At 45.1% G+C, this 72,089-nt stretch overlaps 1 protein-coding gene, 1 long non-coding RNA gene, 1 pseudogene and 1 gene segment (V, D, J or C); 1 reads left to right on the top strand and 3 right to left on the bottom strand.

Annotated features, from left to right (window-relative positions):
- Positions 1–33,222: 33,222 nt before the first annotated feature.
- Positions 33,223–33,796, bottom strand: LOC121562624. The gene is made up of 3 exons (XR_005999588.1): positions 33,785–33,796; positions 33,542–33,568; positions 33,223–33,360 (listed from the first exon to the last, which is right to left on the bottom strand). It is a non-coding gene; the product is annotated as an uncharacterized LOC121562624 (long non-coding RNA).
- A 2,676-nt stretch (positions 33,797–36,472) lies between these two features.
- On the top strand, positions 36,473–40,261 carry LOC121562622 (HEPACAM family member 2-like). Its single transcript, XM_045217253.1, has 4 exons — positions 36,473–36,566; positions 36,833–37,192; positions 38,309–38,593; positions 39,954–40,261. The coding sequence occupies exons 1-4, from the start codon at positions 36,473–36,475 to the stop codon at positions 40,259–40,261; spliced, it is 1,047 nt and encodes a 348-aa protein (XP_045073188.1).
- A 2,853-nt stretch (positions 40,262–43,114) lies between these two features.
- On the bottom strand, positions 43,115–43,223 carry LOC121562625 (annotated as a pseudogene).
- A 3,781-nt stretch (positions 43,224–47,004) lies between these two features.
- Positions 47,005–52,906, bottom strand: LOC123486056 (the record flags this gene model as incomplete). The annotated part of the segment is given in 3 exon segments: positions 47,005–47,018; positions 47,440–47,560; positions 52,713–52,906. Coding segments are annotated over 3 exon segments (329 nt in total), but the record flags the coding sequence as incomplete, so codon positions are not given.
- Between the last annotated feature and the right edge of the window lie 19,183 nt (positions 52,907–72,089).

The raw sequence follows: 72,089 nt of genomic DNA, 5'->3' as shown, positions 1-72,089 counted from the left end.
CCTGGGACTAAACATACCTAGAAACCCAAAGTTTATCTGTAAATAGTATTGTTCTCCAACTACACAGAGGCCTCTACTGGTCATCTCAAGGAGACCTGGGGTAAAGAGTATTTTTCTCCAACTACACAGAGGCCTCTACTGGTCATCTCAAGGAGACCTGGGGTAAAGAGTATTTTTCTCCAACTACACAGAGGCCTCTGCTGGTCATCTCAAGGAGACCTGGGGGTGAAGAGTATTTTTCTCCAACTACACAGAGGCCACTCTATTGGTTGAATAATAATGAAGCTAGGTAAATTCAATTCAAATAATATAGCTAGTAACTTCAAAATACTTACAGCTGAAATACACTGCCGTTTTCTTTGTGAACATGGTGAGATGGAGGAAGCCGCATCCACATGTAGAGTTGTGGGGGAGGGGACAAGTTTCCCAAATAGACACTGGCTTTGGATCAGGTTTGAATTCCTCCCACTAATGATCCTTGTTAGGTTTGGGGGAGGGGAAGCTGATCCTAGATCTGTATCTAGGGGAAACTCCACCCCAGCAAAGAGAGATGGGGGAAGAGGAGGAGAGAGAGCGTTGCTCTCAGGATTGACAGATCATGTACAAAATCTACCAGTAGGAAATTTGTGTCCGAATATAATATCTGACCTTTAGCAGTTCTAATATCTTCATTTGCTCCATTTCATTAGTCTTGTTGATTGATTGCTGATATCTAGTTTCACAGGTGAGATGGTGTTGATGAAGAGCATCCATCCGTTTTAGTACTGCATTAATAGTAATGCATTCATAGACATATAGTTGATACTGGTGGTCCTACCCATCCCCCACTTCACTCCATTAACCCTACACTTGCTGCTCACATGGTGGTTTGTCTAAATGTATCTGACTTTAGGTCAGTTTTAAGGTTCAGAAGGTAAAGATTGTGTTCGGCTGTGTCAGGAGCACTAGTGGTAGTGCTGCCGCTCCCAGATCACACATTGCCCTATATAAGTATATACTGTAGCAAGCTGAACACAACACCTACCAATTACCACCTGCTGATCTCTTGGTGTAATGGATAAGCTGTTGGCTTGATAGTCGCTGGACCCGGGTTCGAGTCCCGGTTGGAGCTATTCGTTACATTGGTGTCAGAAGTGGGTTAGTGCCTTGCTATAAAGAAGTGTGGGGGCATGCTTTCCCCAAGGAAGGGGGTAATGTAGCAACCTTAATCCAACACCTAGCCACATCATCGAGATGTTCGGACCTCTTGGCGTAGCGCTTGTTGGGTTCTGACTTCTAAACATGAAATAGACTTATTAATGTCACTGAGGAAGAGAGGGGAATGTATAACGTTTCCATTCTGTCAGGATATGTTATTGTTAGTCATCAGGGATCCTATTGGAGGAGAAGAGACACAGTCTGGTACAAGTCAACATGACAGCCGTGAGTTGGGGAGGAGTGAGCAATTTGGGCAGAGGTCAGGTTAGATGAAGTGAGGAAGAACATATATCATTGGGAGAGGTGTGCACATTTCATGGGCGGGATCTGTACCCAGGTGTCCCATGGGAAAAACCAGTGTCTTGACCATTAGACCAAGAGGTAATGCCCTCTTGTCCTGAGGGTGACACTGATTTTGAAGTTGAAGGCAGGACTACCTCATTACCAGATCATGAGAAAGACTCATGTTTTCTCCACACATGGGATAGTGTAAAAGGAACTTTGCCTAGGAAGCCCATGCTAGAAGTGTTAGGAGGTGGAAGTTAGAGAATTAGTCCAGTAACTGAAAGGTCACTGGTTTGAGTCCTGAGCCAGACAACAAAACGTGGGATTTGATCTGAACTGGCAGATCTGTGACTGTCAAGTTCTGCGTGATTTCTGGCTGACCACAGCTCTGCCCAAACTTGAAAACGGCTCTATCCTTGATGAACGCAAAGGACAACTCAAAACTGTTCACTTTATGATTTTTATTGTCATAAAGCTGGAACAGAATAGGTTGATAACCTTCAAACCACACAAACAAAAACCCTGGATTAGTTACAAATAACTCTCAATTCCACTTTCTCAAAAATAAGCATAAACTAATGTTACTGAATCCTCAAACCTAACCAAACAATCATTTCATCATTTAGATTAACCTAGGATCATTGCAAGTTTAATAATTAAATATCAATATCATAATTAAACATTTAACAATACACATGATTATAGTAACGTTACTGTCAAGTACTACGTTTACATAATGAAGTCTTCACTATTTAATTTAATTAATAATTGTATTGTATGTTACAACCAAACAAAAGGGCATATAGAAGCATGAATTCACAACACATTCTGTCCTACCAGTTGCGTCTTTGGATGATCAGGAGCTGTGGTCATTGGTATCTCTTCTCAGGAATGAGTGAGAGCCAAGTAAGCTTTTACCAAACATTTCGATGCCATGCACATGCACTGCTTGTGGGTGCGCAGGTTAATATGGTCCCCAGAGCACTTCCTGGTGGTTGGTTTCAACAGCTCCGGTTGCATGGTTGCCCCCTGCAGGTTGGGAGTGCTTTGAGCACCCTGGGTGGATTTAGGCTTGAGTGCTCGGTATAGCTTGTAGTCAGGAATTGACACAACACATCCCACTTGACCTCCTGGTTTTCAACCCAAGGAGGTCACACAGAACTGTGGATGTGTTGGATTCAGTTATTATCTTTGATCCTGTTGCTCTTCAACTGGAAACAAGACAACTATCCGCCTGACATCCCTGTGAAGAACTGTTGCTGGTATCTTGATTGAATGTTTTTCCATCATTTTAGTGGGCTTCACAGTTGCGACTGGGTAGCTGGGGTAGGATCGGAGATATACATCCCTCACAATTCCCTTCTTTCCGTAGCTAACGCCAATAACTCGCAAGCCGTACGACCCTCAAGGCGTTGGTCGGCCAGCCAGGACGACATCTCCAATTGCCACATCCTGTGAGCGTGTGTTACTTGGTCCGGACAAACAGGTTTGGTCCGCTAACTGACTCCATTTCCCCAGAATCGTCAACTTTGTTTGGATGGTTTTAACCTCTTTGTAGGAGTAACCTTCGAAGTCAAAGGGTCCCTGGATCTCCTCTGGGTCCGGCTCGTTCGAGAAGAAGTGAATTTGGGCTAATGTATCTCTACGCAGTCCTCTCTGCTTGAGTCCTGGCATCAATAGGCCGCCATTGGCAAAGTTGGAAGCCAGTGATAAAGGAAAGTCTGAAATTCACCCCATGTGAGGACTCCATTACTCCCAGATTGTGTAAAGCCCGCTCACAGTTCGACAGCGGTTCCAGCAGCTCCGTTTCTGTGAGGTGAGTCTGCTGGATGGATCCTCCAGCTCCATTCTGTGCCATGCTTGGAAACGCTGCTTTCAAGCTTCGACTTCCTCCAGCCGGTCCAGAAACATGTAGAGTTCTTTGAGGGCAGGTCTGGCTCCGACAAAGTTTTTTCCAGGATCCGACCACAATTTCCTTGGATGCCCTCTCAGTGCCGGAAATCTTGTAGGCTAACAGGAAGCCTTCAGCTGACTGGTCGCTGACAAGGTCTGTGTGCATAGCTCTTGACACCATGCAGCAAAAGACAATTCCCCACACCTTAAGTTTCACCTTCTTTCTCACCTCATCCTTCACTTCATAAGGTCCAAATAAGTCCACTGTGGTGTACTCAAAGGGATTGGCTGGTGTTATTCTTTCCGATGGAAGGTCACCATGATCTGTTGGCATCTCCGGGCCTTAAGTTTCCTGCATGTCACACAGTTATCAACGATCTTTGAGCTAGTTTCCGGCCTCTTACCACCCACGCTTCCTTCTCATCGGGAGGAGTGTGCCTGCGATGTTTCATGATTTGTCTTGTGGGCTTCTTGAGCTAGAAGGGAGGATACCCATGACGTGCAGGGGCAAGATTGGTACTGCAGTTTTTTCTTCATTAAAGATTTGGAATCTTCCTCCACAGAGCAAGAGTCCAGTGTTTTCCTCTTGACCACAGCAAGCCTGCTGAGTGTGGTGTCTGGCCAGGTTACATCCTTTGGGCTGCAAGGAAGAGATCCCTGAGTGCATCTTCACACTCCATGATGGTAAGTGTAGCTTTCTGGTTCTGGACTTGATCTCAAGAGCTGAAGGAATTTCTTTCTTTGGCTTGCTTGTGGTGGTGGTCTTGGCTAGCATTTCTTTCCACCTTGTGGCAGTTTCTCCACACCCAGGCAATGACTTTTGTCAACCTGGTTAAACTGCTGAACTTGCTGATCTTAAGGATATTCCCCACTGAATAACCAGAAGGTGGTCTTTGGACTTGGATCTGGTGCCCTCTTCCATTAGGGGCTGCTTTGCAGGTCTTCCTTTGTCAGAGGTTGGAGATATTGGTATACGTGGAGCATGTTGGATTTTTTTTTCCCACTCTGCGCTCGGGTCAGTGCTGCTAGCAAAACATTTCCTTTGGAGCTTGTTTATGCCTTCTTTGGCATCTGCAGCGACTTCTTTGGCTGATTTTGTCGGCCAATCCTCTACAGGTCGTTTCAGAAACTCTGGGCCGCTCTCCACACAGAGTTCTCTTTGAGGTCCTCTGGGGTTGCTCCTCTTGTCATGAGGTCAGGCAATGTTTTGCTCACCTGGAATCCATCTCCAGTCCCTCAACTGATGTGGACTTCGGATCTCTCCCACTCTGTTTGCAAAAAAGGTCTGGTACCCATAACTGTCCCTTTGGATTGCACCCAGCACAGTTTGACTATCTAACAGATGGATCCAACGTCCTACTTGCATCCGACTGTGCCTCAATGTATTTCCTGAGTCTTGCAGCGAACACAGCACCACAGACTTCAGCCTTCACTGGTTCTCCCTTTTGGTCAAGGGGTGTAAGCTTGGCTTTGGACCAACAAGTCGGACCAGGATGCCTTGCCCGGTCTCCCACCTGAAGTATGCCACTGCTCCATAACTCTGGTCGCTCCCATCTGAGAATGTTATTCCCAGGGTTCTCCAATCCTTTTGACTGGAGTCAGGCTTCTAAGTGGAAGGTAATTTGGTTGAGGTGTCTGTATTCCCCAAACAGGCGGATTGCTTCTCCTCTAAGTTTCAGACAGAGGTGTGTCCTATGTGTCTCTTGTTAGAGCTCTGCCTCCAGTTTCTTGGAATGCTTTTTCTGACTAAAATGGCTCCTTTCTGTTTGGCAGGTGTTGCAATGCCTATTGGGTCATACAAACTAGCTACTTGGCTAAGCAGTTGCCTTCTGGTCAGTGGGTTTGGAGTTTTTCATTCTCACTTCCTCTCCAACGAGATCTTGACTCATCCTCATCTTCTTTTGTTCTTTGAGAAGTTTATCGAGGTCATGAGGTACAGTTTGTCTGATTCGACTAAATAACCAACTCCAAGGGCTCTGTTGTCTCCTTCTCTCACTTGGTTGGGGAGGATGAAGACTCCATCTGATGATGTTGGATGTTCTGATGTAGATGTTTGCCTCCCACTTTGGCTCGATCGACCACGGCTTGAGGAAGAATCCACCTGCTTTAGGGATTTCTTCGACTTTTTTTTAGTGGTTCCGCCTAGCTTTTCCAGGTCATTATGGGATGTCAGGATGTTATCTACGTAGGAATCCTTCAAGGACCCTCCGTGCCTCTTTCAGATGTGTGAACATGGGCAACTTCGTGTTTCTCTCATGGCTAGTTGTGCGACACACCCTGCTGGTCGATCGCCCATGTTGACCCTGGTGATGGCATACCTCAATGTCCCCATCATCACCGCCTCTCCAGAGGAATCTATGGAGGTGCATCTCCAGGTCTTCGAGCCACACAGAATTGTACATCTTTTTGATGTCGCCGAGAGCAGCATGGATTCTCTCCTGAACCTTAGCAGTACCGCCGAATAGGATTAAGTACATCAGACCCTTCAGAAGAAGGTCATTCATGCTGCTCCTCTAAACCTCTGGCTGCTGTTCCATACCAGCCTGACAGGTGTAGTTATAGAGTGTGGGTTTGGTGCTATCAAGTGACTGACGTACTCACACTGGACCTTTCCAGTCGGCAATGGTCTTTCTAGTGAGTTTCTTGCTGCCTTCCTTCCCACATCTCATGAACCTGAGTTGTGTATGCTGCACGCCAATCTGGTTCTCCTGAGTTGTTTCTCCGCCCAGAAACGTGGCTTCCACTGCGCTCTGTTGTTACAGGGAACTTGGATCTTCAATCCAAGGGTATTTTGTGTCCCAGTGAGGCTCCTGACTATGCACATCTGACTCCACGTAACTGAGACCTTGCCTGATTATCTCAAGCTCTCTTTCTTCACTAAGAGTCATGTCTTTGCCTCCTGGTTGACAGTTGCCACAATGACATCCTCCACACATGGGTTCACAGGCCGCACCAATGCTGTCCCACTTCCACCAGTCCAAGAACTCTTTGCCAATAACAGTGGTTTTAGTTTCAGCTCTAGATTCTTGCATCTCAGCAATTTCTTGATACTTTACTGCTGTGATTCTCATAGATCGTGCAAAATGAGTTTCATAATTGTGCAGGGCCATGTCCACTCCTTCACAGAGGTCTGGATGTGCTCCTCCAACGGTCTTTCCTAAAGGGCTCTCCCACAGGACAAGATCTCCTACTACCTTTACTCTCTGTGGAGCAAGTCTTCCTTCCCGGTGGCTTATGAGAAGCTCAACATGTTCTGGTCTGTGAAGGTCTTCCAGGTTGGTATCGGGAAGAACTTCCTGAGGTGTTGTGCTTTGATTGCTCTGTGAACTTTTGCAATCTCATCCAACCCATAACAGATCAGCTCATGAGCTTTCTCCTTGCCTCTTGGTGTCTTGACTCTCACCTTGAGTAAGTATCTTTGGTCTTCACCTTCATGGCCATGCCTCCAACTCCATGGACGACTAGTGTGATCCTTTCACTTCGAAGCTTCAGTCTCCTGGGTGGCTGTGTGAGTGATGTAGTTGGTGTCTGATGCTAAGTCAATGAGAGTTCCAATTTTCTGCCCTGCGTTAGTAGTTACTTCGAGAAGCATAAGAATAACTGGTAATTCACGGTGCTTGAGTCCCTTACCCCAGGAAGGCTTCCTCCAGTGCAGTGTGATTTTGCCATGTGGTGAAAGCATTCTGAATTTTTCTGCCACGTCCGGGTGACTTACGTATTAATCTCTTGCTCTTCTGTGAATGTTTGCCTCCTGGTGCTGGGTTTTTCCACTTTCACGTATTCTTTCCTCTTAGCCCCTCCTTTAAGGCAGAGAAAGAAATGGTGATCAGAGGAGCCTCCTCTTTGCAGTCTCTGTTTCTGCAAAGGTAAGTGTCCGTACATTCCTCATCCTCTCCATGACATCTGAGGCATCTTCTGCATGCTCCTAGTCTTTCGACAGCATTCAGCTTCCCACTAGGCTTTAGTTCTTTGAACTGCTTACAAAAGAAAATCTTCTCACGGTGCTTTTCATCTCCACACACAAACGCATCCTCCCTTTCTCGTGGACCTTGTGGAAGCATACCGCTTCTCCGGGTACGTAGCTTTCCTTTCAGGGTTTTCACTTACACCCAACTGGTCTAGTTTCTCCAGTATGTCCTCTTGTGTCTTTAAAAATCTTAGAAGGCTGTCGAAGTGATTGTCAGGTGTGACCCCATTTCTGGGTTGACCATGAATGTCAGCCAGTCCCTCTTCATGTTATCCGGCAGCTTGCTCTCTATGGATCTGATGACAAGGGGATTCTTTATGGCTCCACTGCTTGAGCTCCGTGAGGTCATTCAGGGCCTTTTCCACAGCTTGAATCAGGTCAATAACCTCCTTGGTTGGTGTGGACTTTTAAAGGAAGGATCCTCTTCAGGTCCTCAATTATCTCCAAAGCAATGGTTGGCTTGTTTCCACACCGGCTTTTGGAGTACTCTAAACATGTCTTCAGCACTGTTATAAGATGACAGGCGCAGGTCTCTACATATTCTCTCGTCCACACTGTCAAGAAGTTGAAACTTCTTCACCTCCACTGAACCAGTCGGCTCTCCCTGCTTTTGCAGGCTCTCCCAGTCTTTCCTCCATCTGTGGAAATTCCTCCTAAGCCCAGTGAATTTAGGTAGACTGGTTGGTTTTATTCTCACCACTGCTGTAGGGACTGCTCTGGTTGAAGCTCTTAGGTCTTCTATCCCTTCTGCAATTCTCTGTGCGATGAGGAATCCTGTTCTTTTGGCTTCGAGGTTACTGCCGATATTCTCAGATCTTTACTCTGCCTTTCAGATCTGCAGTCCTTACCGTGTGGGACCCATTTTTCCCAGTCTTTCAGGCTTTCACTTGCATCATGGATTAGCTTCCTGGCTCTTTCCAGATGTAGTTCATAGCCGTTCCCTGTTAATAGCAGTGACGGGGTTTCTTTGGCTCTGTCACAAGCTTTCTCCGCTTCTGGATTGCAAAGTCTACCTCCTCTTACCGTATCTTGGCCAGAGGTTGAATTGGACTGCCTCCGGATTTCCTCCAATTTCATGTCGCACTCTTCAACCGTCCCTTTCAAGCTCAGCATGCTGGTCCTTGTCGAGCTTGACCTCTTCATCTCCCTTAGTTCCCGTTCAGCCAGTAGGCCAGCCGCGTAGTCATCATTTGAATCACCGACACTTCTAGCCAGGGAACTGAGCTTGCTGAACTCCTCTTGTAGTTCATGCTTAATCATACCAGCTGTAGCTTTACTCAGGTAGTTCGCTTGTCTGGTGAAAGCAGATTTGGCTAAGGTCCGCTCTTGCTTCAGTTGCTTGACTGTTTTCCCAAAAGTTTCCTTGGCCATGGTGTAGAGTTTCACAGGCAATTCTTCCTGCGTCGACAGCTTGACTTCAGCCCTTTGATCCTCGTCTTCACTGCCGCGCTGGTTATCAACTGTCAAGTTCTCGTGATTTCTGGCTGACCACAGCTCTGCCCAAACTTGAAAACGGCTCTATCCTTGATGAACGCAAAGGACAACTCAAAACTGTTCACTTTATGATTTTTATTGTCATAAAGCTGGAACAGAATAGGTTGATAACCTTCAAACCACACAAACAAAAACCCTGGATTAGTTACAAATAACTCTCAATTCCACTTTCTCAAAAATAAGCATAAACTAATGTTACTGAATCCTCAAACCTAACCAAACAATCATTTCATCATTTAGATTAACCTAGGATCATTGCAAGTTTAATAATTAAATATCAATATCATAATTAAACATTTAACAATACACATGATTATAGTAACGTTACTGTCAAGTACTACGTTTACATAATGAAGTCTTCACTATTTAATTTAATTAATAATTGTATTGTATGTTACAACCAAACAAAAGGGCATATAGAAGCATGAATTCACAACACATTCTGTCCTACCAGTTGCGTCTTTGGATGATCAGGAGCTGTGGTCATTGGTATCTCTTCTCAGGAATGAGTGAGAGCCAAGTAAGCTTTTACCAAACATTTCGATGCCATGCACATGCACTGCTTGTGGGTGCGCAGGTTAATATGGTCCCCAGAGCACTTCCTGGTGGTTGGTTTCACAGCTCCGGTTGCATGGTTGCCCCCTGCAGGTTGGGAGTGCTTTGAGCACCCTGGGTGGATTTAGGCTTGAGTGCTCGGTATAGCTTGTAGTCAGGAATTGACACAACAGTGACCAACCCCTTCAGAAAGACAAATTCCCTTTGTTCCCTGTAACATGGACTAATAAAGTTGTACTGTGCTGTGCTGTTGGGGGAGGGGAATACACATGCAATGTTTAAATCTCCAACTGTCTTGTTTCACAGACTCCTGTGAGAGAGAATATAGTAGACGGTTGCTGTCAAAAAGTGATTGGTGAGTTTTCCTGTGTCCTGTGTTTATGACCTTTTAAGGACATCCTGTCCGGACGTTCTCTTCACTATTTAGGGTGTGTGCTTATGTAACTTGATAGTGCAGCTGTTTCTTTGAAGTTAAGCACGTTGATGAGGAACATATGATCTATTATGCTGTGAGAGAAAGAGCACATATTTACCTGATTTGTTAAATATTAATAGTTAACAATGAATATGATTAACAATAGTAGAGACATTTCTTAACTACCAATGCTGTGCTTTTGGTAAGGATGGTTCCCTCCAGCTCCCTGCAGCTGGTCTGGGCGTGTAGTCAAGGACATGGGATAGAGATCAACTGGAGGAACAGGTAGACCTGGATTGTTTCAATTTCTCGTTGCTTCCACACAGCCACAAGAAGAAAACATGGTGGCTCCTGATCTGCCAGGGAGGGGCGTGCTTGTATGAAAAGCAGAGATTGTTTTGGACAATTTGCAGAACTTAGGAAGAGCTATACAAATCCTGTTGACTCTGTATTAACTTCTGCCTGCAATTGCATAACTAAAGATATTTTACATATACTCAGAAGCCGTTGTCTGTGTCATTTTCTATTAAGTTTAAAGTTTGTTTAAGAGTAAGAGAATATCAGCACTGTGCAAAGAACCCTCTACAACATGTTTGAAATAAAAAGTAATGGCCTGGTGATTGATGTGTCGTGTACTGACCTAGTTGAACTTAAAGTTTGAACTGTTTGAAAAATTTGAAACAGTTGGGAATTTTTGTAGTGAACTTATGGAGCTGCTGTGTAGTGAGCTTGTGACCCCTTGTAGAATGAAAAAGTAATTTCCGGGTAGGTCTGCCTTAGTATAAGTAAGTGTTAGACTTGTCCTGTGAACACTACGAGCGACAAGAAACCTCAAGAGAGATCAACCACAGAAAACTCCAGAAAACACGTCTCCTAGACCAATTCTAGGTGTGTTGTGTCCTTCATGTCTGGGCCACAAGGACAAAACCATCGATGCCATTCTTTGTGATGCACCTGATTGTTTTAATGGTGGGATTGATATGAGTGGAGGCCAACCGGACGATTCAACAGTGAAGATTTTCACACACAGCTGTCTCAACAACCTTTTTCAGCCAAAAACCGGGAGTTTTTCTCGCATTAGGGAATGGCTTAAGATAAGACTTGCTCTATGTCAGATCTAAAAGGCCCTGAATGGAACATCCCTGCCTGGGTACGCATTGGAAGAGGAAGTCTGTGGGCCAGATTATTTGAAAGTCATACGAATCTCTTCAGTAGAGTAGAGTCCAGACTCCAAAGTGACAATTTTAGGTTGTTCTGAATTCAATAGCGCAAATGCCACCCAATCTGTTAGTTCGTATGTATTTTTAAACGCTTGCACAGAGGTCAACTATTTTGTGCCTGTCTTTAGAAGTGAAATACATACATCAGAATGAGAAGTGTAACGACTAGTGGCATCTTTGCCCAAAACACCATCTGACATGTCTGAGCTTTGCCCCGTCTGACAGAAACACACGTAATCTGTTTCAGTGGTGACAGAACTTTCACTGACCCACCGCTTTAAAACCTTGGGACAAATGGTACGAAAAAGGCAAAGAGAAAACAAAGCAAAGCAAACAGTGAAAAGCACGTTTAAAAAGGCCTTGATGAGTGATAGACTTAGGGGGATAGAAAGGGTTGTTGTAAACTCAACTCACAGATGAGCACTGACAACAGTGTTCCAAGGACTGTGCCAGGCAGCCACCCTGACAGAAACTGGAGTGGGATTCAGCATTCTGAGACAAGAACATAGCTACTCTCTGACCCAAATCATATAGACACAGGGGACACTGGAAACATTGACAGCTAGCTACTCTGTCCATAATAGAAGAAAATATAAAAGTATTGAAAAGTAAATGTTATGTTATGCAGATTTTAATTATAATTTGACAAAGTCAAGCGCTTGTGAAATATTGAGAACATTTTGGACTCAATATCTTTAGCGAGAAGCTGGGTTTGGGCTGTGTTTACGGTCAGTAAGATAATAAGATGCAAAATATTTGGGTTAGGAATGGAATTTAGGGATTCAAGGGAGAGTGGCTAAGTCCCAAGGCTGCCCCATCAGATCAGGCACAGTTGACCTACCTGCTGCCAAATTAAGCTGAAGGTCTGGAGTGGAGATTTCAGCGCTGCTGCGAGATTACAGCACACTCAGCTCCGCCAATGATATTAAGAGCGACCTTTAAATCCCGGGGGCCAGTTGCACCATGGGAGCTGAGAGTCCCAGACCAGGAGGGAGGGGGAGCTCAGCCCAGCCGCCACCACTGTCTCCTGCCTACCCGCCTCACATCAGAATGAGACCACAGGCTCACTACTCGACATCAGAACCAAAGCAGGGCTTTGACAAAAATGAAGGGAGACGTGTGAGGGTCCCCGTGGTTGCTAGGGTGGATGTACACTCACTGGACAGTCTATTAGGTACACCATCCCGTCTACAGACAGTGAGTCACGTGGCCGTGGCTTGCTATATAAAGCAGGCAGACAGGCATCAAGGCATTCAGTTACTGTTCAATTGAACATTAGAATGGGCAAAACGAGTGACCTAAGTGACTTTGAGCGTGGTATGATCATCGGTGCCAAGCACGCCGGTTCCAGTACCTCAGAAACGGCCGGCCTCCTGGGCTTTTCACGCACGACAGTGTCTAAGGTTTTACCGAGAACGGTGTGACAAACAAAAAACATCCAGTCAGTGGCAGTCCTGTGGGTGAAAACAGCTCGTTGATGAGAGGTCGAAGGAGAATGGCAAGAATTGTGCAAGCGAACAGGAGGGCCATAAACAGACAAATAATGGAGTTGTACAACAGCGGTGTGCAGTACGGCATCTCGGAACGCACAACTCCTCGATCCTTGTCACGGATGGGCTATTGCAGCAGACGGTTCCACTCCTATCAGCTAAAAACAAGAAGAAGCGGCTCTAGTGGGCCCGCAATCACCAACACTGGACAATTGAGGAGTGGAAAAACATAACAGTGAGTTCAGTTTACTTGCGTGGCCTCCACAGTCCCCAGAGCTCAACCCAATCGAGCATCTTTGGGATGAGATGGAACAGGCTGTTCGCAGTATGAAGGTACCGCTGTCTAATCTGCAGCAAATGCGTGATGCCATTGCGTCAGCATGGACTAAAATCCCTGTGGAACATTTCCGACACCTTGTAGAATGCCCCAAGAATTCAGGCAGTTCTGGAGGCAAAGGGGGGTCCGACCCGGTACTAGATGGGTGTACCTAATAAACTGTCCGGTGAGTGTAGGTGCGTAGGGGGCACCTGAGAGGGTGCGTGTGGTTGAACAGACAATTAAATGTGGGTTATGTGCTCAATATTTCCACAACAGGGTTCTGTAAACACTCCAGCGTGGTAGCAATAATGAAAAGCCCTCAGATGTGTGTTTTTACATTCTGACAGCAGTCAGATGTAAATTGAAAAGTCAACATTTAATTCAGTTCCATGTGACTTCATTCATGTATTGGGTTGGTTGCCTAAGCTTTACAGGGACCAGTGAATGACTAGTTTGACCCAAATCCCCAGTTTAATGGGCATAACTGTAATTACACACAGAGCACAGATCAAAGCTGTAACCCATGTTTAAAGATGATGCACAGGCGCGGTAATTGTTTGTCTTTGGGGAGGCAGCGTTTCTGACAGAAATAGTGAGTTGGAGAGACCCCAGTCGACTCGTTCTGGGTCACTCTCTACCACCGTTCACTGAAACCGAAAACTCTGGTGCCGCAGAATGACAGAGGAGACGGTGTCTGGAAGGCTCTGCCGTGATCTTCCTGCAAGCTGGGAGGATCTGATTTCACTCGAAGGAAACTAGAGATAATATACAATCTTTCAAGAGACACCAGAAGGGTTTCATTGGAAAACTACTGAACTCAGGAAACAAACATTTGATACTGCTGAATACCGCTTTCAAAGATTCTTTATTCTCAAGGTCATACTAAAAGAGGGATTAACGAGGAATACAATGGTTGAGAGGGGATGTCATTTTTCATTCTTATTCAAACTGATTCACGTAGAGTGGGATCAAATAGAATAGGATCAAAAGAGTTTCAGAAAGCAATTCAAACAGAAAGCTTGACTTGAAGAGAAGGATGTAATGTTGACATGTTTATTTAACCTATTATTTTCTGTGCACATATTTATCTTTATGTTGCATACTTGCAATGAAATCCCTCACATTAAAAATAAAACAACAGATTTTCAGATTTTTTTAAGTGGCCAGAATTTAGGTACTGTATGCACAAGAACCTCTACACAGTAAAATCATAAGAGTTAATGTAACACTATTTTGGGTTTTATAAGGTCCCACCCCCATTTTGTGTTAAAACCACACTAGTAATGGTGTTGATCTTTTTTGTTGTTGTTAAAACGACACTAAATGGAGTAAATATCCAACTCTCAGAGATTTGCTTAAATTGAACTTCAATTACCATTATACTCTTCTCAGTATCATTTTTTATCAACTCCCTTGCCATTTTACACTTTTCTGTGTTAACAATCAACTACAGCATAGTACATTTTTCTTTCAGTTTACCTCTTTTGAGATATAAGGGTGTAAAGCCTTATTTGAATATTTCTTAATGTGTCACATTATGGTGGTTTGCAGGAAGATATCCAGCACTTTTACATCACTCAAAATTTGCATTTAAAATGCCTGTCAGAGTAGGGAAGAAAATACAGTACATGAAGACTACGTACACCCTTCAATCTCAACTCTGGACCTCGAAGCCAGTTCCATCTGATTTTTATTGTTCCCCTCTAATCAGGGACTTATTTAGACCTCGGACATCAGGTGTGTGCAATTCATTATCAGGTAGAACAGAAAACCAGCAGGCTCCGGACCTTGTAGTGTAAGAGTTGAATACCCCTGACCTACACCATGTAAACTGGAACAACTATCTCACTAACTAACGGTTGCTATAAATCCAACCACTTACAGATTGGATTAGTTTAGAAAAATTAACGTTTCTTATCTTTGTGTAGCATAAGATAAAAAAAACTATACATGTAAATGCGAAAACACAGTTATTGAAACAAACAATTAGAAAAATCTACATGCAACAGAGCATGCTGGGAAATATGACAATAAGGCCCCTCCCATATATGTGGATAACTTAATAGATTTAACTCCCCGTCTCTGTTTACTCTTAATGGAGTTAAATGTACTCCGTCCCAATTAACCATAGTTATCAACACTAGGGAGCGTATCACTCTCTTAAGGGTTAAGATTACTCCCAGTAGAGTCCCATTTTTTAAGACTGTGATTTCAACTATCCTTGATTTACTGTGTAGGAACAAAGTTAGATAATTTTTCATTTTATTTTCCTGTAGAAATCTTGGCACAATGTAAGGATGGAAATTACACATTACGAGAATGGTGTAGCCTCACATATCGCTTTTCTTCCAGAAGAGAGAAGCTTGCCAGCATTCCAACACTGGAGCTGAAGTGCTTTAGTGTCCATTCAGTCCCCCTACCATAGGCAGATGTGATATTTAGTATACTGCCAGCTGGATTTTATACTCTCTGAACTCTTTTTCCATGGGGACAACTGACATTTTTCACCCCCACATCCTATATACAGCATGATGGTAGCGCCATGCCTCACCACATCACATCCTGTGAACATACAGCAGTTCATCTTTAGTATACATATAGTATACCTATATTGCTTGGTACTAACTCAAACCCCTACAGTACTTCATCACACACACACACATTATCCACCGATATATGGGTTCTTCAAACATTTGAGTCCTTTCTCCTTATCGCCAGCTACTGTGCTGCAGAGTGTTTGTAATTTGATATTTGAACTTGAGCAAATTGTTTCTGATGGGAAACACAAAAAAGTGTAATGCGGTCCCCCACCCGGCAGGAGGTTCATTGAACCAATAGACTCCACTAATTTCTATAGACAGTAGGCGGAGGCGGAGACAGTACAGGTGCATCAAAGCTGGGACCGAAAAACTGAGCTGAAAAACAGCTTCTATCTCCAGGCCATCAGACTGTTAAATAGTCCCCACTATCCGGCCTCCACCCAGTACCCTGCCCTGAAATTTTAGTCACTGTCACTAGCCGCCTACCACCCTGTACTCAATCCTGCACCTTAGAGACTGCTGCCCTATGTACATAGTCATTGAACACTGGTCACTTTAATAATGTTTACATACTGTTTTACACAATTCATATGTATATACTGTATTCTAGACAAGACTCACCCTATATAACTACTGCTGTACATACCTTTTCTATTCATATACTGTCCATAATGTCTATACACACCATCATATACATACAATGAGTGTCTTTTCATGACAGACTGACCAGGTGAATCCAGGTGAAAGCTATTATCCCTTATTGATGTCACTTGTACAGTTAGTGAATACATATCTTTTTTTTATTTTTTATACTGGCCCCCCATGGGAATCGAACCCACAACCCTGGCGTTGCAAACGCCATGCTCTATCAACTGAGCTACATCCCTGCCAGCCATTCCCTCCCCTACCCTGGGCCAATTGTGCGCCGCCCATGAGTCTCCCGGTCTCCCGGTGAAATATTTCACTCATATCTGCAGTGCATTTCAATAAAAAATTTAACCGTTTCATAATTACAGTACAACTGCATTTTTGGAGATGTGAATTAAATATTTGAATTGTAATTGTGATGTTTCAGCGGAGCGGTGAGTGTGTAATTGTGCACTACTTACGCATTCAGGCGGTCTGCAATACTTTGCCACGCTTTTTCTCTTTGCTTTATCACTGTGGCGGTGTTGCCTTTCTTCTTAATTATATCTTTTACCTCCTCGTATGCCTCCATGAGGATTTGTGCTTCCGACGGGGAAAAGTACGCGGCTCTAGTTGCCATGGTAAATCAGTTAATCTGTGATCTGTGGCGGGGTCTATTTGAGTGAGCCGTGAGCGCGCACCTATCCAGGATTGGTTTCACCTGGCTTAATGAATCCGTGTCTGCTCATCCTGGCTTGGTCTTTGTGCAACCAATTAAGCCTGGACGCACATGTTTTGGCTTCATTGAGCTCAGCTGAGTCATTTATCCCGGATGTCTTGATTCTACTTTTGTGCAACAGGCCCCTGATGATGATGATGAATATGTGTATGTTGTGTGTACACTACAGAAACCATCGCAACCACACATCCAAGTTACTATTATGAACACAACTGTGGATGTTATTGTTGATTCGGGAGCAAGTGTTAACATTGTTGATGATGTCACATATGACAAGTTAAAGCCCAGCTGTGAAATAAAACAGGCTAAGGGAAACATCTTTGGCTCATCTGAACCACTTCCACTGAGAGGAAAATTCACAGCACCAGTCCGCTCCAAGACTAAGATGGTGAACACCACTTTCTATGTAATCAAAGGTGACTCTGGCTCACTTCTGAAAATAATCAACTCTCTGTCCACTCCAAGTGAACCAGCTGATGGTTCATTCATAACCCTGCTTACCAACGAATACCAGGACCTCTTCCAAGGCATAGGAAAATTCAAAGACTTTCAAGTGAAGCTGCACATTGATGACACAGTGCAACCAGCAGTACAACCATACAGGAGGATTCCTTTTCACATGACAGAAAAAGTTCAACAGGAGCTTGACACACTACAAAGCCAAGACATCATCGAATAAATCAGCGGGCCAACGCTATGGGTATCCCCAATAGTGGTCACACCAAAACCCAAGACGCCTGATAAAGTTTGTGTCTGTGTCGACATGCGCCTTCCGAACACAGCAATACAACGTGAACGACACATCACACCAACGGTTGACGAGCTCATCCATGATCTGAATGGAGCAGTGGTGTTCTCCAAGCTAGATCTTAATGCTGGACACCACCAGCTTGAGTTACATCCAGACTCAAGGTATATCACAACCTTCACTACACATACTGGCCTCTGGAGATACACCAGACTAAACTTTGGCATAAATTCAGCTGCCAAAGGTGTTTCAAAATGCAATACAGCAAGTGCTGCAAGGCATTCCTAACGTGAGAAACATGAGCGATGACATCCTAGTCTACGGTAGATCTCAAGATGAACACAACGCAAGTCTCAAAGCAGTGTTTCAGAGATTGAGAGAGAAAAACCTCACGCTGAACAAAGAAAAGTGTGAATACAGCAAAACAACTTGAGTTTTACGGCTTTGTTTTCTCAGAGAAAGGCATTTTGGCGGATCCAAAGAAAATCAAAGCCATACAGAATCTGCTAGCACCTCCAAATGTCTCGGAAGTTCGCAGTCTACTGGGTATGATACAATACTGCTCACGGTTCATACCAGACTTCGCAACAACCGCACAGCCTCTTTGTGAGCTCACAAGAAAAGATCACACTTGGTCATGGGGACCAAAGCACCAGTCTGCGATGAAAAAATTAAGAACACGTCTGATGCAGCACCTACTTTGACCCAGCCAAGAGGTCGACAGTGTTAGTTGACGCCAGCCCAGTTGGTTTAGGTGCCATACTGAGTCAGCACAACCCTACAAGTGACAAAGACACCCATATCATCGCATGTGCCAGCCGAGCGCTTTCAGAGGTTGAACAGCACTACTCACAAACCGAGAGAGAAGCTCTGGCGATCATCTGGGCATGTGAACACTTTCACTTGTATCTCTACAGAGCTCACTTCACGGTCATCACAAACCATAAACCACTAGAGCTTATCTTCAACAACCCAAAAGCCACAGCCCCAGCAGTACTTGAGCGATGGAGACTGAGACTACAAGCCTGTAGTACAAAGCCAGTAAAGACTACATGTCAAGACATCCCATCGCAGGGGAAACATCACAAGAACCTCCCGCATGGCAGAGGAATATGTGGACTTTATCATTGACAACACAATTCTCAAAGCAATGACTCTAGAAGAGGTGCATGAAGAAAGAAAGAAAGAAAGACTCAGCTCTACAGAAGGTGATTCGCCTATTGTCCACAGGAACCTGGCAAGATTCACCACGTGACACACAAGATACTGATTCCCAAACATTAAAAGCACTCTTTCGCATGAGACATGAACTAACAATCAATGCACAAGCACACGTCGTTCTGAGAGGAACACAGCTCGTTCTTTCAGCCTCTCTCCATACAAAAAGCAATCAACCTAGCTCACACAGGATATCTAGGTATTGTGAAAACAAAACAGCTACTGAGAGAGAAGGTTTGGTTTCCAGGCATAGATGACATGGTGGGAAAAGCAATTCAGCACTGCATTCCATGTCAAGCTGCCACTGCAGAAAATCCTATGGAACCACTGTCTATGTCGAAACTACACAAAGGTCCATGGCTAGAAGTATCAGTCGATTTCTGCAGTCCTTTCCCATCGGTTGACTACCTACTTGTAGTTGTCAACGAATACTCAAGGTATCCGGAAGTTGAAATCGTAAAGTCCACATCTACCACTACTGTCATTCCCAAGCTTGACAACAACGGTTTTCTCCTTTGGAGTACCTGAGATTGTAAAAATGGACAACGGACCTCCCTTCAATGGACAGTCCTTCACAGATTTCAGCCACTACCTTGGATTTAAGCATAGAAAGATAACACTAAAGAAAACCGTCACAGCCACAAACTCTGAAGAAAAACCTTAGAAACAAAATCTCTACAGTTTTCTGAGAAACTACCGCACAACCCCTCACAGAACTACTCAACAAACCCCAGCAGAGCTGATGTTTGGAAGAAAACTCTTCACTACACTTCCCACAATGCCTCACTTCGCACCAAACACCAAGCTACGTGACACTGACCAACGTGCAAAGCAACGCTTGAAAGAGACTGCTGACTACAAGAACCAACCATGACCCTCCACACTCAAACCAGGAGACATTGTACTCTGCCATCAGCATGCCAAAGGAAAATTCATGACTCCCTACGATCCTAAACCTTACAAAGTCGTGAGAATCAAAGGATCGATGATAACGGTGACACGCTCTGGACGTCTGGTAACCAGAAACTCATCCTTCTTCAAAAAAGCTCCCACCATCAATACCTGTTGACTTTGACTCCGAGCTGTCGGAAGAAGAGGACGACCTGAATGCTTGTCCACATGGCGCTGAACAACCAGATCGAGACCCGGATCCAGATCCAAACCCTCAATACTCTGAGAACCAATAGAAGACCTCCAAGATATCTCATTGAAGAGATGTAATTAATCGAGTGCAAAGACTGAAATAGCTAAAAACCTTAATGTTGTATCCCAAGTGAAATTTATACTGATAACCTAAGTTATCTTTATTTTGAAGTAAAGGAGGGATGTAATGTTTTGGGCATTATGCCATAATCCAGTCCGTGTATTCGTACTGTGGGATTCCTGTTCCATGTTTTACAGTAGCCAGACAGTGGGAGTGATATGCCATGTGAACCATGTATTGCCAGCATACTTCTGAGTAAAGTTAAACTTAAGTATACAAACGCCCCAACCTCAGTTCTTATAAACATAAGCAATCTTAACAGCGGGACGTTACAATGACCAGGGAAATTGTTTTGTGTGTCGCACTGTTTTGGTCGCAGTATGGAACCCTGCTACTGCTAGACCAGACTCCGGCACAATCTACCTGCCTACTAACATGACTATGGCGAAACAAAGGCTGTGGAAAACCTGTATATTAGGAGGACATGTAAAAGTAACCTGTAAAGCTTGTCATAAGCCTAGTGCAAATATATCTGGGCTAAGCCACAAAGCATGTTGTCAGTCAGTGTCTTAATCATGTAACATTGGGGCTTTTCCCTAGTCGTTTGTCCAGGTTTTAAAAGAGCTTTTACTGAGTACAGAATGTCAACACAGTGTTTGCTTTACCTTAGCCTGTTACTTCCATATAGCAGTCCAATATATTTAACAAAAATACAAGGACATTTACACACACATAAAAGCATTGGGGGACATGGGGATTTACTTAATATACAAAGCATGGCATAAAGACATCAAGCGTAAATAATATAATAATAATAAATAATATGCCATTTAGCAGACGCTTTTATCCAATGCGACTTACAGTCATGCGTGCATACATTTTTTTGTGTATGGGTGGTCCCGGGGATCAAACCTACTACCTTGGCGTTACAAGTGCCGTGTTCTACCAACTGAGCTACAGAGAACCACAGACGCTAAGGTGCATTGTGACATAGCTACACGGCTTTGAGACTACCATTTGCGGGGGATGCAAATCCCGAACGCTCACCTCCTCACAATTCCCAACCAACGCGGCTCCGGTACGCATCCTCTATTCATTTAAATGTGGTGACAGTTGGAGAAATAGCTTGAGCTGCGCTGAGAATTTGAAAAGTATGAAAGCCAACGGTCCAATATACTAGAACACTGCTGTGCATACACGTTTTGGACTATGATAGACGCTTAAGAGAGACAGTAGTGGTGCAGCTTCACTGGAATCTGACTAATGGTATTCTGTGCTGGTTGGTTTTGCCTGTCAGGTATTTTAGGAGCTGCTCTTGGATGCAGACTGTGTGAACTGGCAGATGGCAGATGGATGTGGCTCTCCTGCAGTGCCTTCTTCCAGCAGTTCTTCCACTGCTACTGTCCTGTAGGCTTCAGACGAAGGAAAGACCCCAGCGGAGGCTATATCAGGTACACACACACACACACACACTAAAGCAGGGTACACACCACACCACACACACACACACGCAGACACACACGTAGACACACACACATACACACTACATCAGGTACACACACCACACACACACACACTCCATCAGGTACTCACACACACACTGACACCCACACCACACACAAACACAGACACCCACTTACTGCCCTCCTGGGCTTCAGACAGAAGACTGTGATTGGTCCGTGATTACCACAATGTTTGTGCTTTGGCAGAATAATTGACGCAGCTGCTTGCACCAACAAGGCCTACCCTATCTCTGTTCTAACATTGGTAGGCTAGGTGCGTGGCACCTCCAGCATTCAGATGTTTGTAAAATGGTTTTCACAGTCAGTGCATTTGGTCATTTTTGCATGATCAGGATGAAGGTGTAATTTCATTTATTTATTTATTTTTATTTCACCTTTATTTAACCAGGTAAGCCAGTTGAGAACAAGTTCTCATTTACAACTGGGACCTGGCCAAGATAAAGCAAAGCAGTGCGATAAAAACAACAACAACACAGAGTTACATATGGAATAAACAAAACGTACAGCCAATAACACAATATAAAATCTATATACAGTGTGTGCAAATGTAGTAAGTTATGGAGGTAAGGCAATAAATAGGCCATAGTGCAAAATAATTACAATTATAATTTAGTATTAACACTGGAGTGATAGATGTGCAGAAGATGATGTGCAAATAGAGATACTGGGGTGCAAATGAGCAAAATAAATAACAATGTAAATAACAATATGGGGATGAGGTAGTTGGGTGGGCTACTTACAGATGGGCTGTGTACAGGTGCAGTGGTCGGTAAGCTGCTCTGACAACTGACGCTTAAAGTTAGTGAGGGAGATAAGAGTCTCCGGCTTCAGAGATTTTTGCAGTTCGTTCCAGTCATTTGCAGCAGAGAACTGGAAGGAATGGCGACCAAAGGAGGTGTTGGCTTTGGGGATGACCAGTGAGATATACCTGCTGGAACGCATACTACGGGGGGGTGTTGCTATGGTGACCAATGAGCTAAGATAAGGCGGGGATTTGCCTAGAAAGGATTTATAGATGACCTGGAGCCAGTGGGTTTGGCGACGAATATGTAGTGAGGGCCAGCCAACGAGAGCGTACAGGTCACAATGGTAGGTAGTATATGGGGCTTTGATGACAAAATGGATGACACCGTGATAGACTACATCCAATTTGCTGAGTAGAGTGTTGGAAGCTATTTTGTAAATGACATCGCCGAAGTAGGATCGGTAGGATAGTCAGTTTTACGAGGGCATGTTTGGCAGCATGAGTGAAGGAGGCCGATTCTAGATTTAACTTTGGATTGGAGATGCTTAATGTGAGTCTGGAAGGAGAGTTTATAGTCTAACCAGACACCTAGGTATTTGTAGTTGTCCACATATTCTAAGTCAGAGCCGCCGAGAGTAGTGATTCTAGTCGGGCAGGCGGGTGCAAGCAGCGTTCGATTGAAGAGCATGCATTTAGTTTTACTAGCATTTAAGAGCAGTTGGAGGCCACAGAAGGAGTATTGTATGGCATTGAAGCTCGTTTGGAGGTTTGTTAACACAGTGTCCAATGAAGGGCCAGATGTATACAAAATGGTGTCGTCTGCGTAGAGGTGGATCTGAGAGTCACCAGCAGCAAGAGCGACATCATTGATATACACAGAGAATAGAGTCGGCCCGAGAATTGAACCCTGTGGCACCCCCATAGAGACTGCCAGAGGTCCAGACAACAGGCCCTCCGATTTGACACATTGAACTCTATCTGAGAAGTAGTTGGTGAACCAGGCGAGGCAGTCATTTGAGAAACCAAGGCTATTTAGTCTGCCAATAAGAATGCGGTGATGGGCAAGTTGCAGCGGAGGGTGCAGAGCTGGTGGCCGGGGTAGGGGTAGCCAGGTGGAAAGCATGGCCAGTCGTAGCAAAATGCTTGTTGAAATGTTCGATTATCGTAGATTTATCGGTAGTGACAGTGTTTCCTAGCCTCAGTGCAGTGGGCAGCTGGGAGGAGGTGCTCTTATTCTCCATGGACTTTACAGTGTCCCAAAACTTTTTGGAGTTAGTGCTACAGGATGCAAATTTCTGTTTGAAAAAGTTAGCCTTTGCTTTCCTAACTGATTGTGTATATTGGTTCCTAACTTCCCTGAAAAGTTGCATATCGCGGGGGCTGTTCGATGCTAATGCCGTACGCCACAGTATGTTTTTGTGCTGGTCAAACTACAGAGGTCTCAGTAAGTACACCTCAACCCCCTCATTCATTGTGGCCGTCTGTGTGACCAAGACAGCTGAGTCTAGTTTTTTCCCCCAGCGGTTCAGCATTTTGTTTGATTTCTGTTTTATGGTGTGCCCTATTGATCACGACCAGGGTTTGGTTTCTTATAAAACATAGTCTGAAAGGGACTCTTTCTTTTCTGAAACAACAACATGGTTCTCTCTCACAGTTCCTACTGAGAACTGAAGCAATTTGGCTCTTATCATTCGTCTTATAACGGCCTCCAACTCCACCACAATCCTCTAGTAATTTGACTCTTTTTGCATCCTGTTTTTACAAAGCACTTCTCCTGGCTTATTCTATGGCCCTAGAGAGAGCCACCTAGTGGTTAAATGTTTTGTATTTATTTATTGGCTGTCCTGCATTAACAGTTTTACCGTGTTATGTTTTCATTCTGCCCATCAGCCATTATGGAAGCTATTTCCAGTCAGTGGTTGGTAACATTGATGTAACGTGTGTGTGTGTGTCCGTCAGGTCTCCTGGCCTCTGTACCCACCATCCAGGAAGAGGGAGAGCCTCCCCCGACAGACACATTTTAGGTCAGCAGCAGCACCTGTGGTTTGTTGGGAGGTGTAGTTTTGTCCTTTAATTAACCAGGAAAGTCCTGGTAAAAAAAAATAAGCAGCATTTTGCTTTAGATTAACATAAAAAACAAGCTATTATATGGAATTTAATCCTTTTCTTTTCTCAAAGTTTCAATGTATCAGCTAAACAAATAAATGTTGTCTAACAGAAAGTGAAGGATACATGTACAGGAAAACACATGACCAATCTAAACTCTATTGCAGCCAACAAGTGCTCAGCATATGTGGGAACTCCTTCAAGACTGTTGGAAAACCATTCCAGGTGAAGCTGGTTGAAAGAATGCCAAGAGTGTGCAAAGCTGTCTTCAAGGCAAAGGGTGGCTACTTTCAAGAATCGTAAATATAAAATATACTTTTATTTGTTTAACACTTTTTTGGTTACTACATGATTCCATATGTGTTATTTCATAGTTTTGATGTCTTCACTATTATTCTACAATGTAGAAAATAGTAAAAAATAAAGAAAAACCCTTGAATGAGTAGATGTTCGAAAACTTTTAACTGGTAGTGTAGGCCTATTGTAAATGTGTGTTATTGTAGTGTCGCCATCTTTATTATTGTCACCATCTTTATTGCAAATAGAAATACAAATACACACATAACTTTAAGCTCCATGATCATTTGACAGAGGTAATTAACTGCCCATTGATCACCACAGCAATTGATAAAAAAGGAACATGTTTCTAAAACGTGTTTTTGAGCTTGTCAATATTACACAGGTAAACTAATTGTTACAGAAATCAGGAATGGAGACAGGATCTATAGACCTTCGGAAAGTATTCAGTCCCCTTGACTTTTTCCAAATGTTGTTATGTTACAGCCTTATTTTAAAATGTATTAAATTGTTTTTTTCCCCTCATCAATCTACACACAATACCCCATATTGACAAAGCAAAAACTGTTTTTTTAAATAAAAAAAACTGAAATATGACATTTACATAAGTATTCAGACACTTTACTCAGTACTTTGTTGAAGAACCTTTGGCAGCGATTACAGCCTCGAGTCTTCTTGGGTGTGACGCTTGGCACACCAGTTTTGGGGAGTTTCTCCCATTCTTCTCTGCAGATCCTCTCATGCTCTGTCAGGTTGGCTGGGGAGCGTCGCTGCACAGCTATTTTCAGGTCTCTCCAGAGATGTTTGATCGGGTTCAAGTCCGGGTTCTGGCTGGGCCAATCAAGGACATTCAGAGACTTGTCCCGAAGCCACTCCTGCATTGTCTTGGCTGTGTGTTTAGGGTTGTTGTCCCGTTGGAAAATGAACCTTTGCCCCAGTCTGAGGTCCTGAGCGCTCTGGAGCAGATTTTCATCAAGGATATCTCTGTACTTTGCTCTGTTCATCTTTCCCTCAATCCTGACTAGTCTCCCAGTCCCTTCTGCTGAAAAACATCCCCACAGCATGATGCTGCCACAACCATGCTTCAACGTAGAGATGGTGCCAGGTTTCCTCCAAACGTGACGCTTGGCATTCAGGCCAAAGAGTTCAATCTTGGTTTCATCAGACCAGAGAATCTTGTTTCTCATGGTCTGAGAGTCCTTTAGGTGCATTTTGGCAAACTCCAAGCGGGCTGTCATGTGTCTTTTACTGAGGAGTGTCTTCCATCTGGCGACTCTACCATAAAGGCCTGATTGGTGGAGTGCTGCAGAGATGGTTGTCCTTCTGGAAGGTTCTCCCATCTCCACAGAAGAACTCTGTAGCTCTGTCAGAGTGACCATCAAGTTCTTGGTCACCTCCCTGACCAAGGCCCTTCTCCCCTCGATTGCTCAGTTTGGCCGGGTGGCCAGCTCTAGGAAGAGTCTTGGTGGTTCCAAACTTCTTCTATTTAAGAATGATGGAGGCCACTGTTTTCTTGGGGACCTTTAATAATGCAGAAATGTTTTGGTACCCTTCCCCAGATCTGTGCCTCGACATAATCCTGTCTCTGAGCTCTACAGACAATTTCATTCGACCTCATGGCTTGGTTTTTGCTCTGACATGCACTGTCAACTGTGGGACCTTATATAGACAGGTGTGTGCCTTTCCAAATCATGTCAATCAATTGAATTTACCACAGGTTGTAGAAACATCTCAAGGATGATCAATGGAAACAGGATGACCCTGAGCTCAATTTTCAGTCTCATAGCAAAGGGTCTGAATACTTATGTAAATAAGTTATTTCTCTTTTTTATTTTTAATACATTTGCACACATTTCTAAAAACCTATTTTCACTTTGTCATTATGGGGTATTGTGTGTAGATTGATGAGGACATTTTTTTGTTCAATCCATTTTAGAATAAGGCTGTAACGTAACAAAATGTGGGAAAAGGGAAGGTGTCTGAATACTTTCCGAATGCACTGTATATGAGTGACTGTGTCCAACACACCACCAGCTGTTGTTATGTTGGGTACCTATTGACCCCAATTTTTTTTAATTAAATATTCTGTTTTTCTCAATGACATTTATTGCTAAATTAAAGCTTTAAAAAAATACAGGCAGGCACCACATTACTACAAGACAAAACAGCTCAGTCAAGCCTGATGGTCTTGTAAGTATAAAAGCAAAGCTTGTTTTCATATAATAAAAAAAAAGGGAGTGGAATGGGATTAGAGTGGTGTGTGAAGAATTCAATACTTTAACTTGAATGCGGTACAAATCACATTATTGTGGGAGCACCTCCTCTAAGAGTTTGAATTAGGCTGTTTGAGAAGGTTTGAATCCTAAGCAACCTGCATACACATTGTTTTAAGTACAATAGACCAACATAGCTACTGTAGTAGGTCAAAATGGTGTACTGGAAAACCTTGGTAGAAAATGGGTGGAGTAGAGTAGGCATTGTGGTGCTCGTGAATTTCCTTTCTTTTTCGGCTTCAGACCAATGCCTAGTTAAAACATTGTTTTTTGTTTTTAATCCTCCATGTTCCAAACTTTGAAGTTCAAGATTAATTTATTTGCCTTTGACAGCAATTTGTCTGTGTCTTCCTGTGCATTGTGAAGAAGGTGGCTAACACGGTCAAGTTTGGATTATCCAACTTTAGGTTTATAAGACCTTTACCTTCCTGTGGAGGCCGCCATACTATATATGCATGCTATGATCTTCTCACGTCTGAGATATTGCCTCACATGCTGGTCACAAGCAGGAGCTACTATTCTGAAACCAATCAATCTACACACAATTCCCCATAATGACAAAGCAAAAACTGGTTTTTCGAATTTTTTGCCAAATTATAAAAAAATATGAAAAACTGAAAATATCACATTTACATAAGTATTCAGACCCTTTACTCAGTACTTTGTTGAAACAACTTTGGCAGCGATTACAGCATCGAGTCTTCTTGGGTATAACGCTACAAGCTTGGCACTCCTGTATTTGGGGAGTTTCTCCCATTCTTCTCTGCAGATCCTCTCAAGCACAGCTATTTTCAGGTCTCTCCAGAGATGTTTGATCGGGTTCAAGTCCGTACTCTGGCTGGGCCACTCAAGGACATTCAGACTTGTCCCGAAGCCACTCCTGTTTTGTCTTGGCTGTGTGCTTAGGGTCATTGTCCTGTTGGAAGGTGAACCTTCTCCCCAGTCTGAGGTCCTGAACATTCTGGAGCAGGTTTTCATCAAGGATCTTTGCTCCGTTCATCTTTGCCTCGATCCTGACTAGAGTCCCAGTCCCTGCTGCTGAAAAACATCCCCACAGCATGATGCTGCCACCACCATGCTTCACCGTAGGGATGGTGCCAGGTTTCCTCCAGACGTGACACTTGGCATTCAGGCCAAAGAGTCCAATCCTGGTTTCATCAGACCAGAGAATATTGTTTCTCATGGTCTGAGAGTCTTCAGGTGCCTTTTGGCAAACTCCAATTGGGCTGTCATGTGCCTTTTACTGAGGAGTGGCTTCCGTCTGGCCACTCTACCATAAAGGCCTGATTGTTTGAGTGCTGCAGAGATGGTTGTCCTTCTGGAAGGTTCTCCCATCTCCAAAGAGGAACTCTAGAGCTCTTTCAGATTGACCGTCAGGTCAGGTTCTTGTTCACCTCCCTGACCAATTCCCTTCTCCCCCGATTGCTCAGTTTGACCGGGCGGCCAGCTCTAGGAAGAGTCTTGTTGGTTACAAACTTCTTCCATTTTAATAATGGCCACTGTGTTCTTGGGGACCTTCAATGCTGCAGAAATGTTTTAGTATCCTTCCCCAGATCTGTGCCTCGAAACAATCCTGTCTCGGAGCTCTACGGACAATTCCTTCGACCTCATGGTTTGGTTTTTGCTCTGACATGCACTGCCAACTGTGGGACCTTATATAGACAGGTGTGTACCTTTGTCCAATCAATTGAATTTACTACAGGTAGACTCCAATCAAGTTGTAGAAACATCTCAAGGATGATCAATGGAAACAGGATGCACCTGAGCTCCATAGGTCCTCTGTGGAGATGGGAGAACCTTCCAGAAGGACAACCATCTCTGCAGCACTCCACCAATCAGGCCTTTATGGTAGAGTGGCCAGACGGAAGCCACTCCTCAGTAAAAGGCACATGACAGCCTGCTTGGAGTTTCCAAAAGGCACCTAAAGGACTCTCAGACCATGACAAAAAACATTCTCTGGTCTGATGAAACCAAGATTGAACTCTTTGGCCTGAATGCCAAGCGTCACGTCTGGAGGAAACCTGGCACCATCCCTACGGTGATGTGGTAATAAATTAAGATATGCAAGATTTGTTTTATATATTTTTTTTAATAACTGTTTATAATGCAATCGAGGTGAGGGCGTTAGAAATGTCCAATCAATTGCATTTGCCACAGGTTGACTCCAATCAAGTTGTAGAAACATCTCAAGGATGATCAATGGAAACAGGATGCACCTGAGCTCAATTTTGAATGTCATAGCAAAGGGTCTGAATACTTATGTAAATAAGGTATTTCTGCAAAAATGTCTAAAAACCTGTTTTCGCTTTGTCATCATGGGGTATTGTGTGTAGATTGCTGAGGATTATGAAGAAAAAAAATCAATTTTAGAATAAGGCTGTAACATAACAAAATATAGAAAAGTTCAAGGGGTCTGAATACTTTCCGAAGGCACTGTACATTTAGGGTCATACACTTGAGCATATGAGGCTCCCGTCCTCTTTCTCTCTCCCTCTCTGTCTCCCTCTCTCTCCCTCTCTGTCTCCCTCTCTGTCTTCCTCTCTGTCTTCCTCTCTCTCCCTCTCGGTCTCCATCTCTCTCCCTCTCTGTCTCCCTCTCTGTCTTCCTCTCTGTCTTCCTCTCTCTCCCTCTCTCTCCCTCTCTCTCCCTGATGAAGGAGTACACTTGTCTGTTAATGTTAGCATGGGTACAGAGGAAGCCAGATTGATTCTGTAAATCTCCCTCCTCCTGGCACCTCTCTCTCTCTCTCTCTCTCTCTCTCTCTCTCTCTCTCTCTCTCTCTCTCTCTCTCTCTCTCTCTCTCTCTCTCTCTCCCCCTTCAAATTCAATCATTCAAATGCCTTCTTTTTACATCAGAAGTTGTCACAAAGTGCTAAAACAGATACCAAGCCTAAAACCCTAAAAAGCAAGCAATGCAGATGTAGAATCATGGTGGCTAGGAAAAACTCCTTAGAGAGGCAGGAACCTAGGAAGAAACCTAGAGAAGAACCAGGCTCCGAGGGGTGGCCAGTCCTCTTCTGGCTGTGGCAGGTGGAGATTTTCTCTCTCTCTCTCTCTCCCACCTGCTAATCCTCTCTCTGCGTGTAGTTCTCACTGCAGCAGGGTTCACTTAGCTTCCCTGGTCAAAGGGAGGAGGAGGGTGGAGAGGTCAAGAGTTCTCTCATCTATAGCTGAAGTGCTGAACACACAACACAGATTAATTATAAGCCTATTGGAGCGAGGGAGGAAGAGAAGGAACGGGAGGCAGAGAGGTGATGGCCCACTGTGGTTTCACCCAATAGATATGGGAGTTTATCAAAATTCAATTTTTTTGTGGGTCTGTGTAATCTGAGGGAAATGTGTTTCTAATATGGTCATCTCTCTCTCTCCCACTCACTCTTCCTACTCACTCTCCCAATTGGTTCTTTGATTGTGCAGTACTCAAGGCCGTTCTGGTCATTTGAAATCACAGTTTAATCTGAGACAAGACTTCAAAGGGCTGTCTTTAGAGCCCCTCCCCAGTGGAAATGATTTCGATGTAGAAGGAGGGAGTGTTCACGGAAGAAAGATAAATCACATCTATTCAAAACCTATCGTGTATTTTACCTCAACCTTGTTTTAGATCTAAGGCATACTGATGTGACGATGACAGTGTGAGTTAAAACTCGGTGTGAAAAGGCAGGTGAGCTAGAGGAAAGACATCAGTATACAGCAGGCTTCCTGAATTTGTCCCGCAGGGGTTTAATTTGGTATTATTTGGCCCATCAAGTTTTTGTTGGGACATTCAATGTAAATTAAAAGGTAATGTTCTCCAGTTGCGCCGTGATTAGCTTAATGAGTGTTTATAAAGGTGATGATGAACACATTGTCCCCTCTGCTCCCCTTCTTACTAGTAACTGACTTTTTCTCTCGGTAGCTGTAATGTCCTGTAGGTGCCAGGAAAATGAATGGTCGTCAAAAGGGCCAGTGCATTTTGGTGAGCGATGATTTCTCAAAACCTGAGAGTGGGAATGATAAAGACCGAATAATAAAGACTGAATTATAAAGATTGATCTCTGACAAGGACTGGAGCAGAACAAGCCTTGGGGAACCATGACCTGAATTCTGTTCATGGTCAATCTTCAGGGAAAGATTACTTTGAGAGGGATTGTATAGAAGGGTTTTATTTATTTTATTCAGGAGGTAAGGACCGGAATTACTTTGAGAAGGATTGTAGATATCACGTTGTATAATGATTAGGAGAAAGGCTCAGGAATACGTATTAGGGTTTTTATTACTCCACCAAATACAAGGTACGTCATGAATAAACGACAGGGACGAAGCCCAAAACAAACACGTATATATAAATCACAGGGCTGTAACCCAAACAGAAGAGTGAGGTGTAAACCTCTAAATACATACACGGGACGAGACCCTTAATAACAAGAGCACAATACACGGTACTCAGGAGACCAACGGACATGGGGACAATAATGGACAAGGACAATGGGGAACAGAGGGCACATATATACACCTACTTATCAGGGGGAATGGGAACCAGGTGTGCGTAATGAGACAAGACAGTCCGGGGTTGGTGGCAATGAACCAGGTCAGTGACGCCTAGAAGGCCGGTGACGTAGACCTCCGGAACTGGTGAACGGAATGAGCAGCAGTACCGGGGGGATCCGTGACAGAGAGACTGATGAGGTGTGTACAGCCTGCGCAACAAACAAAGCAGAGCTCGTGCCTTTCATTTGACTTTTTTTCAAATCATCGTTAGAGTCGCATCATGCAGCCTTAGAATGTATTAAAAATCATAACATATAGCCCAACATTTGTATCCCAACTAAAGACTGATGACTTTGAGAAGGATTGTAGAGAAGGGTTTTATTCAGGAGGTTAGGACCGGAATGACTTTGAGAAGGATTGGAGAGAAGGGTTTTATTCAGGAGGTTAGGACCGGAATGACTTTGAGAGGGATTGTTGAGAAGGGTTTTATTCAGGAGGTTAGGACCGGAATGACTTTGAGAGGGATTGTTGAGAAGGGTTTTATTCAGGAGGTTAGGACCGGAATGACTTTGAGAGGGATTGTTGAGAAGGGTTTTATTCAGGAGGTTAGGACTGGAATGACGATAATGCAGTAAAAATATTTGTCAAGGTTAAACTTTCTTGTTCAGTTTTCAGTTCTTTTTCAGTTCTTTTGAATCTTTTGAGTTATCTTTGTTACGTTGTTAGGAAATGAACATGTTACGTATTGATTTTTGTGGCCTGAAGCAAAGGAGTTCAACAGAAGGTGGTTGGAGGGCAGTGAGTGCAGAACATGACTATGCTAACTCCCTATGCTATGCTAACTCCCCTTGGGTAATGTTTAAACGTTTCAAATACTGTAGCTAAAGTTCTTCTCATTCGATTCATTCTTTGGCCCTAAGCAACTAGGCTAGTTCTATTATGCATCACCCGGGGCAGAATACCCAGGCTATGTCCCAAATGGCACCCTATTCCCTATGTAGTGTATTACTTTTGACCAGAGACCATAGGGCTGTATAGGGAAAAGGGTGCCATTTGTGACACAGCCCAGTAACTCTGTCTGCTAGAGCTAGTTAGTGACATCTCCTACTCCTCCTCTTTCTCCTCCTCCCCCCTCTTCCTCCTCCTCCTCCTCCTTAGAGCGAGATAGAGAGAACTGAAAAGACGATCACTTACACCCAGCAATGTCTCTGTGTTTGACAAGCTGTAGAATGTCTCTGTGTTTGTCAAGCTGTAGAATGTCTCTGTGTTTGACAAGCTGTAGAAAGAACAAGGTGTATTTAGTGTAATTTGTGCTGTCTTAACTTTTTTACACCTACGTAAACTATGTGTCAGATCCTCCTCCCACTCCTCCTCCTCCTCCTCCTCCTCCCTCCCCCTCCTCCTCCCTCTCCTCCCCCTCCTCCTCCCACTCCTCCTCCTCCTCCCTCCTCCTCCTCCCTCCCCCTCCTCCTCCCTCTCCTCCCACTCCTCCTCCTCCTCCTCCCTCCTCCTCCTCCTCCCTCCCCCTCCTCCTCCCTCTCCTCCCCCTCCTCCTCCCTCCTCCTCCCCCTCCTCCTCCTCCTCCCCCCTCCTCCTCCTCCTCCTCCTCCTCCTCCTCCCACTCCTCCTCCTCCTCCTCCTCCTCCCTCCTCCCTCCTCCTCCTTTAAACACTAAATACAGGTAACAAAACGTTCACTTTCACTCTGGTATACTGACAAGCATAATTGTCAATTGAGAACTTTTATTAGTTTATCATCCATTTTTTTTGCGAATTCTTTATCGAATGGCACCCTCTTCCCTATTTAGTGCACTACTTTTGACCAGAACCTTATGGGCCCATGTAGTGCAGTACTTTTGATCTGGGCCCATAAGGTTCTGGTCAAAAGTAGTGCACTAAATAGGGAAGAGGGTGCCATTTGTCATGTGGCGAGACCCCTACAGGAGCAGGTAGGCTTTACTCACAGCTAAGTGTAGGGGGCTGATGGGAGCTCTGACATCAGAGTCGTTCAGGATGTCTGTCCCTGAGGTTTCCATTAGCTGGGGAAAGACAAGGACGGGCCAGTTTAGACTTGTAACTTATTTACTTTGAAGGTTAGTCTAGTAGCATGTTTCATGTTGTAAATCTCAGTGACCAGCCCCTGCAGACATACTGGGGTGTTGCATTCGTATCTTAAACAAGCTAGTGTGAGGAAAAGAAAAGTAACCAACTGGTACTTACCACATCTAAAGGTGTTTCACTTGCAATCTGGAAAAAGAACATCAAGAGTGACGATGCGGCCACGACAAACATGCAACCACACCTTAAAACCTACTGAATATCAACGTCTGTCCCAAATGGCACCCTATTCCCTATATAGTGCATTACGTTTGACCAGAGCCCTATGGGCCCTACATCCATTTGGGACGCAGACAAAATGGTCTGTGAATGCAGGGCGTCTAGTCCCCTGTGGTTCTGACTCACCAGCTCCAGACAAATACACGATAGGTTTTCCAGTAATGGCGGTGGGGTTATAGTATGGGTAGGCATAAGCTACGGACAACAAACACAATTGCATTTTATCGATGGCAATTTGAATGCACAGAGATACCGTGATGAGATCCTGAGGCCCATTGTTGTGCCATTCGCGTTGCATGAGGCAAATGGTGGTAAAAACAGATACTGACTGGTTTTCTGAGTGAAGATGCTGGAGGAAACAGGTACAAAGGTATCTATATCCACAGTAAAACGAGTCCTATATCGACATAACCTGAAAGGCCGCTCAGCAAGGAAGAAGCCACTGCTCCAAAACCGTCATAAAAAAGCCATACTACGGTTCGCAACTGCACATGGGGACAAAGATGGTACTTTTTGGAGAAATGTCCTCTGGTCTGATGAAACAAAAATAGAACTGTTTGGCCATAATGACCATCGTTATGTTTGGAGGAAAAAGGGGGAACTTGCAAGCCGAAGAACACCATCCCAACCGTGAAGCACAGGGGTGGAAGCATCATGCTGTGGAGGTGCTTTGCTGCAGGAGGGACTGGTGCACTTCACAAAATAGATGGCATCATGAGGAAGGAAAGTTATGTGGATATGTTGAAGCAACATCTCAAGACATCACTCAGGAAGTGAAAGCTTGGGTCTTCCAAATGGAAAATGACCCCAAGCATACTTCCAAAGTTGTGGCAAAATGGCTTAAGGACAACAAAGTCAAGCTATTGGAGTGGCCATCACAAAGGCCTGACCTCAATCCTATAGAAAAAGTGTGGGCAAAACTGAAAAAGCGTGTGCGAGCAAGGAGGCCTACAAACCTGACTCAGTTACACCAGCTCTGTCAAGAGGAATGGGCCAAAATTCACCCAACTTATTGTGGGAAGCTTGTGGAAAGCTACCTGAAATGTTTGACCCAAGTTAAACAATTTAAAGGCAATGCTACCAAATACTAATTGAGTTTATGTAAACTTCTGACCCACTGGGAATGTGATGAAAGAAAGAAAAGCTGAAATAAATCACTCTCTCTAATATTATTCTGACATTTCACATTCTTAAAATAAAGTGGTGATCCTAACTGACCTAAAACAGGGAATGTTTTACTAGGATTAAATGTCAGGAATTGTGAAAAACTGAGTTTAAATGTATTTGGCTATGGTGTATGTAAACTTCCGACTTCAACTGTACATGTTTAAAGTGGCGTTTAAATACAGTAGCCAACAAATTGAAAATACTAAATTCACTACAGTTACATACAGTATATACCAATGAAAGAGACTAGTCTGCTGGCCTTACAGGGTGGATAGGAATATTAGCCCAAGCTGTTTAGGAGGGATATCACACCTGGTACAAATCACTGTCTAGTGGTGTTTTTCCTGCCGGGGGGTGCCCTATACCTTCACCCAGAGGAGAGTAGTTCAAAGTCCGGGTACAGGGGGTGGTTTGGGTCTAAAATGTTTTTGTGAGCCTGCTGAGGGCCCTGACATTAAAGATCTCATCCAAGCCTGTCTGTTTGACTCCAAGTACCTTGCTTGCTGTGGTGATAATCCCTCTCAGCATTTTCTGGCTGACAATGGCATTACCAAAACCAACAAACAATACAAAAGTTAAGATACTCTCAATGAAAGATTTGTAGAACAGAGTCAGTATAGTCCAGTCAACATTAAAAGATCCCAGCTTTCTGAGAAAGTACAGTCTCGGCTGACGCTTTGTGTAGATCAGGTCTGTATATTTACTCCACTGAAGCTTATTGTCCAAGAGGACACCCAGATATTTGTAGTCCTCTACGATCTCTATGTTCTGAACTCTGATAGATGTTGCAGAGGTGGGTGTTGTTCGCTTCCTGAAGTCTATGCACATCTCTTTGGTCTTGTTGGTATTGAGGACCAAGTGTGATTCATCACACCACTCTACAAAGTCATTTAGGACCGGGCCATGGTGTTCCTCGTCACCATGCAACAGGCTGATCAAGGCAGTGTAATCAGCAAACTTGACAAGGTGTCTGTCAGGATGGGAACTAGTACAACTATTTGTTTACAAGATGTACAGGAGTGGGGACAAAACACATCCCTGTGGGGTGTTGGTGGTGCGTATGTCCGACACGTGAGGACCCACCTTGACCCGCTGTGACCTCGGCTCAGGAAGTCTAACAGTCACAAAACCAGCCCCCCATCTAAGGAGAGGTCCCTAATCATTTACATTACATTTTAGTCATTTAGCAGACGCTCTTATCCAGAGCGACTTACAGGAGCAATTAGGGTTAAGTGCCTTGCTCAAGGGCACATTTACGTCATTTAGCAGACGCTCTTATCAAGAGCGACTCACAAATTGGTGGATTCACCCTATAGCCAGTGGGATAACCACTTTACAATTTTTTGGGGGGGGGAGAAGGATTACTTTATCCTATCCCAGGTATTCCTTAAAGAGGTGGGGTTTCAAATGTCTCCGGAAGGTGGTGAGTGACTCCGCTGTCCTGGCGTCGTGAGGGAGCTTGTTCCACCATTGGGGTGCCAGAGCAGCGAACAGTTTTGACTGGGCTGAGCGGGAACTATGCTTCCGCAGAGGAAGGGAGCCAGCAGGCCTAATGAGTCTCTGTGCCAGAATGGAAGGCTGGATTGTGTTGAAGGCAGAAGAAAAGTCAATAAACAGAACCCTGACATGGGATTTAGCGCCCTCTAGATGTCTATAGACCATGTTGAGGAGAGGAAGAATGGCATCATCAACTCCTCTGCTGGGCTGATAGGCAAACTGAAACGGGTCGAGGAACTTCTGGGTGGCGCTGAGGATACGACTTTATGGGTAGGAAACACAGTGGCCCAACACATGAACAGGCCCACCCTCTGAGATTATTTGTTAAAATGTTCTCTCTTTCTCTCTCTCTCTCTCTCTCTCTCTCTCTCTCTCTCTCTCTTTCTTTCTCTCTCTCTCTCACCCCTTCCTTCCCTCTATAATGCTCTCTCTCTCTCTCTCTCTCTCTCACCCCTTCCTTCCCTCTATAATGCTCTCTCTCTCTCACCCCATCCTTCCCTCCATCCTCAGAAGTAAACTCAGAGATCGTCCATGTTCCGTCCGTGCTCCATGGTGTCATAGGGAAGTCCCTCCTCCTCTCCGTGGAGACTTACTTCCGATTGGAGGACGTTGAGATCCAGGGCAGCTGGTACCAGACCCGGCCGGGGGGCCCCAAAACCCTCCTGGTGACATTCCACAACCACACAGCCATCATGGTGGCCTCGATGAGACACAGGAACCGCTACGGCTTCCAGCCCCCCAACGCCTCTCTCCTGATCCCCAGGCTGGACGAGGCGGCGGAGGGGGACTATCACCTGGACCTGGACATTCAGCTCCCCCAGAGACAGGAGCTCGTCAGGGCCGAGAGGACTGTCCACGTCACCGTAGATGGTGAGTTAGTGGACACCAGAGAATCTTATCTGTCAGACTGTATAGTCCTTTATAGATTTATTAAAGCAATATAAAAGACGTATTAAGAGGGTAAGAAATATGTTTATTTTTGCCTTGATCAAATCAAATCAAATTGTAATTGTCACATGCGCCGAATACAACAGGTGTAGACCTTACAGTGAAATGCTTACTTACAAGCCCATAACCAACAATGCAGTTCAAGAAATAGAGTTAAGAAAATATTTACTAAATAAACTAAAGTAAAAAATAAAATAAAAAGCAACACAATCAAATAACGAGGTTAATTCAGTAACTAGGTTCATTCAGTAACTAGGATCCTTCAGTAACTAGGTTCATTCAGTAACTATGATCCTTCAGTAACTAGGTTCATTCAGTAACTAGGTTAATTCAGTAACTAGGTTCATTCAGTATCTAGAATCCTTTAGTAACTAGGTTCATTCAGTAACTAGGATCCTTCAGTAACTAGGTTAATTCAGTAACTAGGTTCATTCAGTAACTAGGATCCTTCAGTAACTAGGTTCATTCAGTAATTAGGTTCATTCAGTAACTAGGTTCATTCAGTAACTAGGTTCATTCAGTAACTAGGTTCATTCAGTATCTAGAATCCTTTAGTAACTAGGTTCATTCAGTAACTAGGATCCTTCAGTAACTAGGTTCCTTCAGTAACTAGGTTTATTAAGTAACTAGGTTCCTTCAGTAACTAGGATCTTTCAGTAACTAGGTTCCTTCAGTAACTAGGTTCCTTCAGTAACTAGGATCGTTCTGTAACTAGGTTCCTTCAGTAACTAGGATCCTTCAGTAACTAGGTTCCTTCAATAACTAGGTTTATTAAGTAACTAGGTTCCTTCAGTAACTAGGATCCTTCAGTAACTAGGTTCCTTCAGTAAGTAGGTTCCTTCAGTACCTAGGATCCTTCAGTAACTAGGTTCCTTCAGTAACTAGGATCCTTCAGTAACTAGGATCCCTCAGTAACTAGGTTCCTTCAGTAACTAGGTTTATTAAGTAACTAGAAAGATTTGTACTTTTGTGGCTTATTTGGCTGCACTTAATATGTGCCTATCATCATCCTACTGTTTCATCTCTCCCCTTCTCCAGTACCTGTGTCCACCCCAGTTATCCAGAAGGCACCATCTTCTACAGTTGTTGAGGACAAGGAGAACGTGACGTGGACCTGTAGGGTGGAGAACGGAACCAGGGTCCAGTACCAGTGGCTGAGGAACAACATGCCCCTAGATGTTAGTGATCGCCATCAGTTCTCCCAGGACAACTCTACTCTGGTGATAAGCCCTGTGAAGAAGAAGGACATTGGACAGTATCGCTGCCTGGCCAGGAACCACATCAGCCAGAGACAGAGCCACACCCTGGACCTCAGTGTCTTCTGTAAGTACTGTAGGTCTGTCTATAACAGTACATTACTGTAGGTCTGTCTATAACAGCACATTACTGTAGGTCTGTCTATAACAGCACATTACTGTAGGTCTGTCTATAACAGCACATTACTGTAGGTCTGTCTATGTGGTCTGTCTATAACAGCACATTACTGTAGGTCTGTCTATAACAGCACATTACTGTAGGTCTGTCTATAACTGAACATTACTGTAGGTCTGTCTATAACAGCACATTACTGTAGGTCTGTCTATAACAGCACATTACTGTAGGTCTGTCTATAACTGAACATTACTGTAGGTCTGTCTATAACAGCACATTACTGTAGGTCTGTCTATAACAGCACATTACTGTAGGTCTGTCTATAACTGAACATTACTGTAGGTCTGTCTATAACTGAACATTACTGTAGGTCTGTCTATAACAGCACATTACTGTAGGTCTGTCTATAACAGCACATTACTGTAGGTCTGTCTATAACTGAACATTACTGTAGGTCTGTCTATAACAGCACATTACTGTAGTTCTACAACTGCGTCTCATACAACTACGTCTCATACAACATGGGTCACAATAGAACATAATGTTTGCTATTCATGAGCTAGTCACTGCAGAATACATGTAAACATTTGTAAATAAGAGCCTGGGGAAGGAACTTAATGACACAATTTCCTGCACTGTATTTTCCACATTTTACAGAAGTGTAAAGACTTCCATCCTCTTGGTATTCTATGAGTAATACCAGTATGTAAATTCAAAACATAAGAGAGCTCAGTGAGGTCGGAAAACAGAAGTGGCTGAAATTTGCATGGGAGTCTATGTCTGACAGAGGTCCACTGTTCTATGGCGATACTATCATGTCAGTACTGCAGTATCTCTACCGTGACTCTGTTAGGTTAAGGAAACCAGGCTGGTTGTGGCAGGTTTGGAGGTTAGCCTATATGGGAGGATACTTTTGACATAAGTCCCATACATGTATGGCGTTTCTTCAGGCTAACACTCTGATAATACAAATAAATCAAAATACAGTAATTGCCACCTGTTTGGCTAAAGGAAGTGAGAAGACCTGGACCAACACAGTCGTGGCTAAATCTACCACTAGTCCCTGTAGCAGTGAAACCACTATATGTCTTGTAACCTGATTTGTAGTGGCGAAGAGCCAAAAGCAGCCTCACAATAGGACGACATGTTTGGTCAGTTAATGACATTCTGAATTATTGATAACAAAACAATTTATCCTAGCTGCCAAAGGATCCTAGATTTCCACAGTACCAATAGAGTTTGAAGTCGATCATAAAACTATGTTCCCAGAGTGCCGGTTTGTGACAATATGAACCACTCTGATATCTCCCAGATGGCCCCTACAACCTGGCTGTGAAGTCTGACCATGGTCTGCGGACTGGGGAGGTCTTCACAGTGAACCCTGGTGAGCTGGTGTTCTTCGACTGTCAGGCCGACTCCAACCCTCCCAACAGCTGTATGTGGATCTCCAAGACCAACAACGCCACTGAGGTCATCACTGTGGGACTGCGCCTGGAGGTCACCTCCTACAAGCTAGCCCAGGCTGAGGAGTTCCTGTGTAGGGCCTTTAACAACGTGACCCAGAAGCAGGACGAGACCCAGTTCACCCTGGTGGTGGCCAGCCTGGGGACAGGTGGGTAAAGTTGGGCTGGGCTACTAGCCTAGGGTGCTGGAGGGAGCGTAGGAGGGACTGGGAACACACACACACAGCCCTGGGGTGCTGGCATAGCGTAGGTGGAACTGGGAATCAGGTCTGGATACACACTGTGCACCTTATCATGCCATGAGGTACCAAGGTGAAGACCACAAAGAAGAGAAGATGAGGCATAATGTCAAAGGGACAAATGTAACCTACATTTGAAACCTAAATAGTTTGTAAAGTATGACTTGTCTAAATATGAGCAGTAACCTTGCTTGCAGAGAGTCCAAATGAAAGGTACCTTTAGAACAGAGCCAGTTAATCCATCCACACAAGGTGAATCATAAATATTGTATTTCTCCTTAGTTGCCAAGTGCCGGTCACTCAGGCCTGTGTAAAAGTCCACTGGCTCTATGGGAGAGTAAACAGAGAAAAATAACAGCTGGTCTCATTGTTGACAATGTTTTACTGCATGTATGGAGTTTCTATGCGTAGGTGGTTTCAGTCTCCAAATTGAAAAAGATACACATCATCTTGGCTACTGTATAGCAAATGACGCTGTAAATATATATATCCTATTGACAATTATCTAAAAAGTCAATGAGCAAACTAAACACACTAACTGTCCACCAAGTCTGGGTTGACAGGTTTACTCTCACCTTGGACTCTCTTCTCAAATGAGTAGAATGTAGTCACTAAACCTTCAGGGCCTGTTTCCCAGTCACAGATTATGTCTAGTCCTGGACTAACAAGCATTCTCAATAGATATTCTCCATTGAAAGAGCTTCTTAGTCCAGGACTGGGCTTAATCTGTGTCTGGGAACCGGCCCTGTTTAAAGTTTTGAAATGTGACTCTGAATGAAATAATAATAACTTTATTTATAGAATGCTTTTCGATAACCGTTTAACAAAGTGCTTCTCATCAAGTGCATAATAAAAAATTAATAAAAGTACTACAGAAGATACAGAGACAGAACAATGGAGAAGGAAAACAAAATAGCTATATTAAATCATACATTAGAAGTTTGTTTTATAAAAGTGGGTTTTCAGGAGGGGTTTTAATAGAGGCACTTATTCTGCAAGAGGTTATGGTTATTCTCTTTTATTTGTAGGAAAGGAGAGATATGTCCAGGAGAGCAGATCATTCTCTCCTCTAGCTGGCATCACTCTGTCCTGTCTGTTCATCATTAGCTGTATGTTACTGATCTACTTCAGAAGGAGCTGTCATCATCCCAGGAGAGGTAAATGTTATGGTTATCTTCATAATGACTTAGGGTGATAGCAGCAACTGTAACCACAGTAGACACTAGACACTACTGTAGACACTAGACACTACTGTAGACACTAGACACTACTGTAGACACTAGACACTACTGTAGACACTAGGCACTACTGTAGACACTAGGCACTACTGTAGACACTAGACACTACTGTAGACACTAGACACTACTGTAGACACTAGGCACTACTGTAGACACTAGGCACTACTGTAGACACTAGGCACTACTGTAGACACTAGACACTACTGTAGACACTAGACACTACTGTAGACACTAGGCACTACTGTAGACACTAGGCACTACTGTAGACACTAGACACTACTGTAGACACTAGACACTAGACACTACAGTAGACACTAGACACTACTGTAGACACTAGATTTTGAAGTTTGTTAACTATACAGTACATGCCAATCATCTGCCAATGTTACAGTATGTCAAACTCAAACAGCATCTGTGGCAAAATTACATGTTTATCTGAGGAAAAGGCATTCAACTTAACAAAGGCCGAACACTTGCCTGTAAAATAGAAATAGTTGTTGTTATTAAAGAGTGAAAGATGTAGTATTAAAACATCTACTGTTTATTTTACAGTTCTCATGAACATCTATAGCAGGTAAGACCCTTACTGATCAGTGCTTACACACGAATAAAGATAACCTCTGTCTAGGTAGCCTAACTACAGTAAATGGGTTAAATTACAATTGCTTTGCCTCTCCCACGCAGACCTTTGACAGAACAGAAGCGCCCACACCGTTCAGGTAAGCTCCCTCTCTGTACCTGCAATGTTCACCTTATACCCTTACATTCCTGCCTGTTGTTAGGCAGTGTCGTGTACATAGCCCTAGCCAAACAATACTCCTCATAAACCCTTCAATAACATAGAACAATTACAGTAATTATACTTGTTTGTCTTGTGCAGGCATATTAGCCCAGAAGCTCGGTTGCTAATCTCTTCAAGTTTCAGTTGGATCTGTCTGTGCTTTAGTGAACTGAGTTGAATACATTTAACTATGGTGGGGCAGTATTCAGTTTTCCCCAAACCAAAAGTGACACATGTCCTAAATCAAATAACCTACTAGGAAGGAACAAGAAACAGGAAGTAAATAGAGAGGACACTACATTGACACCATAAAGTATATCAGGTGAAGATGCTAACCATCAACTACATTGTACTTACAGGTCATGAGGATGCAACGGAAGACTTTGGCATCTATGAGTTTGTCTCTATACCTGGGAAAATTGAATCTACACAGGTATGTTGTATGCCTTGCAACAATACAGCTTCGTACAATAGGCCTAGTTTTCTGTAGGAACACCTCTTTGATATTGTAATGACCCTCGTTAATGAGTCCACATTAGGCTAACTAGCGGGCGGCAGGTAGCCTAGCAGTTAAGAGCGTTGGGCCAGTAACCGAAAGCTCGCTGGTTCGAAACCACGTGCCGACTAGGCAAGGCACTTAACCCTAATTGCTCCTGTAAATCTCTATGGATAAGAGCGCCTGCTAAATGACTCAAATGTAAAATAAAAGGCAGTTGCTCCATGACACAAGAGCACGCTCTACTGGGACAAAAAGCTTACAGCACCTGGTATTCCCAGGCGGTCTCCCATCCAAGTACTAACCAGGCCCGACCCTGCTTAGCTTCCGAGATCAGGCGTATTCAGAATGGTATGGCCATAAGCGAGGGAACTGCTCTTGGTACACTATATAAAGTCAATGTGTCACTCACTCTGAAAGGGACACAGAAACGTATCCACTTTGTGACACAAACTGAAGAAGCTCAACCCTTGCTTACATTTCCAATATATATATATATATATATATATATATATTTTGAGTCTTGTTGGGGGGAAGAGGGCATATCCTATGTTGATTTATGACAAGTTCATTGACTAGGGCCCTATAAAATAGGCGTTGCGGACCGAATCACGGAATCCAGACATTAAACCGAAATTCAACAATATTCAAACATTTATTGAACTTAGTAAGAAATCAACTATATCTATTCAACTTGTTAGAAAACGCATTCATTTGCCCAAGTCAATCATAAGACATGAACAAAATGCATCAGTGATTCGTATTTCCATGAACTTTCTGAAACGGCACAGGAATGCCCCTGTCTGTGTGCATGTGTGCGGTGCGCGCGTATGTCTACACTTTGTGTAGCCGTTAGCGATGATGCTAATGATAACCTTCTTCTGGTAGGGAAGGAATGGCTTTCCCCAAAACCTTCGCAAGTAAATGTTAACTACAAAGTAGCCTATGCCTGCCTGGCAGAATTATACTGTGATCATTTGCATCACTCCAGTGGCCATTTGTTCTACAGCAACACCGCTTAACCAAACAAAGGTCTCTTCCTGGTGCACGCTTGCATTTAAGGGTAACTACACCCCAAAATCTAAATGTCTTACATTTTTCCCAGACCTCACAAATGGTCACCTGATGCATTTTGGTTCACGCCTGTGTGCGTATTCTCTCGTCTCTGGGCTTTTTGGCCCGTGTATTGAGTGAGTTTTCACTAAAGTCTTTTGGACTAAGTTTCTGCGTCCTGCGCCTGATTCCTGCACCACACCCACCTACAGCACCCACTGACATGAAGGTCCTAGCAGACTTGTTAAACAACAGGCTTTATATTTTTACTAAGTTTATGTCCCTGGGACAGTTTGTACAGAATTGAATGTCAATGCAACAGGTCAAAATGACAATGATTACAAGAGAGGGGCTCTGGGATTGTTTACTTTAGAAGGTGCCTATTCAGCTTGACGGGACATTGTATCATATGATGTGTCTGAATTATAATTCTGTATACGACTGATGGAATGTCCGCTACCAAGTTTTTTTCATGGTTTATCAATGATTCTGTATCTCTCCCTTTGAAAGGCTCCTATGGCATTAGGAGAGCAGTTAAAGGTACCCAGATCCAGCTGATAAGGGAGCTCCCATATTAAGTAAGGCCTGGCCATTTTGTTTGTTTTAACCCTACGATTTTTACTACACACACGCCAGCACCCACACACAACCCACCTGTTAATGAATATTTGTTAGTGGTTAATACTCTGTTTGATTTATTGTGTGTGGTCTTTTTATTTTTATTTTAGGATGCTGTACACAAATAACATTTTCTGAAGTTTCTATTGTCAGAGTTTTGGGTGCACACATGTCAATTCTCTTGATTAGAAGAAATGTACTGAAAACCCCAATGTAAACCTGATACACAAAATGTTTGAAATATTTGAAATATCCTTAAATAAGGTCTGAGGTACAGGAAAACAAACACTCACTTAATAGGGCTGACTGATCTCTGACCTCTGTTCTGACTTCCTGATGAGGCCTGATCACCCTCACTAGAAAGACTGTAGACATTGGGTGAGATTTAAATGGGCTATGTAAACACTAATAATTAGAAGAAGTTGATCATTTATCAATAGTCCCATGTGTGATTCGGACCACGAGAAGGACAGAGAGAGTGCGCTGCCCCTGAATGAGGGACACCTGTCTCTAGTCTATTTTACCATTACCTTATGGGAAACAATTATTTCCTTATGGAGTTATCAAGAGTTGCAATTCTAATTTGATTTGTTATTCTAATTTGTTTATTTTTGATTTAACAGGCAGTGTTGTTATTTTTTTGGACGCATGAATCACGATGTGAGTCATGTGTCCAAGAGGAGAATTATTACCAGTGGTGACAGCGGTGGGATAATTTCCACAACACAACAACCTAAAAGCATTTTCCAAACCCTAAACTGTGCAGGGTTTCTTAAACTATGGGTCCTGAGTTATGAGAATACATCTATAATCAAACACTATTTCTTCTTACTTTGGGTCATTGGAGGATAATTTGGGTCATGGGAGGACAGTCAATTTCTCATTTGGGTCTCGAGTTGAAAAAGTTTAAGAGCCCCTAAAGTATACAACAAGAGGACAAAGTGCAGATAAAGATTGAGTGACACAATAGTTTTGTCAACTCTTCCTTCATGAAAAAAATAAGGTATTAGTAACAAACAAAGGTTTAAAATTAGGCCAACAAAAATATATTATTAAATGTTGTTAGTGTTACATCTAATATTAGTATTTAATGTTGGACGCCTATGATGAAAACCAAGAGCCAGTAATGCAGCTTTTATGCAGTGGTGGTTAAATTTACATTATGGATTAATTTAACCCTTGGGCTGGGGCCGGTAGTAGAGGGTGCAACAGGTCAGTACCTCAGGAGTAAATGTCAGTTGGCTTTTCATAGCCGAGCATTCAGAGGTCGAGACAGCAGGTGAGAGAGAGAGAGAAGGTGAGAGAGAAGGTGAGCGAGAGAGAGAAGGTGAGCGAGAGAGAGAAGGTGAGCGAGTGAGAGAAGGTGAGCGAGAGAGAGAAGATGAGCGAGAGGGTGGGAGAGAAGGTGAGAGAGCGAGAAGGTGAGAGAGAAGATGAGAGAGAAGGCGAGAGAGAGTGAAGCTGAGAGCGAGAGAGAGTGAAGGTAAGAGCGAGAGAGAGTGAAGCTGAGCGAGAGAGTGAAGGTGAGCGAGAGAGTGAAGTTGAGAGAGAGAGAGTGAAGGTGAGAGAGAAGGTGAGAGAGAGAGAGGAGAGAGAGAGCGAGAGACTGAAGGTGAGAGAGAGAGAGTGAGTGAAGGTGAGAGAGAGAGTGAGTGAAGGTGAGAGAGTAGAGTGAAGGTGAGAGTGAGAGAGAGAGAAGGTGAGAGAGAGTGAAGGAGAGCGAGAGTGTGAAGGTGAGAGAGAGTGAAGGAGAGAGAGTGAAGGTGAGAGAGAGAGTGAAGGTGAGAGAGAGATAAATAAGAGAGAGAGAGAGAGAGAGGAGGTGAGAGAGAGTGAGAAGGTGAGAGAGAAAGAGAGAAGGTGAGAGAGAAAGAGAGAAGGTGAGAGAGAGAGGAGGTGAGAGAGAGAGAGTGAAGGTGAGAGACAGAGAGAGAGAGTGAAGGAGAGAGAGAGAGTGAAGGTAGGTGAGAGTGAAGGAGAGAGAGTGAAGGTGAGAGAAAGAGTGAAGATAAGAGAGAGGAGGTGAGAGAGAGAGAATGAAGGTGAGAGACAGAGAGAGAGAGTGAAGGTGAGAGAGAGTGAAGGTGAGAGAGAGAGTGAAGATGAGAGAGAGGTAAGAGTGAGAGAAGGTGAGAGAGAGTGAAAGTGAGAGAGAGGTGAGAGTGAGAGAGAAAAATAGTGAAGGTGAGAGAGAGAGTGAAGGTGAGAGAGAGAGAGTGAAGGTGAGAGAGAGGGAGTGAAGGTGAGAGAGTGAGAGTGAGAGTGAGAGAGAGAGAGAGAGAGAGAGAGAGAGAGAGAGAGAGAGAGAGAGAGAGAGAGAGAGAAAATAGCAGGTCCGGGACAAGGTAACACGTCTGGTGAACAGGTCAGGGTTCCATAGCAGCAGGCAGAATAGTTGAAACTGGAGCACCAGCATGACCAAGAGGACTGGGGACAGCCAGGAGTCATCCGGCCAGGTAGTCCTGAGGCATGATCCTAGGGCTCAGGTCCTCCGGGAGGGTAAACACAGAAAGTTACGCTGCACTGAGCTTCTCAATGAACAAATCAGAGCATGGAAGCGGGAGAGTGCAGGGTGGAGACGTTTCTGAGACACACGTTGTGTATGCTCTCATATAGCATCGGCTGTGAAATACCTCCCATCAGTCGCTTGAGTATGTTTACATATCAGACTATAACTACTGTGTAATTCTGGCATTTTGTTTCAATCAAGATTCATTTATTTATTGACAGTCTGAAGAGAAATATTACAAGGACCCTCATAACTGCTTCAGTCGCCACATGAATATCACCACCTGAAAGAATTAAACCTTTTATATTTTATCATTGTATATAACATAGTATTGGCTAATACAGTGTAATAACTAAGGGTCATATTTCTATATTGTTAATATACAAGCATAACATATTTACCATGAATGTTCAGCTTGGTGCCATCTCCAAACAGTATCTCCCAACATGAGGCCACAGCACAGTAGTAAATCCCAGCATCAGAGAGGCCGAGGTTCCTCTTGGGGAGGTTGTAGACACAGCTCTGTGTAGGAGACCCAGCTGTTCTCACACTAATCACTCCTGAATAGGGCTGTGGAGGTAATAAAAATTTAGTCAGCCAGTGATTGTCAAGCAAATAGCTGCCTGTCTCATGGTAATTGACCGTTAATTAACATAAACACATTTAGCATATCCTGGCTTCCACACATAGCCTACAAGCCACTCATGCAGACCTTTGGAACATCTACATTTAAAAAAATTATAATAAATCCATGTAATATAGCCTTCACCAACACAATAAATCCATTATTTATTTTAGACAGGTCTAAAGATATTAAGAAAATGTAGTCTATTTCAGAAGAACAGAATAGCATACTCTGAGTTGTCCTTATGTTAGGTCCTGATCTGGCTATGGCATATGGCTGTGGGCTACACTAGTTTGTTTTGATTAAGAATGGACCATTGTCATGCACCTGTCTCGAAACAGGGGCAGGGGTAAAAATACATGTCATCCATGCACTTAAATAGCTGTGACGAGCACTGAGGATACGAAGAGGCAGGACGCAGACGCAGGAATTAACAAGGTCAAGGTTTACTTAAACAATGACAAAGAGAAATAACAATGATAGAGTACACGATCGAAGCTAAACAATCACACAACACAGTACTGAACAGTCCAGGACTAAATAGGGGTGGTGATGAGATGAGGTGCAGGTGCGCTGGAGGTGATTAGGGTGTGTTGGGTTTCCATTCCGGTGTTGCCGAGATGGTGCGCTCAGACCGGTGGCTCAGTAGACCGGCGAATCAGAGCGCCGGAGTGGAGCAATGGGAGGAGACGTGACAGTACCCCCCCCACCTCGGACGCGCGGCTCCAGCTGCTGGACGTCGCCGGCCAGGAGGACGACCCAGAGGACGAGGAGCGGGCCGGTCAGGGCGGCGACGGTGGAAGTCCCGAATTAGGTCGGGGTCCAGGACGTCCCCAGCCGGAACCCAGCTCCTCTCCTCAGGACCATACCCCTCCCAGTCCACCAGGTAATGGAGCCATCCCCCACAGAACCTGGAGTTCAGCAGGTCCCTCACCGCATACGCCGGACTCCTGTCAATGTCCAGGGGCGGAGGAGGCGTACCCCGGGGGACCAGGAACCACCGGCCTGAGGAGAGATGCATGAAAAGTGGGTGAGACACGGTAGTGAGGGGGAAGGAGCAGCCGGTATGATACCTCATTTATCCGCCGGAGGACCTTAAAAACGGCCCACAAACTGGGGGCTCAGTTTCTTGCAGGGCAGGCGGAGAGGGAGGTTTTTTGTGGACAGCCAAACACGATCCCCAGGCTGGAATACAGGGGCCTCACTGCGGTGGCGGTCAGCTTGGTCCTTCTACCGATGAATGGCCCTCTGGAGATGGACATGGGCAGCGTCCCAGACCTGGCCGGCCCTGTGGAACCACTCGTCGACAGCGGGCGCATCGGTCTGGCTGGGTGTCCAAGGGGCCAGGGCCGGCTGGTACCCCAGGACGCACTGGAAGGGAGTGAGCCCCGTCGAGAAGTGAACAAGGGAGTTCTGGGCATATTCTGCCCAGGGAAGAAACCTAGCCCACTCACCCTGCCGGTCCTGAAAGTGGCAACGAAGAAACCTCCCCAGCTCCTGGTTCATGCGCATGCCAATTCGACTGAGGCTTATACCCGGACGTGAGTTTGGCCGTGGCCCCGATCTTCTCCAGGAAAGCCTTCCACACTCGGGAGGTGAATTGGGGGCCATGGTCCGAGACAATGTCCTCCGGAAGTCCATAATGCCGGAAGACCTGTTGGAACAGGACCTCAGCGACCTGGAGAGCAGATGGAAGACCAGTTAGTGGCAAAAAACGGCATGATTTGGAGAACCGATCTACGACCACCATGATAGTGGTGAAGCCGTCAGAACGTGGAAGGTCGGTGACAAAGTCTATTGACAGGTGTGACCAATGTCGCTGAGGCACTGGGAGAGGAACTAGTTTGCCTGCCGGGGCGTTCCAAGGTGTCTTCATTTGGGCACATACGGAACAGGAGTTGACATAGCGGGAGACATCAGAAGCCAAGGTGGGCCACAAGTACTTTTGTGCTAGAGAATGCAGGGTCTGCGTAATACCAGAGTGCCCTGCTGTAAGGGTGGTGTGCGCCCAGATCAGCAGGCAGTCACGGACACTGGTGGGTACATACACGCGCCACGGAGGGGCGTTGGCAGGCGCTGGTTCCTCCTGAGCCGCCAGGTGGATGTCTTCGTCCACATCCCAAACGACAGGTGCAACGATGAGACGAGGGCAGGATAGGACCCCCCAGATCCTTCCTTTCTCCGGTATGGTGCATCCTGGAGAGTGCGTCGGCCTTCACATTCTGGGATCCTGGTCGGTAGGGCAGAATGAATTGGAAGCGAGTGAGAAATTGGGCCCACCTGGCTTGACGAGAGTTAATCCGTTTCGCTGTCCGTATGTGCTCCAAATTCCGGTGGTCAGTAAGAATCCAGAATGGATGGACTGCGCCCTCCAGCCAGTGTCTCCATTCCTCCAGAGTGAGAACCACCGCCAACAGCTCCCTGTCTCCAACTCCATAGTTCCTCTCTGCGGGGGTAAGCTTTTTAGAGAAAAAGGCTCAGGGATACATTTTCTCTGGCTTACCGTGCCGCTGGGAGAGGACCGCACCCACGCCCTCCTCCGATGCGTCCACCTCCAGGATGAAAGGACGAGTCGTCTTCACTCCTTCCATGAACACCCCCTGAGGACTGATCCGGTATCCCAGGAAGAAGATGGCCTGTTGGTGGAATTCGCATTTCTCCCCCTTACCAACAGGCTGTGTTCCCGGAGGCGGAGTAGGACAGCTCGGACGTCCCTGACGTGCTCCTCGAACGAGCCAAGTAGATCAGGATATTGTCGATGTACACCACCACCTGTCTACTCAGCATGTCCCGGATCACGTCATTGACGAAGGACTGGAACACAGAAGGTGCGTTGGCGAGGCCGTAGGGCATGACGCAGTATTCATAGTGGCCTGAAGTAGTGCTGAATGCCGTCTTCCACTCGTCTCCTTCCCGGATTCGGATCAGGTTGTAGGCACTCCTCAGGTCCAACTTGGTAAAGTACCGGGCCCCTCGTAGCTGCTCGATGACCGACGGAACCAGAGGGAGGGGGTTCCGGTACTTGGTGGTGACTGCGTTCAGCCCCCTGTAGTCAATCCATGGTCTCAGTCCTCTGTCCTTTTTGGCCACGAAGAAGAAGCTGGTGGAGGCAGGAGAGGTAGAGCGTCTGATGAACCCCTGTTTCAGGGTCTCCGCCACATACTTCTCCATGGCCTCAGTCTCCGCCATGGAAAGGGGATAAATGCGACTATTCGGGGGGTGTTGTCCCTCCAGCAGGTCAATGGCGCAATCCCAGGGCCTGTGAGGAGGGAGACACGTAGCCTTTACTGAAGAGAAGACATCGGAGAGATCTGAGTACTCACGTGGAATGTTGGGCTGGAGGGCGGACTCAGGACTCTCCACTTATGTGGAACAACAAACCACCGGCAGGCAGGTCTTCCGGCATGAGGTAGACCAGGCTGTGATACTCTTGATGCTCCAATTGATGGTGGGGTTGTGTAGTATGAGCCAGGGCAATCCCAAAACGATCCGGTGAAGGGGTGACGTGACGATGTGGAATGACAGCTCCTCGTGGTTCTCCGGTAGTGTGGGAATGGTGATAGTGATGGGGAGAGTGACATGCGTAATGGTGCCTGATCCAAGGGATATATTGTCCAGTGAGGTGACGTGGAGCGAAGATGGCAATGGCACGGTGGGCAACCCCCATTCAGAGACCAGCTCCCTATCTATAAGGTTCCCCGCTGATCCGGAATCAATCATAGCAGTAGAAATGGAAGAGAAGGAATAACCAGACACCGCTATGGGAACTAAAAACAATGGTAAAACTCACGGAGCGACGACGGGAGTCATACCGCCTAGATAGGGAGCCGCCAGGAGATGTGTGGTGGTGTAGGGGGTGCTGCCCACCTCCATGGGTGAGGACTCGGAAGCAGGGCGGCTTCCATAGCTCAGACGGGGTGAGAGTCGAGACTCCGGGAGGTGTTGGGAACGCCGTCTCTCTCAACATGTCGTCAAGACGGATGGACGTGGTGATGAGGGTATCAAGGTCCATCTCGGCATCCCGACATGCGAGTTCGGTCTTGATGTCCTCCCATAAGCCTCTCCTGAAGGCCGTGCGCAGAGCACGCTCATTCCAGCCGGAAGACGCCGCCACCGTGCGAAAACTCAGAAGGTACTCGGACGCGGGCCCCTCTCTCTGTTGTAGATGGAGGAGACGCGCACCCCCGTCCTTTCCCTCCGTGGGATGATCAAACACCGCCCTGAACCGAGCGAGGAAGGTGGGGTAGGGTAGTGCCACTGCCTCCTCTCCTTCCCAGACTGCCTTGGACCAGTCCAGCGCCTTCCCTTTAAGTAGCGAAATCACCAGCGCTATCCTGGCTTGGTCAGATGGATATGCCCCAGGCTGACGCGCCAGATAAAGGGAAACCTGTAGCAGGAAGCCACTACATTTAGTAGTTTTACCGTCAAAGCGCTCCGGTAGGGCGAGGGTTCCTGCAGAAGTGGGTGATAGCCCGGGAACAGGTGGATTGGGGGCACTCGCCTCTCCCTGAAGTGGAACCGGAGCGCTTGGCAGATTATGCAGAGTTTGGAGCACTTCCTGCATGGCGGCGTTCAACTGGGCAAGCTGCTGATGGTGCTGGTCGAGGCACTGGGAAACTCCTGCTGCATCCATTTTCATTTGGTGTGTGATTCTGTGACGAGTACTGAGGATACGAAGAGGCAGGACGCAGACGTAGGAATTAACAAGGTCAAGGTTTACTTAAACAATGACAAAGAGAAATAACAATGATTGAGTACACGACACGAAGCTAAACAATCACACACAACACAGTACTGAACAGTCCAGGACTAACTAGGGGTGGTGATGAGATGATTAGGTGCAGGTGCGCTGGAGGTGATTAGGGTGCGTTGGGTTTCCATTCCGGTGTAGAGTGCTGAGTACCAGGCAGTTAGCATGTTTGGTAGGCTACTAATGACCATCAGCAGCATCAAAGCTTGGAGAAGCCTAATTACCGCGACTAAGCGGTCACGTAGAATTTGACTGCCTTCATGACTCGTGACCGCCAGTGTGGCGGTAATAGGGCCAACAGCCCTACTCCTGTCTCCATGGGTGTAAATAATTCCTTGACGGGATTCTCCTGAGCCATGTCTGAACCAATAGACACTGTATTCTCCTGCGCAGGTCTCAGTGTGTATTGTACAGTTCAGAGTCACAGAGTCTCCTGGCTGGACTGACTCAGACACAGGCTGCTGGAGCACAGTCTTACTGTTGGACTTCGAACCTGTTTGGAACACATTTGGAATCACGTAGTAACCAAAAAAGTGTTAAACAAATCAAAATATATTTTATATTTGAGATTCTTCAAATAGCCACCCTTTGCCATGCTGACAGCTTTGCACACTCCTGGCATTCTCTCAACCAGCTTCATGAGGTAGTCACCTGGAATGCATTTCAATTAACAGATGTGCCTTCTTAAAAATTTCTTTGTGGAATTTATTTCCTTCTTAATGCGTTTGAGCCAATCAGTTGTGTTGTGACAAGGTAGGGGGGGTATACAGAAGATAGCCCTATTTGGTAAAAGTCCAAGTCCATATTATGGCAAGAACAGCTCAAATAAGCAAAGAGAAACGACAGTCCATCATTACTTTAAGACATGAAGGTCAGTCAATACGGAACATTTCAAGAACTTTGAAAGTTTCTTCAAGTGCAGTCACAAAAACCATCAAGCGCTATGATGAAACTGGCTCTCATGAGGACCACCACAGGAATGGAAGACCCAGAGTTACCTCTGCTGCAGAGGATAAGTTCATTAGAGTTACCTGCCTCAGAAAATGCAGCCCAAATAAATGCTTCACAGAGTTCAAGTAACAGACACATCTCAATATCAACTGTTCAGAGGAGACTGTGTGAATCAGGCCTTCATTGTCGAATTGCTGCAAAGAAACAACTACTAAAGGACACCAATAATAAGAAGAGACTTGGTTGGGCCAAGAAACACGAGCAATGGACATTAGACCAGTGGAAATGTGTCCTTTGTTCTGGAGTCCAAATTGGACATTTTTGGTTCCAAGCGCCGTGTCTTTGTGAGACGCGATGTGGGTGAACGGATTATCTACGCATGTGTATTTCCCACCATAAAGCATGGAGGAGGAGGTGTTATGGTGTGGGGGTGCTTTGCTGGTGACACTGTCTGTGATTTATTTAGAATTCAATGCACACTTAACCAGCATGGCTACCACAGCATTCTGCAGCGATACGCCATCCCATCTGGTTTGGGCTTAGTGGGACTATCATTTGCTTTTCAACAGGACAATGACCCAACACACCTCCAGGCTGTGTAAGGGCTATTTTACCAAGAAGGAGAGTGATGGACTGCTGCATCAGATGACCTGGCCTTCACAATCCCCCGACCTCAATCCAATTGAGATGGTTTGGGATGAGTCGGACTGCAGAGTGAAGGAAAAGCAGCCAACAAGTGCTCAGCATATGTGGGAACTCCTTCAAGACTGTTGGAAAAGCATTCCAGGTGAAGCTGGTTGAGAGAATGCCAAGAGTGTGCAAAGCTGTCATCAAGGCAAAGGGTGGCTATTTGAAGAATCTCAAATATAAAATATATTTTGATTTGTTTAACACTTTTTTGGTTACTACGTGATTCCAAATGTGTTATTTCATAGTTTTGATGTCTTCACTATTATTCTACAATGTAGAACATTTAAAAAATAAAGAAAAACCCTTGAATGAATAGGTGTTCTAAAACTTTTGACCGGTAGTGTATGTCACCAGTTGTAAATGTACCGTTAATTCCCGTCATTTGGTTACATTAATTTCTGTTCATGCGTGGATTAATTAGGCCTACAGTCATTTACCGTTCTCACAACCTGCTACACTTGTGAGAAATACATTTTGGTTTATTTCATACCATCATTTACAAGTTTTGTCAATTTCTTTCACTGTATTTTGTTTGGGGCGCTCCATGTGAGCAATGAGCATGTGTCTGGTTTCTCTGTCCTTTTAATGTTGACTGAGCATGCGTGCCTGAACACGCTAACTGTCCTGCTGCGCACAAATGTAGGAATGTGCCCATTTGGGGATTTGTCTGATTTCTGATTGTCTTAACTCACCACCACTAATAAGCTGAGCTTCTCAGTCATTTTTTCTTCACCTCACACAGTAAATCAAAGAAGTTCGTTTTTTTTTATACATTGTTAATGATAATATTTCCTCACAGCATTTTAAAAATCTTTCCAACACTCTCCCTCTCGATAATCACCAAGCCTCGGTGTGAAAGAGCAAAATGTCATGCTCTGAAGATCCCATACAGTGAGTGCTTTCAGAAAGCATTCATACCAATTGACTTATTCCAAATGTTGTTGTGTTACAGCCTGAATTCAAAATGGATTAAATAAATAAAACATCTCACCCATCTACACACAATACCACATAATGACCAAGTGAAAAAACGTTTTTAGAGATTGTTGCTAATTTATTGAAAATGAAATACAGAAATAGACTACATGGCAAAAAGTATATGGATACCTCTTCAAATTAGTGGATATGGCTATTTCAGCCACACCAGTTGCTGACAGGTGTATAAAATTGAGCACACAGCCATGCAATCTCCATAGACAAACATTGGCAGTAGAATGGCCCGTACCGAAGAGTTCAGTGACTTTCAACGTGGCACCGTCACAGGATGCCACCTTTCCAACAAGTCAGTTCGTCAAATTTTTGCCCTGCTAGACCTCCCCCGGTCAACTGTAAGTTCTGTTATTGTAAAGTGGAAACGTCTGCCCTGCTAGAGCTGCCCCAGTCAACTGTATGTTTATTGTGAAGCATCTAGGAGCAACAATGGCTCAGCCGCAAAATGGTAGGCCACACAAGCTCACAGAATGGGACCGCCAAGTGCTGAAGTGCGTAGCACTTAAAAATCGTCTGTCCTTGGTTGCAACACTCACTACCGAGTTCCAAACTGCCTCTGGAAGAAACGTCAGCACAATAACTCTTTGTCGAGAGCTTAATGAAGTAGGTTTCCATGTCCTAGCAGCCGCACACAAGCCTAAGATCACCATGCGCAATGACAAGCGTCGGCTGGAGTGGTGTAAAGCTCGCCGCCATTGGACTCTGGAGCAGTGGAAACGTGTTCTCTGGAGTGATGAATCACGCTTCAACATCTGGCAGTCCTGACAGACGAATCAGGGTTTGGCGGATGCCAGGAGAATGCTACCTGCCCAAATGCATAGTGCCAACTGTAAAGTTAGGTGGAGGAGGAATAATGGTCTGGGGCTGTTTTTCATGGTTCGGGCTAGGCACCTTAGTTCCAGTGAAGGGAAATCTTAACGCTACAGCAAACAATTACATTCTACACGATTCTGTGCTTCCAACTTTGTGGCAACAGTTCTTGGAAGGCCTTTTCCTGTTTCAGCATGACAATGACCCGTGCACAAAGCGAGGTCCATACAAAAATGGTTTGTCGAGATCGGTGTGGAAGAACTTGACTTGGCCTACACAGAGCCCTGACCTCAACCCCATCGAACAGCTTTGGGATTAATTGGAACGCCGACTGCGAGCTAGGCCTAATTGCCCAACATCAGTGCCCGACCTCACTAATGCTCTTGTGGCTGAATGGAAGCAAGCCCCCGCAGCAATGTTCCAACATCTAGTGGAAAGCCTTCCCAGAAGAGTGGAGGCTGTTATAGCAGCAAAGGTGGGACCAACTCCATATTAATGGCCATGATTTTGGAATGAGATGTTCGACGAGCATTTGGCCATGTAGTGTATCTCATTTAAAAATTCTTCCAAATCTGTCAAATTGGTTGTTGATCATAGCTAGACAACCATTTTCAAGTCTTGCCATAGGTCTTCAAGCAGATTTAAGTCAAAACTGTAACTCGCCTACTCAGGAACATTCACTGTCTTCTTGGTAAGCAATTCCAGTGTAGATTTGGCCTTGTGTTTTAGGATATTGTCCTGCTGAAAGCTGAATTCATCTCCCTGTGTCTGGTGGAAAGCAGACTGAACAGGTTTTCCTCTAGGATTTTGCCTGTGCTTAGCTCCATTACATTTCTTTTTTTATCCTGAAAAACTCCCCAGTCCTTAACAATTACAAGCATACCCATAACATGATGCAGCCACCACTATGCTTGAAAATATGGAGAGTGGTACTCAGTAATGTGTTGTATTGTATTTGCCCCAAACATAACACCTTGTATTCAGGACAAAAAGTTAATTGATTTGCCACATTTTTACAGTATTATCTTTGTGCCTTATTGCAAACAGGATGCATGTTTTGTAAAAAAATTATTCTGTACAGGCTTTCTTCTTTTCACTCTGTAAATTACAGTGGGGAAAAAAAGTATTTAGTCAGCCACCAATTGTGCAAGTTCTCCCACTTAAAAAGATGAGAGAGGCCTGTAATTTTCATCATAGGTACACGTCAACTATGACAGACAAATTGAGAAAAAAAAATCCCGAAAATCACATTGTAGGATTTTTAATGAATTTATTTGGAAATTATGGTGGAAAATAAGTATTTGGTCACCTACAAACAAGCAAGATTTCTGGCTCTCACAGACCTGTAACTTCTTCTTTAAGAGGCTCCTCTGTCCTCCACTCGTTACCTGTATTAATGGCACCTGTTTGAACTTGTTATCAGTATAAAAGACACCTGTCCACAACCTCAAACAGTCACACTCCAAACTCCACTATGGCCAAGACCAAAGAGCTGTCAAAGGACACCAGAAACAAAGTTGTAGACCTGCACCAGGCTGGGAAGACTGAATCTGCAATAGGTAAGCAGCTTGGTTTGAAGAAATCAACTGTGGGAGCAATTATTAGGAAATGGAAGACATACAAGACCACTGAATGAATTACCTTTTCAGCCCATCGAGTGGCCCAGCGAGCTGCAGCCAAGGGGGCCCCAGTGGTATAATGATGCCTGGCACAATAGCACCACTGTTCTCCGGCCCGTTCCCAGGAAACCACACAACATGCGGCATTGTGTGCCATGTTTTGCTGGCCGACCACGTTGCCCCGCATTAGCCTGAGAGACAGAGAAGTCTGGCTGCGCAGTTAGGCTCACATTACAACGTGGTTGGTGGAGGCCGGTGACACAGTAACACAGGCCATGAGGGGCTGCTGCTCGATGGAGACTCAGGGTTTATACACCTCCCTCAGTGTTTGATGTGCTAAAATCATTTGACAGAAAAGCTACATTTGAAAGGCGGGCAGGGGAGGGGAAGTGGGGCTGGTGGGAACAGGGGTGAGCTGAGGGGACCAGGGCCAGTGAAGAGGGCTGGAGCACTGAGAGAGCGAGAGCACTGCCGCTACGCTAAGATCATAACAAAAAAATGGAGGCCCAGAACTGGTTCTAAGCTGGTCGTAGCTGGTTCTGCTGCCTTTCATCTCCTCCTTCTGTGGGTCCCACTGTGTGTGTGCCACCTTCTCTAACCCCCCCTACCCCTCCAACCCTCTATACCCCCCTACTCCATCCGCCCTTTACCCCTATTTACGCTGCATAGCTAATGGAGAAATTAGCTGTGCGAGCTTTCAGGGACAGCCAGGGAGCCGAGGTTGACAGGAACAGAGAGACGCATGTCACAGGAGCCTTTCAGGGGCCTTTCAGGGCCTGTACACCAGCAGCTCTGCTTATACACCACTGTAGGGGACCTAGGACACAGGGGCCCCTCACAAAGGGGCCCGAATCATCCCTCACAAAGCCTAGAGTGTCACAGCTAACTGGGGCCTTTCCTTCTCGTAAGCAGTAGAGAGTAAAATACCTCTCAGCTGACAAATAAATAATGCCAGAGATTCTTCCCAGAAAAAAAGGTTGTTTATCAACTTAGCTTTCTGACTTCAATGATGGTGGCTGGTGCTTTTATCTTACGTGTGACAAACTGATAATAAAAAGTGTTTGTGTTGTCAGCTCCTCCAGCGTTCTTAGAAAGTGCTTTATAAGTCAAATAAAATCAAAGTTTATTGGCCGTTTACACAGATTTGCAGCTGTTATCGTAGGTGCAGCGAAATGCTTGTTTCTAGCTCCTACAGTGCAGTAATACCTAGCAATACAAAACAATACACACATAATTCAAAATATCAGAACGAGCAATATCAGAGTCCGGACTATAAATACACTACATGACCAAAGGTATGTGGACACCTGCTTGTCGAACATCTCATTCCAAAATCATGGGCATTAATATGGAGTTGGTCCCCCCTTTGCTGCTATAACAGCCTCCACTCTTCTGGGAAGGCTTTCCACTAGATGTTGGAACATTGCTGCGGGGACTTGCTTCCATTCAGCCACAAGAGCATTATTGAGGTAGGGCACTGATGTTGGGCGATTAGGCCTGGCTCTCAGTCTGCATTCCAATTCATCCCAAAGGTATTCGATGGGGTTGAGGTCAGGGCTCTTTGCAGGCCAGTCAAGGTCTTCCACACCGATCTCGACAAACTATTTCTGTATGGACCTCGCTTTGTGCACGGGGGCATTGTCATGCTGAAACAGGAAAGGGCCTTCCCCAAACTGTTGCCACAAAGTTGGAAGCACAGAATCGTCTAGAATGTCATTGTATGCTGTAGCGTTAACATTTCCCTTCACTGGAACTAAGGGGGCTAGCCCGAACCATGAAAAACCATTATTCCTCCTCCACCAAACTTTACAGTTGGCACTATGCATTCGGGCAGGTAGCGTTCTCCTGGCATCCGCCAAACCCAGATTTGTCCGTCGGACTGACAGATGGTGAAGCGTGATTCATCATTTCAGAGAACGCTTTTCCACTGCTCCAGAGTCAAATGGCGGTGAGATTTACACCACTCCAGCCGACGCTTGGCATTGCGCATGGTGATCTTAGGCTTGTGTGCGGCTGCTCGGCCATGGAAACCCATTTCATGAAGCTCCCGACGAACAGTTCTTGTGCTGATGTTGCTTCCAGAGGCAGTTTGGAACTCGGTAATTTGTGTTGCAACCAAGGACAGACAGTTTTTACGCGCTATGCGCTTCAGCACTCGGCAGTCCCGTTCTGTGAGCTTGTGTGGCCTACCACTTCGCGGCTGAGCAGTTGTTGCTCCTAGACATTTCCACTTCACAATAACAGCACTTACAGTTGACCGGGGCAGCTCTAGCAGGGCAGAAATTTAACAAACTGACTTGTTGGAAAGGTGGCATCCTATGACGGTGCCACGTTGAAAGTCACTGAGCTCTTCAATAAGGCCATTCTGCCAATATTTGTCTAGGGAGATTGCATGGCTCTGTGCTCGATTTTATACACTTGTCAGCAACGGGTGTGGCTGAAATTGCAGAATCCCCTCATTTGAAGGGGTATCCACATAGCTTTGTATATATAGTATATACATATAAAGTGGGTAAAACAGTATGTAAACATTATTAAAATTACCAGTGTTCAATGGCCCCCATGTTGACGATCGGCGTGGCGGAGGGGTTGTTGCCTAACTTCACCACTTGGGGTCGGCCCGTCAGGAAGTCCAGGACCCAGTTGCACAGGGAGGGGTTCAGACCCAGGGCCCTGAGCTTAGTGATGAGCTTGCAGGGCACTCTGATGTTGAAGGCTGAGCTGTAGTCGATACACAGCATTTTTACTTAGGTGGGATATGGCAGTGTGCAGTGCGATGGCGATTGCATCATCCGTGGATCTGTTGGGGTGGAATACAAATTGTAGTTGGTCAATGGCAGTGATGGACAACTTTGATGGGGTGGGGATCACAAAACAATCGGAACTCATCAGTGGCTCGCGGGTCTGCATACCCACATCCATACCCACACATGTAGTCAGAGCCGGCCCTAGCCTATTGGAACAAAGAAATCAATCATGAACAAAAAAATCTATCATGAGCCTATTGTGTTCAACTTCCTGGTAAACACAATAGGCTACCATAACTGTGATTTATGGTTACACTTATTTTTTCATGATGATTCATTTAGGGGGCATAGTATACTGTGCAATCACACTACAAGTCTGCAGCTTATTCACAAAGCAGCAAAATAACATATTTTGTCGATGAGGAGAGACAGGTAAACAGGACTGAGAGTTTGAGCTTTGTTTAGCTTTTCAGCATGTTAATGTGACCCGTTGCTCATCAGGACAGCCACAAGTTGTTCCTTTAGCTTCTAGCCTTCTACCATCATGGCGGTTACTGTATTTCTGTGTTTTCTGTGTTTCTATGCCGTTTTCACGTTTGACAGCTTTGTCAAGCCCCTGCAAATCCAGCCCAGCCTAGGATGCATGCAGTAAGCATGAGGTGAGGTGTGCTAATTTCTGTTGAATGATAGAGATTCTGTTCTACTGCAACACCGAAGATTTCTCCCTAATAAACTTTTTGCAATTGTAGTTTGCATCTGTTATCCTTTGTATCTCGCATGTGTACAGTGTAAGGCTGACTATAATCTTTAGTGGAAAAAATAGACAGGAGGTTAGTCTAATGTGTGGGGCCCCTCTTTAGGGCCCCTCAGTGTAATTCACTTGATGGAAGACAGTGATGTAACAAGGATGAATTTCAAAGTATCTTTACCTGTGACAAACACGCCTTAAAAATGTGAAATAAAATCATCAGTCAGTGCCCCCTGTTTTCCTCCTCAGTCCGTCCCCCTATGCCAAGCACTTTACTATCACCTCTCAAGACGCCGAGCCAAAATATCGCGAGCATTGGTTGCCTTGGCTGCAGCGCAGGGTGACGCTAGAGGAGGTTTGACTGGGGTTTAGCGGCAGAGGGTTTCACTCGAGTCTCTCAGGACAAGGGACAAGACAACATCGGGCCTGAAAAGGTAAGTCGGCTGTCCACAAACTTGATACATAAACCCAATTATAAAATTGAAGTATTTAGATAAACGTACCTATTTAGAAGACGACTTAAGTTATGGAACATGGACAAAAACAGGCTGCAATCGCGTGTAGCCTAAGTGCACGCGAGTCCTGTGATAAATTGAGAGTGACGTTCACCATAGGGATGCATTGCAAGAGGATGCTCTGTCTGCACCGTAACCACTGCACATTGGATTTCGACTCCGTTATCTAACTAACGGGCTCTCTTGATTATTTAGAATGCGCGTACGTAGCCATATACACGCCATACCTTGTAGGTTGCTTGCTTCTACCATATATTTAACTTGCGTGCACGGTGCCTTGATACGGATAATCTCCAACGGTGTTTACCAGTTGAAATCAAAACAAATTGTATTAGTCACATACACAGTTTATAGCAGGCGACATGTTTATGTGCTAGCTCCCTCAACAGTGCAGTACATTAGTCAATAACAATAATACAGTATGCATAGTAATACTGGGAAACAAATCCTCTCTTTCACATTCCTCTCAATACATTCCCTCTATCATATTCCCCTCTATTCTAATCCCTATATCATATTCCTCTCTATCATATTCCTCTCCACCCACTCCTCCTCCTTCCTCCTCTCCCTCATCTCAGTGCAGCCCCTCTACATCCACTAGAGCAGGAAGTCTCTGGGCTCAGTGATGTCCAGCTCAGACTGAAGAGAGGCCGTTTTAACTCTCTTCTCCTTTAGCTGTTTACATTTACATTTACATTTACGTCATTTAGCAGACACTCTTATCCAGAGCGACTTACAAATTGGTGCATTCACCCTATAGCCAGTGGGTTAACCACTTTACAAATTTTACACTTTTCTTTTTTTTATATTTTTTTTTATTAAGGGGGGGGGTAGAAGGATTACTTTATCCTATCCCAGTTATTCCTTAAAGAGGTGGGGTTTCAAATGTCTCCGGAAGGTGGTGAGTGACTCCGCTGTCCTGGCGTCGTGAGGGAGCTTGTTCCACCATTGGGGTGCCAGAGCAGCGAACAGTTTTGACTGGGCTGAGCGGGAACTATGCTTCCGCAGTGGAAGGGGAGCCAGCAGGCCAGAGGTGGATGAACGCAATGCCCTCGTTTGGGTGTAGGGACTGATCAGAGCCTGAAGGTACAGAGGTGCCGTTCCCCTCACAGCTCCATAGGCAAGCACCATGATCTTGTAACAGATGCGAGCTTCAACTGGAAGCCAGTGGACTGTGCGGAGGAGCGGGGTGACGTGAGAGAACTTGGGAAGGTTAAACACCAGATGGGCTGCGGCATTCTGGATGAGTTGTAGGGGTTTAATGGCACAGGCAGGGAGCCCAGCCAACAGCGAGTTGCAGTAATCCAGACGGGAGATGACCAGTGCCTGGAATAGGACCTGTGCCGCTTCCTGTGTAAGGCAGGGTCGTACTCTCCTAGTGTTGTAGAGCATGAACCTGCAGGATCGGGTCACCGCCTTGATGTTAGCAGAGAACGACAGGGTGTTGTCCAGGGTCACGCCAAGGCTCTTCGCGCTCTGGGAGGAGGACACAACGGAGTTGTCAACCGTGATGGCGAGATCATGGAAAGGGCAGTCCTTCCCCGGGAGGAAGAGCAGCTCCGTCTTGCCAGGGTTCAGCTTGAGGTGGTGATCCGTCATCCATACTGATATGTCTGCCAGACATGCAGAGATGCGATTTGCCACCTGGTTATCAGAAGGGGGAAAGGAGAAGATTAGTTGTGTATCGTCAGCATAGCAATGATAGGAGAGGCCATGTGAGGATATGACAGAGCCAAGTGACTTGGTGTATAGGGAGAAAAGGAGAGGGCCTAGAACTGAGCCCTGGGGGACACCAGTGGTGAGAGCACGTGGTGCGGAGACAGCTTCTCGCCACGCCACTTGGTAGGAGCGACCGGTCAGGTAGGACGCAATCCAGGAGTGAGCCGCGCCGGAGATGCCCAGCTCGGAGAGGGTGGAGAGGAGGATCTGATGGTTCACAGTATCAAAGGCAGCAGACAGGTCTAGAAGGACAAGAGCAGAGGAGAGAGAGTTAGCTTTAGCAGTGCGAAGAGCCTCCGTGACACAGAGAAGAGCAGTTTCAGTTGAATGACCAGTCCTGAAACCTGACTGGTTTGGATCAAGAAGGTCATTCTGAGAGAGATAGCAAGAGAGTTGGCTAAAGACGGCACGCTCAATTGTTTTGGAAAGAAAAGAAAGAAGGGATACTGGTCTGTAGTTGTTGACATCAGTGGGATCGAGTGTTGGTTTTTTGAGAAAGGGTGCAACTCTCGCTCTCTTGAAGACGGAAAGGACATAGCCAGCTGTCAAGGATGAGTTGATCAGCGAGGTGAGGTAGGGGAGAAGGTCACCGGAGATGGTCTGGAGAAGAGAGGAGGGGTTGGGGTCAAGCGGGCAGGTTGTTGGGCGGCCTGCAGTCACAAGTCACAAGATTTTATCTGGAGAGAGAGGGGAGAAAGAAGTCAAAGCATAGGGTAGGGCAGTGTGAGCAGGACCAGAAGTGTCATTAGACTTAACAAACGAGGATTGGATGTCGTCAACCTTCTTTTCAAAGTGGTTGACGAAGTCATCCACAGAGAGGGGGGAGGATTCAGCAGTGAGGAGAATGTGGCAAAGAGGTTCCTAGGGTTAGAGGCAGATGCTTGGAATTTAGAATGGTAGAAAGTGGCCTTAGCAGCAGAAACAGATGAAGAAAATGTAGCGAGGAGGGAGTGAAAAGATGCCAGGTCGGCAGGGAGTTTAGTTTTCTTCCATTCCGGAGCTCTGTTCTGTGAGCTCGCAATGAGTCATCAAGCCACGGAGCTGGAGGGGAGGACCGAGCCGGCCGGGAGGATAGGGGACACAGGGAGTCAAAGGATGCAGAAAGGGAGGAGAGGAGGGTTGAGGAGGCAGAATCAGGAGATTGGAGGGAGAAGGATTGAGCAGAGGGAAGAGATGATAGGATGGAAGAGGAGAGAGTAGTGGGAGAGAGAGAGCGAAGGTTGCGGCGGCGCGTTACCATCTGTGTAGGGGCAGAGTGAGTAGTGTTGGAGGAGAGCGAGAGAGAAAAGGATACAAAGTAGTGGTCGGAGACATGGAGGGGAGTTGCAGTGAGATTAGTAGAAGAGCAACATCTAGTAAAGATGAAGTCAAGCGTATTGCCTGCCTTGTGAGTAGGGGGGGACGGTGAGAGGGTGAGGTCAAAAGAGGAGAGGAGTGGAAAGAAGGAGGCAGAGAGAAATGAGTAAAATGTAGACGTAGGGAGGTTGAAATCCCCCAAAACTGTGAGGGGTGAGCCATCCTCAGGAAAGGAACTTATCAAGGCGTCAAGCTCATTGATGAACTCTCCAAGGGAACCTGGAGGGCGATAGATGACAAGGATATTAAGCTTAAATGGGCTAGTGACTGTGACAGCGTGGAATTCAAATGAGGAGATAGACAGATGGGTTAGGGGAAAAATTGAGAATGTCCACTTGGGAGAGATGAGAATTCCTGTGCCACCACCCCTCTGACCAGATGTTCTCGGGGTATGCGAGAACACATGGTCAGACGAGGAGAGAGCAGTAGGAGTAGCAGTGTTTTCAGTGGTAATCCATGTTTCCGTCAGCGCCAGGAAGTCGAGGGACTGGAGGGTAGCATAGGCTGGGATGAAGTCAGCCTTGTTGGCAGCAGAACGGCAGTTCCAGAGGCTGCCTGAGACCTGGAACTCCAGGTGTGTGGTACGTGCAGGGACCACCAGGTTAGAAAGGCAGCAGCCACGCGGTGTGAGGCGTTTGTGTAGCCTGTGCGGAGAGGAGAGAACAGGGATAGGCAGAGGCATGGTTGACAGGCTGTAGCAGATGGCTACAATAATGCAGAGGAGATAGGAATGAAATGAACTAAACATCTGGGAATGGAGAGAGCAGGGCCTCCCTCACCAAAACTCCCAAATATAACTCTCCCAACTTCCACCTCAGAAACTATAATTGTTTCACTCAACCACCCGAATAAAACTCTCCCAACTTCCACTTTAGAAATTAGAATTGTTGTAAACTACAGCGGTTCAATGTTTCAAGGAATAGACTCAACTTACTTTATTCAGCTAGCTAACTATGACGCCATAGCTAACTAGCATGCTAGCATCCAATAACACACAGTTTAGCACCAATACTTGGTTACAACAAACTACCAATAGTGTGTTAACACACTAAACAGAAATTTGTGTCCGTGTCTAGTTCCTTTCATAACGCAGCAATAATTATACGTTGGCTAGCTAGCACAAAGATATTGTATTTAGCTGCTACAGTACAGCTAGCTGGTAGTGTTGGCTAGCTAGCAATGGCTGCTGTGTTGACTTTGTTTGAAAAACGGCGTCGCTGCGAACGAATGTAGCTGGCTAAAATTATATTGTATTTAGTTGCTATAGTACTGCTAGCTGGTAGCGTTGGCTAGCTAGCAATGGCTGCGGTGATGACTTTGTTTGAAAAACGGCGTCGCTGCGAACGAACGTAGCTGGCTAAATGGATATTATATTTAGTTGCTACCGTTGCTAATAGCTACTCGCCAGCTAGTCCAGGAGGTGAGTTAGCTAGCTAGCTAGCTTCGTGCTACACCCGGCACCGCCGAATACAATACTAACCTACAATAATTACATACAATAACTACCCACAACAACACACGATGCCTACCTACAATACCTAACTACAATCTAAATACATAGTTTAAGCCTTACTCGACAAAGCCCAAGCTATGTATAGAGCCAAACTTACCCGACGCCAGCTGTCTGGGTGGCAGACAAGAAGACATTGGTCTTCTGCAATCAGTAGCTGTAATTAAGTACAGTAGCTACTAACTACCTAACATTAATGCTTCAGATAATGAGGTTAGAAAAACAGCTGAATGGTAGGTAGCTAGCTGGCTTAATTACAGGTACTCTTAAGCGTGAAATAACATTGAAAACAACTATCCACAGTTGCTAAAAGTTACCAGTAGCTACCCGCTAGCTAGCTAGCTTTATTGGTCCAGGTAGTGGGTTAGCTAGCGTCGTGCTTCACCGGGCTCAGCCGAATACAATACTTACCTACAATAATTACCTACAATAACCTACAATAACTACCTAAATAAACTACCTACAATACCTAACTACAATACCTACCTACAGTCTAAATACATGGTTTAAGCTTTACTCAACAACATATAAGAAGCCAAGCTTACCTCCTGCTAGAGAAAACACAACCTCACCCGACCATTTCCATTTCCGACTATTATCCATGCATAGTTACTTTACCCCTACCTAAATGTACATATTACCTCAACTAACCTGTACCCCCACACATTCACTCGGTACCGGTACCCCTTGTATATAACCTCATTATTATTTTATTGTGTTACTTTTTATTTATTTTTTTACTTTAGTGTATTTAGTAAATATTTTCTTCACTCTATTTCTTGAACTGCATTGTTGGTTAAGGGCTTGTAAGTAAGCATTTCACGGTAAGGTCTACACCTGTTGTATTCGGCACATGACAAATACAATTTGATTTGATTTGGAGACTAGTCAGGATCAATGGAAAGATGAACAGAGCAATTTACAGAGAAATCCTTGATGAAAACCTGCTCCAGAGCGTTCAGGACCTCAGACTGGGGCTAAGGTTCACCTTCCTACAGGACAACGACCCTAAGCACACAGCCAAGACAACGCAGGAGCGGCTTCGGGACAAGTCTCTGAATGTCCTTGAGAGGCCCAGCCAGAAACCGGACTTGAACCCGATCTAACATCTCTGGAGAGACCTGAAAATAGCTGTGCAGCGACACGCCCTTTCCAACCTGACAGAGCTTGAGAGGATCTGCAGAGAAGAATGGGAGAAACTCCTCAAATACAGGTGTGCCAAGCTTGTAGCGTCATATCCAAGAAGACTCGAGGCTGTAATCGCTGCCAAAGGTGCTTCAACAAAGTACTGAGTAAAGGGTCTGAATACTTATGTAAATGTAATATTTCCATTTGTTATTTTTAATACATTTATAAAAAAGTCTAAAAACCTGTTCTCACTTTGTCATTATGGGGTATTGTGTGTAGATTGATGAAGAAAAAAAACAATTTAATCCATTTTAGAATAAGACAAAGTGTGGACGCATGTTTTTGAATAACATAATGATTTCTTGATGACGATTATTTTTCTATTTGAACAATTTTTACTCAATTAAATGGAATCCAAGATGGCGTAGTAGTGCAGTCCTGTTTTTGTTGTGTGTCTGTAAATAGCCTGTAAATACCCTGTTTTTTTGTGTGTATTTTTCATACATATTTCCCTATCAGAATTTTCATCCTTCCACTAAATATACTTTCCTGCAACCCGCATCCCTCAATGTGAAACGGATTCTATTATTGACTTACCTTTTATCTAGAATCTCCAGCTGAAACTAGCTAGCCAGCTAACTAGCTACTTGCTATTAGCCACAGTTAGCGGTATTTCACCCAGAACATTGATTTTTCTGCCGGAATAATTTAATCACTGGACATTAATCACCGGATCGCAACTAGCTAGCCGCAACCAAATGGATGTTGCTGTTTGGCTAATCACCACTGCCCCCGATGCAAGCACCAATTAGCCTCGAGCTAGCCTAGAGCCAGGCCCATATCCCGGCTATCTACCTCTCGGTCTAATGGAAGGAAGTAGCCAGCTAACTAGCTACTTGCTATCAGCTACCGTTATCGGTTTTTCACCATTGTCCGTGGCCTGCACCCCCTACCAGCCAGCTCTATCCTGGACTATTATTTGGCCAGTCTGCACTGTCTGCATAGCGCGTTATTGACCCAGAACATATCCGTTTTTCTGCCGGAATAAATGGACCTTTAACTCTGGATTCATCGCTACCAGCTAGTTGCAACAAAATGGACGTTGTGGTTTGGCTAATCATCCTGAGCTAGGCCCATCTCCCGGTTATCTACCTCTCTGTCAACCGGACGGGACCACCTAGTGTTGACACTGAGCCCCGCCGATCCTACAAGACTGGTCTACTGACGAAATCGTCTGATGTGGTTACAACAGGCTTCCCGTTACGACGTCGACTACGAAGATTCCATCTGCTAGCCCCGACACGCTAGCCATGGCCTCTTGCGCGCTAGTGCTTTAGCAGCCCCCGAAATATCCTATTCCTGTTCACCGGACCTTATAATAACTCAGCTATAAAGCTGATGCCTGCTGGACTGTTCCTTTTTACGGTACCGCATCCTGTTTATGTTGAGCCTCTCCCAAACTGTGTCGTCATTACCAGCTGTTGTCTTAGCTCTCTCAAATTACACCTGTGATTGCTTTACGCCTCTCTCCCTTGTCAATATGGTTAGCTTATTGTTGTTTCGGTTATTTCTAATTGTACTATTTCACTGTAGATCCCCCAGCCCAGCTAAACCTGCCTTAGATAGCTCCTTTGTCCCACCCCCCATACACGCGGAGACCGACTCAATTGGTGCCTCCAGTGATGCCATCTCTTTCATTGTTACCCAACGCTTAGGTTTACCTTCACTTTACTCATATCCTTCCATATCCTTGTCTGTACATAATGCCCTGAATCTTTTCTACAACGCCCGGAAATCTGCCCCCTTTATTCTATGTACCCAACGCACTAGAAGACCAGTTCTTAAAGCCATTAGCCGTATCCTTATTCTAGTCCTCCTCTGTTCCTCTGGTGATGTAAAGGCTAACCCAGGCCCTGCAGCCCTCAGTATCACTCCTACTCCCCAGGCGTTATCATTTGTTGACTTCTGTAATCGTAAAAGCCTTGGATTCTTGCACGTTAATATCCGAAGCCTCCTTCCTAAGTTTGAGTTATTCACTGCATTAGCACACTCCGCCAACCCTGATGTTCTAGCAGTGTCTGTATCCTGGCTTAGGAAGGCCACCAAAAATTCTGAAACTTCCATCCCCAACTATAACATTTTCCGTCTAGATAGAACTGCCAAAGGGGGTGGAGTTGCAATCTACTGTAGAGATAGCCTGCAGAGCTCTATCATACTATCCAGGTCTGTGCCCAAACAGTTTGAGCTTCTACTTCTAAAAATCCACCTTTCCAGAAATAAGTCTCTCACTGTTGCCGCTTGCTACAGACCCCCCTCAGCCCCCAGCTGTGCCCTGGACACCATGTGTGAATTGATTGCCCCCCATTTATCCTCAGAGTTCGTACTGCTTGGTGACCTAAATTGGGATATGCTTAACACCCCGGCCATCCTACAATCCAAACTAGATGCCCTCAATCTCACACAAATTATCAATGAACCTACCAGGTACAACCCTAAATCTGTAAACATGGGTACCCTCATAGATATCATCCTGACTAACTTACCCTCTAAATACACCTCCGCTGTCTTCAACCAGGATCTCAGCGATCACTGCCTTATTGCCTGCGTCCGTAACGGGTCCGCGGTCAAACGACCACCCCTCATCACTGTCAAACGCTCCCTAAAACACTTTAGCGAGCAGGCCTTCCTAATTGACCTGGCCCAGGTATACTGGATGGATATAGATCTCATTCCGTCAGAAGAGGATGCCTGGTTGTTCTTTCAAAGTAATTTCCTCTCAATCCTAAATAAACATGCCCCATTCAAAAAATACAGAACTAAGAACAGATATAGCCCCTGGTTCTCCTCAGACTTGACTGCCCTTGACCAGCACAAAAACATCCTGTGGCAAACTGCATTAGCATCAAATAGCCCCCGCGATATGCAACTTTTCAGGGAAGTTATGAACCAATATACACAAGCAGTCAGGAAAGCAAAGGCTAACTTTTTCAAACAGAAATTTGCATCCTGTAGCACTAACTCCAAAAAGTTTTGGGACACTGTAAAGTCCATGGAGAATAAGAGCACTTCCTCCCAGCTGCAAACTGCACTGAGGCTAGGAAACACTATCACCACCGATAAATCTACAATAATCAAGAATTTCAACAAGCATTTTGCTACGGCTGGCCATGCTTTCCACCTGGCTACCACTACCCCGGCCACCAACTCTGCACCCTCCGATGCAACTTGCCCATGCCCCCCCCCCCCACTTCTCCTTCACACAAATTCAGACAGCTGATGTTCTGAAAGAGCTGCAAAATCTGGACCCCTACAAATAAGCTGGGCTAGACAATCTGGACCCTTTCTTTCTAAAACTAGCCGCCGAAATTGTCGCAACCCCTATTACTAGCCTGTTCAACCTCTCTTTCATAACGTCTGAGATCCCCAGAGATTGGAAAGCTGCCGCGGTCATCCCCCTCTTCCAAGGGGGTGACACTCTAGATCCAAACTGTTACAGACCTATATCCATCCTGCCCTGCCTTTCGAAAGTATTTGAAAGCCAAGTTAACAAACAGATCACCGACCATTTCGAATCCCACCGTACCTTCTCCGCTATGCAATCCGGTTTCCGAGCTGGACATGGGTGCACTTCAGCCACACTCAAGGTCCTAAACGATATTATAACCGCGATTGATAATAGACAGTACTGTGCAGCCGTCTTCATCGACCTGGCCAAGGCTTTCGACTCTGTCAACCACCGCATTCTTATTGGCAGACTAAATAGCCTTGGTTTCTCAAATGACTGCCTCGCCTGGTTCACCAACTACTTCTCAGATAGAGTTCAATGTGTCAAATCGGAGGGCCTGTTGTCTGGACCTATGGCAGTCTCTATGGGGGTGCCACAGGGTTCAATTCTTGGGCCGACTCTTTTCTCCGTGTATATCAATGATGTCGCTCTTGCTGCTGGTGACTCTCAGATCCACCTCTACGCAGATGACACCATTTTGTATACATCTGGCCCTTCATTGGACACTGTGTTAACAAACCTCCAAACGAGCTTCAATGCCATACAACACTCCTTCAGTAGCCTCCAACTGCTCTTACACACTAGTAAAACTAAATGCATGCTCTTCAATCGAACGCTGCTGGCACCCGCCCACCCGACTAGATTCACTACTCTCGACGGGTCTGACCTAGAGTATGTGGACAACTACAAATACCTAGGTGTCTGGTTAGACTGTAAACTCTCCTTCCAGACTCACATTAAGAATCTCCAATCCAAAGTTAAATCTAGAATCGGCTTCCTATTCCGCAACAAAGCCTCCTTCACTCATGCTGCCAAACATGCCCTCGTAAAACGGACTATCCTACCGATCCTTGACTTCGGCGATGTCATTTACAAAATAGCCTCCAACACTATACTCAGCAAATTGGATGTAGTCTATCACAGTGCCATCTGTTTTGTCTCCAAAGCCCCATACACTACCCACCACTGTGACCTGTACGCTCTTGTTGGCTGGTCCTCACTACATGTTCGTCGTCAAATACACTGGATCCAGGCCATCTATAAATCACTGCTAGGCAAATCCCCGCCTTATCTTAGCTCATTGGTCACCATAGCAGCACCCACCCGTAGTCTGCGCTCCAGCAGGTATATCTCACTGGTCATCACCAAAGCCAACACCTCCTTTGGCCGCCATTCCTTCCAGTTCTCTGCTGCCAATGACTGGAACGAATTGCAAAAATCTCTGAAGCTGGAGACTCTTATCTCCCTCACTAACTTTAAGCATCAGTTGTCAGAGCACCTTACCGATCACTGCACCTGTACACAGCCCATCTGAAATTAGCCTACCCAACTACCTCATCCCTATATTGTTATTTGTTTTGCTCTTTTGCACCCCAGTATCTCTATTT

The sequence above is a fragment of the Coregonus clupeaformis genome, unplaced genomic scaffold (genome assembly GCF_020615455.1).
Source record: "Coregonus clupeaformis isolate EN_2021a unplaced genomic scaffold, ASM2061545v1 scaf0982, whole genome shotgun sequence".
Taxonomy (NCBI): domain Eukaryota; kingdom Metazoa; phylum Chordata; class Actinopteri; order Salmoniformes; family Salmonidae; genus Coregonus; species Coregonus clupeaformis.
This window is presented reverse-complemented; position numbering and strand designations above follow the sequence as displayed.

Excerpts from the sequence above, each read along its gene's own strand:
- LOC121562622 (XM_045217253.1), top strand. The coding sequence starts at position 36,473 with ATGTCTATAGACCATGTTGAGGAGAGGAAGAATGGCATCATCAACTCC. Across the intron at positions 36,567-36,832 it reads ACGGGTCGAGGAACTTCTGG|AAGTAAACTCAGAGATCGTC; the intron begins GTGGCGCTGAGG and ends CTCCATCCTCAG. Across the intron at positions 38,594-39,953 it reads CCTGGACCTCAGTGTCTTCT|ATGGCCCCTACAACCTGGCT; the intron begins GTAAGTACTGTA and ends GATATCTCCCAG.